This window comes from Psammomys obesus, unplaced genomic scaffold, assembly GCF_907164565.1.
Source record: "Psammomys obesus unplaced genomic scaffold, mPsaObe1.curated_primary_1811, whole genome shotgun sequence".
In the NCBI taxonomy this organism is placed as follows: Eukaryota; Metazoa; Chordata; class Mammalia; order Rodentia; family Muridae; genus Psammomys; species Psammomys obesus.
This window is the reverse complement of record NW_026596079.1, coordinates 1,924,218-1,993,267: the sequence shown is the minus strand read 5'-3', so window position 1 is coordinate 1,993,267 and position 69,050 is coordinate 1,924,218. Positions and strand designations below refer to the sequence as shown.

The following is a 69,050-nucleotide window of genomic DNA, read 5'->3' as shown; positions in this document are numbered from 1 at the left end:
CACATTTACGAGGAGAGCCAAGTGACCCTGCTGCCCTGCTTTATTAATAAAGTGAGAGGGGGAGCAGATTCCCACGCTGCTGGAGCCTGGCATGGACACTCATTCTTACAACATAATGGCTTGGAAGCCCAAGCTGTTTCCCAAGTTAACCAGTTCCTTCTTAGGCTAGGCTTCTCCCTTTCCTTCTTTCCTCCCACCCGCCTTGTCTACCTTTCATGGACTAAGAGAAGAAAAGAAATGTGTGTGGGCTCCCCACATCTCTCTGCTCTGCTGGGGGTGGGAAGGCTAGAAGAAGAGGACCACAGGGTGGGGAAGGTGGTCAGAACTAGACCCAGGCTCCAAGAATTGACACTCAGCCAGGGAGAGCCCACCGCACAGGAGGGCTTACCACCATCCCAAGGTAGGGATCCGGTTTGGGGCTTGGCCTGGTCATGTCCCCGCTTCTGGTTTCAAGCTTCTTCAGTAGCAGTTGGAGTGTTAAGCTGCTGCACCTTTGTTGTGTTCAGGTAAAGTCTGAGAACACTTGAGATAGGCAGAGCCTGAGAAGGAAAACTGCAGCCGCAAGGGATACACAGGCCCCCCGCTTAGGGTCGAAAGGGGGTAACTAAGCCATGTGATAGACCCCAATAGGGCCAACTTCTACCACACCAAAACTGGTTTCTCCTGCCAACCCCTAGGTGGCACCGGAGCTAGGAGAAGCAGACATTTGAGATGGTTCTGGGAAAAGCACCACTCTACCTAGGACCTCTGAGCCTGGCAGTCTCCATCACCCTCACCAGCCAGTCAACATTCTACCCCTGTCTAAACAAACTGTCACCATCACCAATCTGACATTGGTGTTAACACTCGACACCACCCCAAAACACCTGTGCTATTTCCATGCTATTGCTGTCATTAGCCTCACCACCATCGCCATCACTACCACCATGACCATTGTCAATATCATCACCAATACTACCGCCACCACCATCACCAGCTCCCTGACTGATTACACCATGACCATGACCACCATCATCAGTAACTTTACCGTTATCACTGATGATGACGTCTGCCATCTTTATCATCATCATCACCATCCCATCAGCACTGTCACCATCATCACTACTGTCATAATCATCAGTATCATGGCCATCAGCATCCTTGATATTTCCATGCCCACTAGCCTATCCTGACCCTTACAGCCACCATCATCACTGCTAACTATCTTCATCAACACCATCACTAACAGGACTACCAACCTCAACTTCCTCAACCATACTGTCATAATCATCACCATGACCATCCTTGTCCCCATTATTTTCATTACTCTGTTGCTGTCATCATTACCACTAATGGTGCCTTCACAATGTCATGATTGTCTAGACTTTAATCACCAGCATAGTCATCCTTCCCACTGTCATCTTCCCACCGTTGTCAGTGCTAACCTGCTGCCATTGTGGGCATTTGGGAGCAGGGGGTTTGAGACAGGGTTGCTCTGTGTAGCCATGGCTGTCCTGGAACTCACTCTGTAGACCAGGCCGACCTAGAACTAAGAGATCCACCTGCCTCTGCCTCCCCAGTGCTAGGATTAAAGGCGTGTGCCACCACCACCCGGCTTCATTGTGGGCATTTTTATTAGCACAGCTACAGAGTTACCCTTCTCATTTCATCTGTCTAGTGTCAACCACACCTTCCAGACAGCCATTCTCCATCCACCCTTCTTCTCTACCCTAACCTTCCACTCTTTCCTCAGCCAGCATCCACACGGCCTCTGCCCCCTCACTCACCCTCCTGTGAAACTCAGGATGGCTAGAACAACACTCAGGCCCCACTAGGCCCGGTATGTGCAGATCTCTGGGATATAACTCTATAATGGCTCCATGAGTATGCTCAGAGCTTAGTCCAAAAGCTGGGCTATGTGCTGCTTGGGTTTTAGGGCCTGGGCCTGTACAGCTAATGAGAAGGGGCAAGCAGCAAGAACATCACCACCTGGAAAACCTGACCATGTTGTCCCCCCTCCCGAGCAGGTGGGGAGGCCAGAGAGACAAAGCCCTGGTAGGAAGATGGGCTGGAGATCCACAGAGGCCAGATGCTCCAGCCAGGCCCCACTCCAGCTGTACTGGTTAACTTGTCTCAGATCTCCCACTGAGTTACAGTCTTCACTTAGCAGCTCTTTATCAATGGTTTCCTTCCATGACAGCGCACACTGGGGAAGCCCAGAAGTAACTCATCATATCATTGTCCGTAGGTGACTCTTCCTTTGTTAGGAAGTTCTGAGAGCTGCAGAAGTCTAGGGAATGGGAGTGGCAGATGCCCTGAGATGGACACCAGAGAAAGCTAGCTGCCAGGAACCAGCCAGATACCTCAGGTAGAGAAAGTTAAAGGCTGAGTAGATGCCCAGAGAGAACAGTGGGTCCCACAGGTGCTGGGCTTTCTTCTGCCCAGCCAGAGCTGCCTCAAGGCTACCCTGTTACTGTAGACCAGTACTGGTACCCAGAGCTACAGGGACCTCAGGCTGGACCACAACATGAACTCACTGTGTTCTTGTTCCTGCTGTAATTCACATATGGAGTTATACCCCTCTCCCCAGCCTGCTGAACCAGTCTCCAAGCCTCTCCTAAGAGAGGCTCCCATTTAGGCCTCCCATTTAGTTGAAAAAGCTGCCGGGCCTAGGTCCTGCATTCCATTGGTCAAGGGTTCAGAGCCGGCTGGGGCCTTAGTCTGTGCTACTTGTTGGCTGTGCTGTTCTGCTCCTGGTGGGGAGAGGAGGTAGGGAAGGAGAGACATGGAGTCAGAAGACAGACTAGAAGTCACAGAGCCTTTTAAGCTCTAGTTCCCGAAGGGCACTCTTCCATCTGGCTAATGAAGAGAATTAGCCAGACTGTGCTCACGCAGCAGGTGGGGAGCTGGGCCTCTCCTCTCCAGTGGGAGAATGTCTAAGAATCGGAATGCTCCCAGACCAGCACAAGCAGCATCCACTGAAGATGTGAAGAGTGCCCTGCATTCAATCTCTTTCTCAGTGGTGTGTGGGGTGTGGTGTGTGTGTGTGAGAGAGAGACAGAGACAGAGAGAGAGACACACACACAGAGAGACAGAGAGACAGACAGTCAGAGACAGAGGCAGAGACAGAGAACTGGGGAATTGAACTGAGCTTCCTAAATGTGAGGCAAATGCTGTACCACTGAACCACACTCCAGTCTGCACAGAGAAAAGGAAAGGAAGAGTTGGAGAGTGTCAGGCCTGTGGGTCTGCGTGCTGGCTTGTGTACTACTCGTGTGCTACTGTGCTAACAGCAGTGGCCTGGCACTGTTCCCTCCCAATCTGCCTGGTCAGAAGCAGAAGGGCTCCTGTGAGTTGAGATACATTCTAGAGGCAAATGAAGCCTTGAGATTAAGGGAAGAGGAGCAGAGGGAGGGGGCGGACTGATCTGCCCAGCCTCTCTGAAAGGCATGGATTAGCACATGCCACCATTAGCTGCAGCCAAAGAGACAGACAGAAAAGACAGGAAGCTACAGAACCTGCTCTGTTCCAATACGGAGTGGGTGTTTAGCCCACAGGAGCTTCTGTGTGTACTGGTTCCAGAATGTTCCACGAAGTCAATCCTTAAGATACCCGCACCCCCTCTCACACACTATGCACCCCTACGTTCCCAGCTGGGACAGGACAGACTGGGCCGATGTCACCCTTCCTACCATTCTAGGTCAGCCAAATGCCCAAGGTCAGGCCAGGCTCAGCAGGCTGTATTGGGAAGAATCCGGTGTGAAGTCTCTGGAGGGAGGGGTGGACAGCGCCTGATTATAGGCTCACATTGCTGGGTCAGGACTCCACAGAAGGCTTGGCTTTGCCTCTGCCACATATGTATGCACGTGCTGATATGCAACAGGCAGATCTGTGCTCACATGTCCATCAGCCTCACGGCTTGGGTTTAAGCATGCCCTTGGGCCCACAGCTGCCCCCTACCTGTGGACCCTGCACTTGGCAGAACACAGCCAAGACCCAGGGTCCCTCCTTCAGCACCTTGGATAGAGGAGCAGCTCTGGGCATCCTAGGAAGAACTAGGCCCTGTCTGCCTCTCCCTTTACAGGGAAAAGAACGAGGCACTGGCTGCTTTCCGATAAGTGAACAAAAGGCCAGGTGGCAGAGACAGTGCCATCAGCGGTTTCTGGGCTGTCTGAAGATAGGTCCTCTCTCCTGGGGGCCCTAGAGACAATGTCCCATAAAAGACTGAATAAAAAGGAGCGCAACAAGGAAGAAAGAACAGATACCTCAATCCTGGCTCTTAAAGACCCAGGGCCACCTCCACTCTCAGTTACCATGGAGTTCTCATCAGGAAGTATGGAAGACAGTGGAACCCTTGGGAGCTTGCCAGGCATCCCATGGATGGAGCTGCCAGAACATAGCCTGCCCTCCCAACCGTGGCCTGCTGCCTCATTCCACTTTGCATACCCTGGGACCCACTTACTCTGAATGTGAGGAGGCTCCATCACCCTCTCTTGGGGACATTGAAAGTATGGATTATAAGCATGAGCCTCCACTGTTCATGCTCCATGAATCCCAGGTTACAGCTGTGGGCCCACCAAAGTACATGCACCCTGAATGCTGAGTTATAGGCACAGATCACAGAGGACATCAACATGATCTCCTGTGGCAACATGGATCATGGTTATCAACATGGCCTCTGGTGGCTGCAATGACCACGGACACCAGCATGGCTGTTGATAGCAGCATGAAACACATACATCAACGTGGCCTCAGGAGGCAGACAGCACAGGGAACACACATGAACAGGGTCTCCATTGGCCACATGGACCACAGATACCAATCTGGCACTCAGTGGCAGCATGGATCATAGACACCAGCGTGGTTTCTTTTCTCTAAAGACTTCATGTGGCTCAAGTAAGTTTCAAAAGAAACTTGAATATTTGTCAGTTCTTACAATTAAGCACAAAAGGCAATACATTTATTTCACAGCTTACTTTAAACTCTATTTTAACATCCAATTCTAGATCATTTCAATACCCTATATCCGTTATTGTGTTTCTAAAACCTGTCATAAGGCCAATCCCTTGGTCTCCTTGAACTCTATGTTGCTCCTTTTTGAAACCTCTTTTCTGTGAGCGTCTTTCTGGTCCTCCACCACTGGGATCACTTTTCAATTTTATTCTCATCCTCTTCCTCCTGGAACATAACTCACTTTCCTTTTCTCTTACTAAATCACCCTTCACACTGGGCAGCAACAAAGATAACTGGACTTCTATCTAAGGAACATTTGTACCTAACTTGGGTATCTCAACCTCCACTGAATACTTTTAGCTCTAGGTGCTCCATCAGCATAACCATTTTCCTATGATCTTGAGCTAGACTTGAAAACTAAACAAAGTGCACTGTAGGGCACCGAGTTTCCTTGAAAGCTTGAAGTCTTTGGAGTCAAAGATTCTTTACAATAGAGAGGAATACTTGGCTAAGAAAAAGTTCCAAAATATATGGAAACATGAAGAAAGTAAAAAGTGCAATCAAAATGTCAAGGGTACTAGTGCCATGGGGAAACAAAGGCTTGATTAAGTGAAAAACTTCCTGTACTTGAGCAGGAAGCAGTTTGAAAAGAAAACAAAAGTGAGAATAAATGAATTACTAATGCCCTTGAAATAAATCCGAGCATGTGAAGTATTACATTGTGTTCTGCAAATGCTCTACAATTCATGTAAAGTAACTCCTCTTCAAGACTGCTTTCATCTCGCTCATTTCAAAAGTGTGATTCTACGCACACAGCTAAGTGAGGTCATCCTTCCAACCTTTGATCGTCGTACAATGTACCCAGGTACTGACTAACAGCAGCTGCCACCAAACGTTAAGACAAACTGTTGAACTGTAGCTAGAAATCTCAAGAAAATTCTAAATCAGAGTTGACAGATAAGTAAAATCGGCTTTCTACATGAGACATTCTCAGTATGGTCAGGGAGCATGGGAATGCCCAGGTAGACATTTAAGTCATGAGCTGGCTACTTGGTAACTATGGGATCCTGGAATTAATCAGATTCTCGGGAGGACAGGTACTTAACCAGTAAGACCCTGAATTTCAAGAATAGGAGTTATGTACGGTATATGTTACTGTAATCACATGTTTTAAGTGAATCATATTGAATCTGATTCAGAGTAGAATATTCAACAAACACTAACTTCCTTCTCCTGGTTCGAATTATTAGTTAGCATTCATTTTTAAAAACTCTGAAACCCTCTCCTTGCAGAGAGATGTCTTCTGGATGATTCTCTGTGATGGAAGAAAGAGTAAAACGTATTTCATTAGATGATATTAATCCATCAAATATAATACTTATAACTGAAGAAGCTTCTTGGATAAATAATAATTGTGTAACTGATAAGTAATTAATTCATTAAGAAATATTCACCCTCTTTGTATTATTAAATAAAATAATGTAGGAAGTTATTAGAATTTGATATCTAAAATGAAGTGACAGTTTACAATGACCATGTTCCTGACCGAAGCATAGGACTGATGGAAAATAACGCCATTACTAGAATCAGTATCAATTACAACTTACAAGCAAAGACAGTAAGTTGTTTGGAATAAGCACTAGAAACACGTTGATGATAGTATAAACAGTTTGTGATGATACCACAAAGCTTTTCTAGACCTTCAGTTAAATCTTTACAGTTAAGGATGAAACAACCTATCAGAGAGAACCAGAGCTGAGCATTGTACTTTTCAACGTCTCTCCAAATAATGGAAACTGATCAGGAAAATGGTATTGATAAAGACTTGCAAAATATCAGAGAAGAGAGCAAAGGTGAAATCAATGTGTTTGTCAAGGATCTCTGATGAGTTCTTAATATTCTTTCGGCAAGCTTCTGGACTAGAATCATTGCACGTGAGTCTTGCCATGACCTCGACAGTTTTACTGGCATCCGAACTGCTGGCCTCACTATGAGAATGTATAAACTTTCAGAACTGACATTTAAGGATGTAATAGAATTAACACAGGTACGAAGAATAGGGAGGTCACAAGTGATACTATAATTATTAAGGTGACACTTACAGACCCTTTCAGTAACAAATAAGGTAATGGCACACATGTTACAAAGGGCTGACTTTGATTTAAGCGACAGTATAAAGTAAATTCATCATCATTAATGTTTAATCTCCCTTTCCATGCTTTAAGAGGGTGAAAGGCACTTGCCAATTTCCATAAGTTTTGGCAATTTGAATTGCCAAATTGCAAGAAAGGACCTGACATCCCACTGATCCCAAGAGACTCCATGCCATTGAATAGGTTTGTAAGGAATAGGACTAATTGCCATAGTTTCCTTCAAATGATGCCACAGCCACTTTAAACCTAAGTGAGAATATTTGCCCTGAGGAAAGCCATAAGGGCTTCAATCAATGACTTCTCCAGAAGAGATATTAACAAACGCCCAGGGCTTCTCACTTTTACGTTGTTGCCAATGCATCCAGTTAGAATTCCTTGTTGGTAACCCACATTTCACAAGACTCAGATTTATGGAGCTAGTAGTATTCGTATCCTGTTCCCTAAAACCAGATGCATTAAGCATATGAAACTTGTTATGAAAATCCTGATAGTATTAGCTATAGACAACCACAGTTGAAAAGTTTTATTTAGACATTGAGTTCCATTATTTATACAAATAGCAATTCCTTGCACTCCCGCAAGTATAATTCATGATGTCCTTACCTTCCTCCAAAGATTTAGAAGGTCCTCAGTGGTCATAAGGACTAGGTAGCCAAGAAGATTTATTAGCCACCACAGGAATATTAATATTTCCTCAATTTACTCCTATTTTAACTGGAGATTTTGGAATATAAGCCCAGCGTGTATGATTGGTTCCTGTTTCCTGTACAGTTACCACAGACAGCCTAGCAAGGAACAAAGTTAGTGTTCAAAGTTTTTCCCATCCAGTTGAAGTATCACTTCCCCTTCATCAGACACTTTCTTAAGCTATTCCCAGCCCTGCGGATCCTCTGTCTGCTTCAAGGACTTTCTGTATCTCGTCCTCCCCAAAGCTACGTCACGCGCGTAAGCAGCCAAAGTGTTCAAGAGACTTCTCTTGCTTATGTCAAAAATTTTTTTTTATCAATTTTGAAGGTATCCACAACTTTTCATCTCCTGCAGAAACGTAACTATAACCTCAGGCCCATTGTAACACCTTCGTTGGTTTCCATGCTGGTATCAAAACATCCTTGTAGTGTACGAGCTGACCCAGTTCAGTAGGTTTTTCCCCCAAATAAACTAATGCCTTTCAGCAGCTGTTGTCCGTGCTTCATTAGCATTTAAACATTTTTAAATTAGTAAAGGATTATGCAATCTCTCCCTGAGAGTCCTCATGTGCGTTCTTTTGTTTTATAAACATCTCTTTTCGAGTGAGATTAGATCTTTCAACAATTGCTTGTAATGCAGGATTATACAGTATTCCTGTAATGTGTTTTCTGTTATAACATGCAAAAACTATTTTAATTTACTGGAAGAAACATAAACAGGAGCATTGTTGGTTTTAATTTGTATTGATATGACCCATTATAGCCGTTACTTCTAATAAATATGTAATCACAGAATCAGCCTTTTCAGAACTCAAAGCAGATGCTCATTAAAACCCAGAGTATCAAGGGAATGGTGTATATATTTTATTTTTTTAAAATTCTGCTAAATAAAATACATCCATTTTCCAAATTTCATTTCTTTGTGTACCTTTGCAGGTAAAGGAATTTGATTATACAAAGGACAAGTAGGACAGTTTTTTTTTAATAATTTCATTTTTCTTTGTATATCTTTGGAGGTAAAGGAATTTGATTATACAAAGGTCAAGTAGGACTAAAACTAATAATAATTTCTTTAGTTTGTTGCCAGGTAATAGAAATTTTTCTTTAAGTTTTACTACTAACATGATTTTTTTTAACTAAAATTTTGAAGCTTCCAACACATTTTCTATCAGTAATTGATCAATTTCATTCCATTCTGCTAATGGCCCAGGCAATCCAGTATGAGACTTAATATGAGTGATGTGTAGTTGATAATTCCTGTTCAGAATTGTTTGTCATAGTAACATGAGAACATGAGCAGTAAGACTAATTCTGAATTATCAAGAATAAGTTCAGCAGTTTCTATATGTAATAAACCCTTCTGTATATAGAGAATCAGCAATTATATTAAGAGACTCATTAAAGCCTAATAAAACCATTAGAATGGCATATAATTCTCATTTTTGGACTGAAGCATATGAACTGAATTACTTCACTTATGTTGCCTGCTTTATAACCTCCGTTCCTAATTTACTTGTATCAATATAAAATTTAAGGGCCCAAATTAATTCTGTTCCTTTTATAAATTGAAATCGTTTACTTTTGGGGTAGTTGTTGAATTTTTAAAGTAATTATTAGGAGCTCTTTGCCAGTCATCATTAATTACCCACAATTGCTATTGCTAGCATTAGTATAGGGTACTACAATCTCAACTGGATCTGTTCCTGACAATTGACAAAGTTTTATTCTTTCCTTTATAATGACTTCTGAAACGTTTTTAAAACAGGTTTCAAATTTTTTACTGTTTGTAGGCTTAAACAAATCCATTCTAAAACACTATGCCCTCTTTGTGTAATGAGTCCAGTAGGAAAATGGGTAGAAGGGAGAATAGCTAAAATATACTCAGGTTTAAGATCTAATTGCTGCACATGCGCCTTTCAGAAATTTTGTTCCACTTGGGTCAGTTCTTTCTCTGTTTTGGCTGTTGGATGTAGCAGACTATTTAAATCCTAATTACCAGCAAAGTCTGAAATAAATTACTTAATTCTTGAGTAATCAGTTCAATCATAGGTTATAACCAATTAATATCTCTCAATAATTTTTGAAAAATCATTAAGAGTTTGCTGTTGATCTCTTCTGGTCTGAACCTTTTGGGGTTGGCTGCTCTGTTGACTCAATTTAAATCCTAAAGAGTTTCTAGAATTACCTCTCTGTTTCTGCTCAGGTGCAATCTGTAACCCCCAACAAAGTAAAATCTTTTGTGCCTCATTAAACTTTCTTTCTAAGGTATCTGTTTCAGAAGCAGCCAATAAAATATCATCCATATTATGATAAATAATGGATTGATGCAGTGAGAATTTTGGTTTCTTTAAAAACATAGACATTTGGCCTGAATGTGTTTTTGTTTTAATTTCAGGTGTGGGATATGGGGCTGCTTCAGACTGTCCACAGCAGCGAACTATGATTTGTCTCATTCTCTGGCAGGAGTGTGATTTTGCCACCTGAAGATAGTTCACATTTGGAATTCTGGGCACTCTTCAAAGGGTATATAAATGCCAGAGCCCTGAAGGGTGAGGTGGCTGCTGCAGCCTGTCAGCTGCTAACCCTGATTCTCCTGTTGCAGTTTGCTGTTGGTTGCAATGTGTTGCAGTTTGTCAAGTGGTCATGTGCAAAGAGACACGTAGAAGAAACTGGATATGCTGTCAGTGAAGATCAACCCTGTCCCAAGGAACTCGATGCCCCTAATCAGCAGGAAGTAGCCTAATGATATCGATACCCCCTTTCCCCTCTATCCTTCTTTCTTTCCTACCTAGTGTTGGGGGGTTAAGAGGGATAGGGGTGGTGTAGGGAGGTAGGAAAAAGAAACCAGCAGAGTAGCCAAAAATCTAGCTACAGATTGAGAAAACTGTTTATGAACCACATACAATGGTTGGTGTACAAAATATTGACATAAAGCTGGACTGTTTAACATACCTTGAAGAAGGACCTTCTATTGATATCTCCTTACATGTTGAGAATTATTTTTTTCATTTTCTTTTTTTTCTTTATCAATTACACTTTATTCACTTTGTATCCCCCCCTGTGGTTCTCTCCCTCCTCCCATCCCAATCCCTCCCTTCCTCTACCCTCTGCATGCATGCCCCTCCTCAAGTCCACTTCCTTCCTTCTGATCCTAGTCAATTAGGTCTCATCAGGAGTGGCTGCATTGTCTTCTTCTGTGGCCTGGTAATGCTGCTTCCCCCTCAGGGGGAGGTAATTAAAGAGCAGGCCAATCAGTTCATGTCAGAGACAGTCCCTGTTCCTATTACAATGGAACCCACTTGGATACCGAACTGCCATGGGCTACATCTGTGCAGGGGTCTTAGGTTATCTCCATGCATAGTCCTTGGTGGAGTATCAGTCTGAGGAAAGACGCCTGTGCTCAGATTTTTTGGTTCTGTTGCTCTCCTTGTGGAGATCCTGTCCTCTCCAGATCTTACTGTTTTCCCACTTCTTTCCTAAGATTCTCTGCACTCTGCCCAAAGGTTGCCCATAAGTCTCAGCATCTACATTGATAGTCTGCAGGGCAGAGCTTTTCAGAGGTCCTCTGTGTCAGGCTCCTGATTTGTTCCCTCTTTTTTCCCTCTTCTGATGTCCATCCTCTTTGCCTTTCTGGATAGGAATTGAGCATTTTAGCAAGAGTCCTCTCTCTTGATTAGTTTCTTTAGGTGTACAGATTTTAGTAGGTTTATCCTATATTATATGTCTATATGAGTGAGTATATACCGTGTGCATCTTTCTGCTTCTGGGATAGCTCACTCAGGATGATCTTTTCCAGAACCCACCATTTACCTGCAAATTTCATGATTTCCTTGTTTTTTTTTTTATTGCTGAGTAATATTCCATTGTGTAGATATACCACAATTTGTGCATCCATTCCTCCACTGAGGGGCATCTGGGCTGTTTCCAGCTTCTGGCTATTACAAATAAGACTGCTACAAACATGGTTGAGCAGATGTCCTTATTGTGTACTTGACTTGTTGAGAATTATTATAGGCAGGTACTATAAAAGCAAATTTCTCCCTATCTTATTCTTATAAAATGATAGTGAAGAAACAATCTTTTAAATCAATAACTATAATAGGCCAATCTTTGGGTAACATGGAAGGTAAAGGAATTCCAGGCTGCAAAGACCTCATATAATGAATCACTTTATTTAGAGCTCTTAAATTAGTTAACATTCTTCATTTTCCATATTTGTTATTATTATTACAAATACAGGAGAATTCCAAGGACGAGTGGTTTTCTCACTGTTTTGCACCTGTGGTTCTGCCCTTTTCTCAGGGGCTGTTGGCCACCAGTCCATGAGAGTGAAGGGAGCAGAGGTGAGGGACAGAGTTCAGACAGTCATGAATATGATGAATTGACTTCAGGGACCAGCTTCAGCGAGGCAGTTCAACTTTATTCAGGATGAACAAGGGTTTTATACAACTATGGGGAGTCCAGAGTGGTTATACCTCCTTGGCTGGGGACTCTCCAAGCAATGCCTCATTTGCATGGAGAGGCATTCTAGGAATTCCTGGCGCTTGCTGAGAGGGTTCTTATTAGGAGAAAGGAAGTGGAACGTATAATTTCCCTAAGGACTATGTGACCTTCCTCAGGTGTGGGGTATCAGGGCTTGCTAGGCAGAGGCAGACCCACTGTAAAGGGAGTCCTCCATTTCGAGCTGAGCTCAGGACCTTCTAGTCACCATGAACGGCAACCTTAGCAGCAGGGTTTCTCAACAAGCACCTGTTTCCCTGCCAGCTGCTCAAGCACCTAAAAGAAATTGCTCAAGCTGCAATTTTTCTTTAGTTAAACACCATCGATCCACCCCAAAAGGCTTATTAGTTAACTGTTTTAAAGGTCGGACAATTGGTATTCCAGTGACTTCTCCAAATTTGGGTAGCCAATTCCCACTTTGTCCTGCTGCTGGACAACCTGTATGACCTATTGAGAGACCAAAGAATTGAAAATTGATTTTTGGGATATTGGTTTGGGGTTTGGAGCACAAGCTTGAACAAAGGCCAGCCAAGTGGAGATATGTCCAGCCACCTGCAAGGAGGAACTAGCCTTACCGCAATCTTTTCCTGCCCACTAGAGATGCAGTTGCTAGGAAACCGGCTCAGATGGCCAGGCTAGAACCATTTATGGACTTGGTGCCTAAAGTAAGCCAGTCATTTCAAAAGTCAATTTCCCTTATCTAATCATGTAATGCCAAGGTATGTAACTCGCTGCATGCAGTTCTGCCTTTTAAAAACCTTGTTCTCCTAGACCACGGGGCCACACTCCTCTTCTTCACCAGGGAGGTTGCTGTGAGCTTGTAATAAAAAGATCCTCATGTGTTTTGCAACAGACCTGACTTCTGGTGGTCTTTTGGGGGTCTTGCAATCTGGGTACAACACTGTGATTTTTTTTCCCAATACCTTTTTGGGGGAATGTATCCCATTTTTTAGCATCATTTTACAAGCTGTTTCTGAAATTGTAAGAATATCAATTTGAGCTGCTCACTGTTGTAACAAATATCTTCCCCACAGGTTGATAGCTATATCAGCTACATAAGATTTTAACCTGCCCTCTTGACCTTTAGGCCCTATCATTGAATCCATTCTACACTCTGTTTCACCTGAGATAATGTTCTAATGCCTAAAAACTGAGCGGAGACTTCTTGTAAAGGTCAGCTGGGATTCCAGAATTCTTAAGAAATGATAGATACATCAGCTGCGGTGTCCACCAAATCTTCACTCTCAATGCCATTTACGTGTAATTTCAACGTTGGCCTCTCATCATTGATAATAGTTTGCGAAAATACCTTCTTTCCACTACTTCCAAACCCTCCTGTTTTTTATATATTGAATCTGCTTTACCTTTAAGATATGGGATTAATAATAATCGAGCAATTCTATCACCGGCTTCTGTTTGCATAGTCCTTTTTACAGCTACCATAATTTTAGCTTTTTCTTTGTGATCTTCATCTATAATTCCTGGCTGTGCAATAAATCCTTGAGACAATGAACTACTCTTTCCCAAAATTTTCCTTAATGTCCTGAGGAAAGAGGACCATACACCCCAGTGTCTATTTTGTGACAAGGAATTTGTGGAGGATCTGTAAGATGTTTGTTTACTCCAAATCTGAAGCAGAACTTCCTAAAGTAGCATGCATTTAAATATCCAATATTTAAAGTCCAAGTTCCCCAGCTTGCTTTGTTGATGAGTTATTTCATTGCTGACAGGATGGAGGTGGCTCATATTATTTATTTCTAGATCCCAAGCTAGGCTTTTTAATCAGATTTTCTGACCATAAAAGATTACTGAGCTCATCTCTCACTGATCTGCATTTATTAATCCAAATGTTTATCTTTCCCACACTTTTTACAAACTCCCGGGGGGTTGAGGCTTTCTATTCTTATTATTCTCCAAAGAAATATTCTTTTTAGTAACAGGACAATGACAGTCTTTCCTTAAATGTTCCAATTTTCCATAGTTAAAACATTGCATATTCTGAGATCAAAGACTTTTAGCTAAAGCTTGCCCAATTGTAATAGCATTCTATTCAGCATATCCAGTATCAGCAGAAGCTCTAATCCATTCCTCGACAGGAGTTTCCTTGGCTTTCAAAGGCCTTATGACTTTCTGACATTCTGTACTGGCATTCTCAAGAGCCAAGGACTCAATTAACACTTATCTCACATCTGCATCTGATATTGCTCCAGGCACAGCTGAAGTTAATCTTTGTTTAAAAAAAAAAAAAATCAGTGTAGGCTTCCTCTGAGCCTTGTGTAATTCTTGTAAATGATGCAGATCTTTTTCCTTAGCTCTTCAACCTTATCGCAGGCCCTTACAGCCACAAAATGACACTGCACTGCATCAATGAACTGTACATGCCTGTAGGTCAGCATATTGACCGTCCTCTAACCATTGATTCTTTAGTATATTCACTCCCTGAACCTGATTACTGTGTTCCATGGCCAATGCTTCCTCTCTCCACCAGGTAAGCCACTGCAACTGAGGATGAGCTTCTCATATAGCTGCCATTACGTAAAGAGCATAGACAAATCCTCAGGCGTGATAAACAGATAAGAGTGTTCCTAATGATATAGTTCAGTTATTATATTTTTCTTTTATGGAGAACATCCTCCATATAATGAATGACTAATACCTCTGGAAATTTAATTAGTGTTGGTTGGCTTAGTACTTTATGTCCTGGTTGTGATTGTTTCTGAACTAGAAGTTGGGCTTGTTTTAGCTTTTTTTTCTCTCCCATGAAGGAACCATTGATAATATTTCTGCTGTGAGAGGAAAAAAAAAAATACTTAAGCAAAAGTCAAGCAACCAAACAACAACAACAACAACAAAATTCTAAGTCTGGGCCAGCTGTGCTAGGTCATGGTGTGGCAGTGGAGCCCCGCCCATCATTTTTGGAACTCGGGTGTTGTTCTGCACTGGTGAACAGAAAGGGCTGCCAGGAGCTCACAGCCAGAGAGCTCTGAGTTCCAACTGCCGTTAATCCCTTCCAGTCTTTCAGAATAATTCTATTCTGAGTAGCCAAATTATTTAAATCTGTCTTACATAGGGTGAATGCATTCCATATGCGATGGGCGCTTCCTTAAATCGCCTCAGATCTGTCATTTCTGTAGGTTTCTAAGTAATATGAATATAACATAAGGATAGTGATTGCTCACAAGCATTTGCTGCATAGTCACTGATTACTTACAGAAGATCACTTCAAAGCCTAGGTGTGCCACAACTCTGGGGTTGATGCCAGGCACAATGGCTCTACTAAGTTTCTCACATAATGATCTTACAACCTGAAAATCATTTGCCTTATTGATGATGAACAAAAACAAGAGGAAAAATAGGCTTGGAGGGGTAGCAGATGAGTGGAGTACCATCGTCACAGGCATGGAACCTAATGTTCAATCCCTAAACAGTAAAAACACATTATTAATTAATTTCTAGTTATTCATTTAGGAATGCTTCAACTACCATATAGTAGAGGAAGAAATAATCACCGTGTAAGCAGACATCTTAGTACCATTAAATGACTGTAGTGGTCTAAATGGAAGAGTCTGAAAATGCAAAAAGAAAATTGTTTTAAATGCTTACTTCGGAAAGGAAAGTTAAAAAATTACTAAATAGCATATCTGGTTGTACTGATACAAATCATGTTCTTGCTTACATTCGTAAAAAGTATTCATATTCTTTATTGCAACCCAGCGGCTGAAAATGTGGAATCAAAGTGAATATTTTTAAAAAGTAAAATGCCAGGAACTGTAGAGATAGCTTAGCCGTTAAGGGCACTTGCTGCCCTCCCAGAGGACAAGGGTAGAGTTTCCCCGCACACACATGATGGTTCACAACCACGCGTACCTGCAGTTCCAGGACCTGCCATGTGTCTTTCTGGGCTCCATGAACATCAGGTATGGTGTACCGTGACTACTAAGGAAATACACTTGTTAAGAGCTTTAGAAAATCTTTCTCAACATACTGAAATACGCAGCGAGCAGTAGAGAAGCAGAAGATCTGCTAACTCAACATGCTAATTAAAAATATGTAAAAACGTAAGACTTACAGGGCAAAACTAGTAAACTTTTAAACAAATACTTTCATATAATTAATTTATTAATTCTGAGCTAAATACATACTGCTTGTTTGTTGTTTTTAACTGCTGAGGTAGAGCTTGAGTGAAGAAAGGAGACAGGAGAAGTGATGTAATAATATTTTAATCGAAAGTGCTTTTACAAATTTTTTACATTGTACTTTGAGAATCGAAAACTTTTTTACTTCAAACTTTCTTATTTAAGGAGGGACTGTGGAACAGAAAACTACAAGAAGGCTTACTCAGCTGCCTTGCACTTAATGTATCTTCATGCTACAAAATGATACTCATTCTGCCATTATAAGAAATGGTGGTAGAAAAGCTATTATTTTAATACTGATGGGAAAGCATTCATTAATATGTGAAATTCATAAGAGTATGAATTTCAAACAGCATCAGAGATTTTGTTAAACTATTTTGCCATTGCATTTATGTTATGAGCTCTAAAACATCTTACAGTGTTCCTCAATGAAGAGAGAACAAAATGAAATGGTGTTGAGTTAAGGCAATACAGATCAAACCATCTAGATTATCTTGATAGGACAGAAAGTGCCGTATGTCTCCTTGTTCTGGGACAGTGTTTCTCTTAGGCTCCAGACTGAGGCTTCCAAAGCTCTGGATTTTACTAGTTTAATTTACCAGGTTTCTACAAAATTTCATAACATAAAATGTATACAGTAAGAGTAAAGCAGTATATAATTTTGCTTCCCGGCCTTGAACTAATTAGAATCCTAAATGCAAACCATTGTGTAGTTCATCAATGGGCTTATTATAAATGCTTCAGAATTCAGAAATTGTCATTACTGAACTAAAAAGTCAGCCCAAGGTAAGAACACTAATGAATTCCAAGACATGGGTTGGTCTATTGCTGGTCTTCCTTTAGCCAACAATGAAATACTGATCTAGCTGAGATTTGTCATAATGATCTTGAATCTCCATGCTTATCCCCAACTGATACAACCATCTTTCACTCATTCATAAGCATTTTGATGAGAGATGATAGGACTTAGCTATTAAGTACAGCTAATACAATTTAGATTCAGAGACCTGTACTCCGTGTCTTCCTAAGGCAGAGTTGGAAAATACCCTGAACTCTTGAGGTTCAGACTCTAGTGTATTAAGAAATGTTCTTTAATATGGAAAAGGCACTTGGTAGGCCAATTGCTTCCTGATACCTTCCATGAGAAAGGTGACAGAGCTCTGTCACAACCACAGACTGTGCTACAGAGGGTAATGTAAAGGAACCCTTGAAAGAGGAAAAGCATCTTTGACCTCTTTCTGCAATGCGTTTGTATCCATGTGATAATTTAGTATATTCACAAACCCACTTAATGGCAGAAAAGAGAGACTCTTTCAAAGTAACTAACTGTGATGGTCTTCTAGAATACTGCAATGTTTGAATGTATAAGATGTAGATGCCTAGCAATGGCCGTGGGACAATCTGAAGAGTCTTGACTGCCAGATCACAGTACTATTATAATAGAAGCAATTTTTTAATTTACAGACACATGGGTATGTGGACTACCAGCTTTAAAGGCTTAAGACTATTATGATGAACACTCAGAGATCAGAATGAGCTTGATAGTCAAGGGTATTCAACACTAGGCTAAACAGGCTTAATGGCACCAAACCACAATGAACAAATGGTGACTAGGCTTTCTTCATGTCTGCCACATCCATTTGATGTTCTTGGACTTAAGGAACCTTTTAAGTTTCTAGGTACTCAAGGAGAAGAATGGGTGAAATAATTCTGAGAGGAAAATAATAGAGTTTTCTGTGGAACTGTACATTTTGAGACTCAAAAAGATAATTAGAAAGTGAGAACAAGATAATACCAATTCTGTCCCAATCATGTTGCTTGTCTTGGAATAAAGTGGAACCTGCTGGATCTCCCGAAAGATAAAGATCTTAAAGCTTCATAAAGAGAACTAAGGAGGCAACTCAGTGTCAGAACACTTACCTAATATTGTTCAGGTCCTTGACATTGATTCCCAGCATCACCATAAATCAGTCCTAAGATATCTATCCTGTACCCATTGTTACTTCTCATGAATTTTTCCCTTTGCTTGCTCCTTGGCAAATGGAATTAATGGAACACTTTTATTCTAAAAGTATTTAAACAATGAACTCTCACCTGGTGTAAAATACAACAGTTAAAATTATTCTGTACTGGGGCTGGAGAGATGGCTCAGTGGTTAAGAGCATTGTCTGTTCTTCTCAAGGACCTGGGTTCAATTCCCAGCACCCACATGGCAGCTCACAACTGTCTGTAACCTTAATTCCAAGGGGTCTGACATCTTCACACTAATACACATAAAAATAAAAATAAAAAATTTAAAAAAATTGAAAAAATTATTCTGTACCTAAATTTTGTGATAATTAGCATTTTAATGTGCATTTTCCTGCTCTAGCATAGTGTGCTACGTTCTATTCAAATGCATCCCTTAAGATGTGATCAAAGTCTTGTTTCCATAGAAGTTCAACAATGACTTCAAAATTCCACTTAACTCCATACATTAGTGTTGTTCTAGAATGACAGAGAAATAAATAAATGGTTTAAACAATTGAACATATTAATTTATTAATTGAATATATTTTACCATTTAAATGCCTTCCCTGTTTGTATAGAATTGACTATTTGTTAATAGACTTAAGCATCTTGAAAGCACAAGTGCATATGTGTGTGTCTGTGTGTATATGTGTGTGTGTGTGTGTATTCCTAATTTAATGGGGAATTAGTGTGCTTATGATATCATTTATTAGATGTATGAAATTATTTACATGAAAAACATCCCATTGCCTTACTGTCAAGTAATGAATAGCCTTTTGTATGATTAAAGCAATACTAGTAATTTTATAAAATAATACTGTTTTGTCCCATGAACTTTTGTTCCTGTTACATCATTTATCATAGTATTTTGGAGACATGTTATTATTTGCATCCAGTGAAAATTTCTTGAGGGTCTATCAAAAACATTTCAAACCAAAACACGAAGTAGCAAAGGTTTGCAATCCTTTGTTGCATGGATGTGCTAAATTTTCTTCTCAATGTCAGAAGTTCTCCTTCACTTCAAAAGGCATTAGCATCTGAAAAAATTGTTTAAGAAACACAATGCTCAGGGCTTCCTACTGACATGGAAGATTCCTGAGGCCATGGAGTAAGCATTGATTGATTCTGTACTGAGAAAGGACCCAGGATAATAATCTCAGTCTCTTGCTCCAAACAGGTTGCAAATGAAATGGACTCAAAATGAGAAATGTGGGGCTGGCTGATGAGCTGTGGGATGGGGATAAGGGGAGCCAGCCTGAAGGAAGAGTGGGGTCGAGGCATGTCCAAACCCTGGAAATCGAATCCTGAGATCAAAAGAAGTAGGATTGCTCTCCCAAACAGGGCCTGCAAATCCTGGAACAAGTAGCCTTGCCACACACCTTCGCCCCAACTCCAGGAGGTCACATAGCCTGATAGCTAGGGTAAACGTCCTCTCCCTGGTCATGCCCAGCAGCAGCTGGACTTCCTCCTTATGCAGATGAGGCAGCCCCAGCACCCTGGCCCTGGCCAATGATATACACTCACCCCAAAACTCCTACCCACCCACCCAAGGTGTAAGTAGTCTGTTCCCTCCATTAAAGAAGCTGTCTCACTAAAGCCTGCCTCCTGAGAGTCTGTTTTTATTTTTTTTAAGATTTATTTATTATGTATACAATATTCTATTTGAATGTACACTTGCACAACAGAAGAGGGAACCGGACCTCATTATAGATGAGGTCTGACTTGAAATGGTAAATCCCCCAAGTAACCGAACATTCTCTACCCCAGGGATGCTCCCTTTTGACCTTGGCATTTCCCAACCTTCTCTATCACAGGAAACTCTTCATCTCATCAAAAGGAGTCCCAGATCAGGGGGTTACAGGCTTCACTCAAAACTCATGGCATGAAACTTACCCAAAAGGAAGCCACCTCCTTCTGGGAGGAGGTCCTTGAGGCAGATTCCTGAATGGTAGCAGGTCATCCTTATGACCCCCACACATGAACCCAGATTGGTTACATCACCCACCACAGAGAGAGCAAGGAAGGAAAACCCCCCTCCCTCCATTTTCCACCTAGTATAGACAATGTGTGGGTTTCTCTAAGCCAGGGCCCACCAAGGACGCTTTACACACACACCCATCAGAGGACTCTGGTGATGGCAAATATCCTGAGGACCATTCTGTTACAGACCTGGTAACCCTAGAAGAGGCCGTAGAAGAGATTTGCCAAACAATTGCTTCCTCAGTCTTGGCGGCACACTCGGGGCCCTGCCCAATCTGCCCTTGCCTCCCTACCCTGTACTACAGGGCACTCCTTGTTCCACCTTTCCTGCTACTACCCAGCAGCTCTGAGACCTTCAGGACCCTCCCTGCCCAGGGTCCAGAGATCCAGGCATTCCTGGTTAAATGTCTACCCCAGCCCCGGCTAAGCCTCTAAACTGATCTCAGGCTGGAGACTTAAAAGAGCTCAGGCAGGCAGTCAAGGAGAACACCATCCATGTCCCTTGGTTTAAATCCCCCCTCTAATGGCAAATCTCCATCTTAAACATGTGCCAGGGTTGGTAAGATATCTGCCATTCCTCTCTAGCCGGCCTTCTCTTCCTACATGGGAGGCCCCTTACGGAGATGAACGTCTTCAGCAGGTCAAGCAGAGTCAAGACTAAAATTCTATCACATGCGGGCTATGATGAACTTTCCGGCCACAGAGCTTTCTCCACGGGAACCCGGCCAGCGGGAAATGATGAACAGGTGTGCCTCTGCGAACTTCAAGTCTGAGACAGAATCACCTTGCCCTCCAGCTCACGGGACTCTGACTCTTCCGTGCTTTTCCTCTGCCGAAAACCAGAAGAGACTCTGACTTTATTCTTAGAACTAAAATGAGCTTTAAAAAAAAAAAAAAAAATTCCTGACCCTGCAGCCAGAGACCTCATTCTTAAAAACATCGTTTGGGAGGATATGAGTGCAGGCTTGCCTACCAATGCCTCAAAGATGAACATTACGATGGACTATGGCCACTCAGGATATTGGGACACCGTCCCATCAGGCTGCTTCCATTGCCCAGGCCTCTGAAGCAATGATAAAAACAGGAGCTCACTTTAAGTGTGGCAAAAAGGGACACTGGAAAGGCGAGTGCCCTAAGGGGCTCGCCTCCACCAGAAATGCCACCAGTCCTGAGACAGTCTGTCCCTGTTGCCTTAGCAGCTCCCCTGGAGGAGAGATTGTCCCTTCCATTATGACAAGGATGGCAAGCCACTAGAGTCTTTAAAGCTGGCAGCCCTCGGCCCTGACAGTCAGAGACTTTATGGGTTTCTAGCATCTCACAAGGCTCCTGCCCAAAGATAACCATGAAAATAGGTGGCAAGGCATTCAAATGCCTTATTGGTAGTGGAGCAGAGAAGACAATTTTAAGACAACAAAGGCCCCACAAGACTAAGAACTAATTCCCAGGCCTCAGCTTCTAGGCATCAGAGGTTGCTCTCATGCCTTTACCACTAAACAAGCCTACGGGAGGACTCTGACCGGTCTACAGGCACCATGCGCCCCCTTATGGCAGACATCGCCAGCAATCTTCTAGGAAGAACTATCCCGGAGGCTCCGGAACTTACTCTCACTGGCCATCCAAAAGAAAATTACAGTAGGGTAAACGATTCTATCCATAAAAACCCTCCCCCGGGTTACACCCAATTCTAAGGGCTGATGTTAAATTTGACACTCCCTGCCTCTGCTGGCTCTCCAACAAGCCTATCTGGGCCGAACAGTGGCCTTTCTCGAGGGAGAAACTTGGAGCACTCAACATAGTAAAACAGCTCCAGCGTCACCGTGTTCACCCTTCCCGCGGTACATGGAAGACCCCTGTATTTGCTTTAGAAAAGGGCTCAGAGGGGCAGAGACGGCTACAAGATTTAAGGGCAACCAATAAAACCATGCAGGTTTGGGGGTCCCTCCAGAAAGGGCTACCCCTCATCTCCGCCGTTCCCGCCAAAGTCCCTCTCTTTGCAATAGACATTGAAGACTGCTTTTTCGCTATTCCTCTCCACCGCTGGAGCTGCCAATACTTTGTGTTTCCAGTGACCCCTATTAACACCTCTGGGCTGGCAAACGGTCCCACCATCTGCAGGGTGGCCGTTGTCAAAGCATGAAGGCCCTACTTAGACAAAGGTCTCCACGTTTATCACTACATGGATGATATCTTGGTGTGGGGAGATCTTCCACCTCCCCCTCACAACTTAAGGACCAATTAACACCTTCCCTAGCCTCCCTAGGATTTAAAATAGCTCCCCCCCAAAACAAACAAACAAACAAACAAACAAACAAAAACCAGCTTATTCCACCCATCCAATTCTTGGGAATGGAAATTACTCTCACCCCAGTATGGCCTCCTAAACCCACCCTTTCCTTCCCTCAAACCTCAACTCTTGCCTCCCTCCAAGCTTTTTGGGAAACCTTAATTGGTTTCAACCATGGCTTTCCCTTCCCAGGGGATAAAAACCTCTCCTCTCCAAGAGCTCTCTCTCCTGAGACAGTTGAGGCTTTAGGCTCCATGAACGAAACCCTAAAAGATGTGGCACCTGCTAGGCATAATCCAACAATGCCTGTACAGTTTCTTGCTCTCGAGGGAGCACTGTATCAGCCGCAGAGAGTGAGGGAATGGTTCCACACCCTGCTGGACGGCGCGCTTCGAATTCTAACTGAGGCTAATGTGCTCGCTATCCTGATTTGAAGTGGCAGGGATAGCGCCCTCCAAACCTCAGGAAAAGAACCCGATATCCTTGTCACACCTTTTTTTTTTCTCTCCCCAATATTCAGTGACTACTCAGAAACTACTCCTGCATGGCTATTAGCCTAATTGAATTCCCGGGACAAATTGATAATCATTACCCTAAGGGAAGATGGGTTTGTGCCACCTCTGTTATGGTGCTCACTCCTCCCCACCCAGATCTTTACAAAGAAGCCCATCACCAAGGTCTCCTCAGTATTTACTGATGGAAGAAAGAGGAGAACGGCGGCAATAATATACTGCTCCCCCGGGGATGAGGCCCTCATTATTCCATTTCTCTGGAGTTGCCTCCCTCTCCCTAAGTTAAAGAACTATATGCTATTTATTTATTTATTTAGCCCTGCAAAGACATCAGTAGGACCGTTGATCCTTTCTCAGACGGTGAAGATGCCGTTAATTTGCTCTCCTGGTTATCCAGCTTCTCTGTCAAACCATACAACAACCCACTATCCTCTCTGCTTGTCCATGTCTCCACCCTCTTGCAGGGAAGAGCCACTCCCCTCTCCAGCATGTCAAGTCTCACAGTTCTCTGCCAGGTCCGACATCTGTGGGAAACGCCTTTGTTTAGCTGACGGCCTCTAAGGGAGCAGTCACAGCCTCCATCCAACAACCCGACCAGTTCCATTCATGCGCACATACAAATTTAAAGGGGCTTCACACAGTTTTCCCCACACCCCGCTTGCTCAATGGAAACATGCTCCTCTTTACATTCCCTTATCACTACCTCAGCTTTACAAACTATGGGCACTAACACCCCTCCCCACTCTGAGGTCTCAAATCCAATGCCCTCTGGCAAATTGATATCACCTACACTCCCCCAATTTGGCCGCCAAAAATGTCTTTGTTACTGTTGACACATACTCGCATTTCATATGGGATAAAGGCCAAATGGGAGAAAGCTCAAAAAGCTTAATTTACCTCATTCTCTCCACCTTTGTAGTTTCAGGCATTCTTCAACAGATATAAACTGATGATAGCCCTGCTGTTACTAGCTCCGAAATAAAAACCTTCTGCTCACGATGGAGATTGCCCATCACTCCAGGGATTCCTTACACTCCCCAGAGCCAAGGAATCATGAAAAAAAAAAACAACAAAACATCAGACTCTAAAAGCCCATCTTAAAAAACAAAAGACAATCACCGAGCCCCCTAACATACAATTAGCAATGGCCCTAACCACTTTAAATATATTTAATATTTACAAAAGCTCCAATATCCCACTATCTCCCTCTACTGGCACACACCAGGAGTAACTCCTCCCATCCTGGTAGGATGGTGTGAGCCCTTAGACAGAATACGGAAAGGATCTAACTCTCTCCTTACGGCAGGAAGGGGTTTGGTTTGTGTCTTTCCACGGGCCTATTTGGGTCTCCAGAAAATAGCACCTCACCAACCAAGAAGATGGCCTCTCTCTCATTGGCAGGTCAAGGACTTAGGAAGTGAAGGAGACTCCCCCACCCCCACCCTCCTGCCCCATGGGACAACAAGATTTCCTGGAATAACATCCATGACCTGGTGGCCACTGTCAGGCCTCTCCTCCATTCTCATGACTGTCTTTGTTATTCTCCCTTCTAACTCTGCTACCACCCAGTCCCTCCCTAACACACACCACCGGAGATTTTTGTTGTTGTTGTTGTTGTTGTTGTTGGAGAAACCTATTATGGACATAACAAAGTTATAGGAACAGGAGATTGCCCTCCAAAAGAGTACCAGAAGCTCTTGAAAGCCCCAATCTGTACTGGCCATTTGGGACCATCTTTTTCATGGTCCCCATTTCATCCAATTTCTAAAACAGCAAGTAAGCAACACGGGCAAAATCCCTCCCAATCAGGTTCTGGTTCATTACCAAACCATCCCTAACCTGGAGCCAGAGGACTATGCTGATACTTCTCCTTCATAAAAAACAAAAAGGGTGAGTGTGGGGCCAGGGAGCCATGGGAGGGGTAAAGAGCCTGCTTGGAGTAAGAGTGGGATCATGGTGTGTCTAGACCCTGAGAATCTTGTCCTGAGATTGGCAGGAGTAGAATTGCTCCCCACCCACCCCCCCCCCCACCCCTACCCACCCCCAGCCACCCCCACCCCAGGCCTGCATGTCCTGGCGCATGTAGCCCTGCCACCCCACCTTTGCCCCCTGGAGGGGGTCACTGAGCCTGGTAGCCAGTTTAAACTTCCTCTCCCCTTAAAAGTTCATACCCAGCAGCACCTGGAATTCCTCCTTCTACAAATGAGATATCTCCAGCACGCAGGCCCCAGACAATGATTTATACTCACCCCCAAAACCCCTACCCACCCACACCCTGTGATTCTGCCCCGCTTCCCCTCTCAGGATCTGCCGGTTTTGAGGCCCATCATGCCACTCTAGACAGGGAAGCAGAGACTGAATGGCAAAGGGAGACATTGATGAAACTTTGATTGTGTACCTTGAAATGGATTATTCCCTATAATATGAAAGCTACCTTTGTTAGGATGTATTTTTAAAATGCCACACAGTCAAGAGATCCGATATGAGGAGATTTATTTGGGGGAAGGAAAAGGGAGAGGAGTTAGGGCCTGAATGGGCCATGAAGGTAGACAAACAGTGGGAGAGTGTAGGAGAGGAGAAAGAGGAGCATGGTGAGGGAGGGCAAGAGAGAAAGTCAGAGAGAGCAGGGAAGGGAAGAGAAACTGAGGCAGAGAGAGAGGCTGGGAGTGGCAGATGGTTTATATCTGGAGCACCTAGCTCAGGTGATGACATAGGACATAGGTAGTGACATGGGACGTTGTTAGGACCCTAAAGCCTCCTGAGGGCAGGCCAGTTGAATTGCCCACACACCAACATAACAGTCTTAGTCTTCAGAAAGCCCAGTACGTATTTTTAAAGCTGCTTTGTTTGCTTAATAACGTCATACATATATATGTACTGCATTTAGATCATTTCCATCCCTCGGTCACTCCTCAGACGCCTCCTATCCACACCATTCCCTCTCAAACTCATGACCTTTTCTTTAACTATTACTGTTCCACACACACACATACTTACACAAGATAATTTATATGTACAACTTGTTAATTCCATTTGATATTGTTCATATGTGCACGGCCATCTGCATTGGATAACCTCTCAAGGAGTTTATCCCTAGAGAAAACGGATTCTTTTCTTAACAATCATTGACTGCCTGCAGCTCTTCCTCTAGGATCTTGTGACATTCAGCCATCAGTGTCGGCAAATCAACTGATATTGGCATTTTCCAGGTCTTGTTTAACAATAATGCTATTGGGCTTTCATATGTCTAAGTGACAGTCTTGTAGCAGTCGCCCTGATCCTCTCACCCCTACAGTCTTTCTGACCCATCTTCAATGTTTTCTGAGCCTTAGATGTAAGGGTTGTACTATAGATGTGCTAATTAGATCTAGACAAACCACGGTCTTGGATCTGACCACTTGTGGATCTCTGTAAGTCTCCATCTAAGGCAAAGACGGGCTGTTTTGACGAGGGGCAAGAACTACACTTATCTGTGGGTATAATGACACATATTTAGAATACAGTTAGAAAGTATATTTGATTTAGAAAAAATGATAGCATGAAGTTCTTCTCTATGTGTATGACCTCTCCAACCACAAACAGCTGTCTAGGTTTACAGAGAAGGGCATGAATCCCCTTCTATTGAATGGACCTTAAATCTAGTTAGACATCTGTTGGTTAAGTACAAGATACAAGTGTGTCTGTTGAATCACTGGGGATCTCTTGTGGGCCAGTGATGACTCTGGGTCTCGGGCTTAACAATGTATATTGACTTTGTTATATTGATTAAATGTCCCTCTTTGAAGCTTGCACAGCACCTTCCGATTCTATGAGAACTAGGCTTCCAGGAAAGGGAAGTCCCAGCTTGATTCCTCCAGAGCCTACATTTGAATAGTGTGGTGTCTTGAGCCATGGAGTCTTAAGAACAAGTTACGGATGGGAACCAAAGCCAATTACAATTGTTTATGTCACTTGGGTAATGTCTTTGACCCGACTGAACATTAATTCCAGGGGAGGTTTCCCTTGCCTGACGCTATTTTGTTAGTCCATGGCTCTCGGGGGAGATCATGAGCATGTTTATCCCATGAAGCATAATTCAATTTAAACCACATGATTTTAATCTTACCAGTAATGATAGCCCCATGACCATAAGAGACTCCCATTGGCATCTTTTATGGAAGATCTATGTATTCCAGGCTAACCCAGAAGTCATGAAACCCCTGACCAGCCTCCTCTGTTGTGCACGTTACAGGTGTGTCATATCTGAATAACCCAGTGTTTTAAATTCTTTTGCTTTATAGCAGCATTTTGATTACTGCTTAAGTTATTATCCTAGGCAAAATATGAATAAAAAAATAAAGCAATGCCTTTATTATCTATCAATGAAAACTCAAAAAGATTGGCCTGTAGGTAAGGGGAGTCAAGGAAAGGGAAGCCGAGTCTCTTCCCTACCTGCTTCCCATGAGCACCCACAGCATGTAAGCCACGGGCTTACAATTTAGGACTGGATTGCAACTGCCACAATAGTTAGTGGGTCAGAATAAGAAAGAGGAGGCTGTTTGAAGTCCAAGCACAGCTTCCTCCAGGACAGCAGGTGGAGCTACAGAAAGCTGAGGGCTAGTGGATGGTACAGCAAGAAATAACTGCATCTCCTCTGCCTAAGAATCACAGTGTGCTGGGAGCTTTTCAAACCCTAAAGAAATGCAGTAAAACACTCGGGCCTGCTCTTCTGGGAACATTCAGGAAGCCCCTTCCATTGGGCCAAATCCTGTCCATTTCCAAATAACCCATTTTTTTCTCCCTTCATGGGCCCAGGTGAAAACAGAGCAAGAGTTCCATGTGAAAGTCCTCCTGGTCTGCATCCGTGGAGCTCCTTCTTTCCACTGACCTGGTCTCTCTATCCCTCCAAATTGAAACTCTTTGATCGGCACTTCAAGCAAGGCCAAGAGGACAGTGATTGGTGGCCTGTGGTCTAGTTCCTATGAGATTATAGACTCAGGAGGCAACTGGCAATGAAAATATCATAAACTCTGTTTCTAAATACAAATGGGGAATTGGCCTCAGCTGTTCACAGGAAGAAGGAATTTCTAATCCAGTAAGCCATGGAAGGGGTTTGACAGACATATAACAACAATAGCAGACTGTTCAGTGAGGGTGACAGTGTCAGATGCACAAATGGATGGGTGGTGAATGGATGGAAGATGAAAGAGTAGCTAAGTGGACAGATGGGTGTAGACAGTTGGGTAGATGGAGACTTGATGGATGAGCAGAAAAGTAGATGAGTGGGTAGATGGCTGGATAGTACATGGATATTAGATAATGGGTGGATGAATGAATGATGAATAAGCAAACATGGATAAATGGGTGGGGAGATGGTGGGTGATGGATGGTTGAGGAATAGGTGGATAGGTGGATGGATGGATAGATGGATGGATGGATGTACCAATGAATGATGGATGAGCAGACGTAAATGAATGGATAGACAGATAATGAAATAGAAGATTTTTGGATGATACGTTAATAGTTACAGATGATGAATGGATGGATGATAGATGTTTGGATGATAGATGATAGATGGGTAATGGATGGCACTTGGATGATGAAAGATGACTAAGATAAGCAAGCAGATAGATGAATGGATGAGTGTATGTGTTGTGTGGTTGGATGGACAGACAGATCTATAGGTAGATAGAAGAGTGTATAGTGTATGTGATGAGTGAATCAATGAGCAGATAGATGGGTAGGTCACCAGGTTAGTAGATGGCCAACACTGTCTGTGAACACCTGGTTCACACTTGCAATTGATGCCTTTCTTCTTCTGAGCCCATGGCAAACACACAAGGGGTCAGGGCCTTTCTCCTTATGTTGCCTTCTGACTTGGTACCCAGGCCATTGCGGATGCTCTTCCGCACAGTGCTATCTCCAGGGCATGAACTTTATTTAGTAGGCACTCCACAAATTCAAAGAAAGAGACAAAGCCAGTCACCTCTGATGCTGCAGCCATTGGCGGGCACATGAGCAACCAGCCTTTGGCATGACTTCTGTTGAGTGTTCCTTCCCCTTGGCTCCTTTCCCAACCTGCTTTGTTGGCTTCTCATAAGGCTTGCCAAGGAGCACAGCGATTGGGAGACAGAAAGTGAAGAGCAGAAGCACAGGCAGGCATTTCTTCCTTCCCTCTCTGCCTTGTGTGAATTCTCAGGCACTGCTTCCAAATCCCAGGGTGACTGTCTCCTTTTTCATCCCTGTAGGCTTCCTCATAGTCTAGGGTTCCTGGTGGCCCCAGCCTGTCCCCTGAAGCTTCCTGACTCCATCCCAGACTCCAGAGTGAACACCTCCTCCCTGGGTCTAGCTGGTTAAGCCACATATACCATGAGGTACCATTTCAGCCATCATTATATTCACACTTATGTAGCCCTCACTACACATTTCCCTGACAGAACTTGTGGCCTCATTAAACACCAGCTTCATACCTGCCAGGTCCTGTCAGCCTCTACTCCTCTTTCTATCCTGGGACTCATGTCTTTCTGAGATGTGTCATAGACAGTGACCCCACACAATTTCCTGTGCCTGACTTGTTTCACCAAGCAGATCCTCCAGGAGTCAATATGCAAATGACCCCTAGCCTTACTGTGGAAACATCAGTACCAGCCCTACCCAGACTTGTAGGGAATGGGGTGAGTAAGCCTCAGAAGAGGTCTGGTAGATATGGATGCTGTCAGGTCACTGAGAGATGAGGTAAGAGAGGACACCGAAGGCATACAGAGGTTAGCACAGGGTCAGATGCTGGGCATGGTAACACACATAACTATCCTTTATAAAGCTTTTAAAGGACTTACAATGACATTCTGATCCCATTTATCAAATAAGAAGTTAGGCCTGTCAGCCCATTGTGCCACTTAATGTCAGCAAATAAAATCCAATTAGTAGGAAAGGCTCAGAAGTCCTTGACCAGAACAGGAGCTAAGGGCCTGGCTTCCTCACCATGAGAGAAGCTGCCTAGCAGAGTGTGACCTTGTGAGCGGATGGCAAAGTGGCCAAGCTACAGTGGAGCCTGACACAGAGCTGACATAGTATATAGGGACCGGGCAGCCAAAGCAGAAGCTGTAGGAAACGGGCATGGAAGAGCTGGGGGTCCCTTCAGCAGGGGTACCTTCCAAATACCCACGAGGGCAGGGATTCCCATGAAGAGGGACAGGTAGGTGGCTGGCTGCAGAATGTCCAAGGCTTCAGCGAGGCTCTGGCATGCTCAGGTTTGCTTGTATAATTGCTACTAAAACAGAGATGGGAGCCTCGGGAGTTTGTGCAGGCTTCAGCAAGCACAAACCTGTCTAGCCTTAGAGGACTGGGAGAAAGGTATGTGGGATGTTCCTGTAGGAGAATGTGTCGGGGGCTGCAGGTGGGTGTATCCTAATAGTCTCTTAGCACATCTTTGGATGTTCACAGAGCAAGGGTTCTCTCTCCTACCACAGGTTATGTCTGCCCTCCCAGCAGAGGGCACAACCAAACTTTCTGTTTCATGCCTGTGCAGAGATGGCGTGCAGGAAGAGAGCCCCCTAGTGTCTGTCGTTAGACTCCACGCTGCTCCTCTCGTGGGTTCCCAGAATCCTTCTGCAGGAAGCCACAGCCCCAAATCCTCAAGCTTCATTGTGGCCTGCTTCTTAGGAATCCCAGACTACAGAACACATGCCTGTCCCCAGTGGTAGGACTGAGTCAATTCAGTATTCGGGGCAACTGCCTGCCCTGATTCAGCGATCACAAGGAACACAGGTAAGAGGAGCTGTAATGGCTGAGAAGTACACAGTGAATTTAGTACCACTGCAGACGGCAGTGGGGACACAGTTCTATTGGGTGATGTTTCTATCGAATTCCATGGAAGGACTTTTATTCATGTATGTACCTGCAGAACTCAACTTCTGTCTTTTCTACCTCCTTTCCTTTGTGAGATGTGGACAAAGCTGTCTCTCAGGGGCAGCTCCCTTCAGCCGGGCAAGGTCTTCCATGGGCCGGTGCTGGGCTAGGGGTACAGATGCAGGATGGTGCTAAAGACTGAGGCTATGATCTCAGTGATGCAAGAACATGATGCAGCCAGGGCGCTGGACAGGAGGTTGCATGCTTAGTGGGAGGATAACCCTGGCCTAGGAGTGCTACTGTCAACTCCACCCAGAAGGTTCAGCATCCATACTGAGCCTCAGGACCTTGGCATAACCCCTATCCCCACCATACAGGAGGTCCCATGGCTTTCCAGCCTGAGGATGCTCCCCCTAAGAGGCACCACATCCTGATTTACCTCCCTCCCCTGAGGCCTAAGCCTCTCTGCCATTAAACGCAAGATAAAGGGTAAGGAGAACTGGGGGTTACATCTTTGGATTGACAGCTGGCTCTGTCAATCAACAGGCAGCCCTGAATTCCCTACTTAAAAACCTATTGTCCCACGACCAAGGACAGCATGACATTCAGTGGGGATGCAAGGAATGCTCTGGTGGGGCTAGTGGCAGGCAAGGACGAGCAGGCAAAGGGCCATCATGTAAATGAGCTGGAGCCAGGACTAACAGCAGTCCACTCCAAAGCCACAGCTCCACCATCTCTCAAAACACACACGCCACAGGTACCACCTCACTAAGCTCAGGGTGTCCCTTCACTAATGGCCAGGGTTACAAGAGGAAGATCCCAGCTCCAGTCCCCAGACTTGGAGGCTGCCTCCCCCCAGGGTCCTCTTCTAACTAACCTCAGACTCAATCTTAATGAAGGTGAGGGCAGCCATCATTGCCCCATGCCTCACCCGGCTACCCAGGTCCTGTCTATCTGGTCATGGAGGACCTGTGCTGCTTCCTAATGGGCTCTGACTTCCACCTAGGTAACTGGGCAGCAGACTCCTCTTCTACCCACTCACCCAGTTAAATCCAGCAACTTGCCCACCCATTGCTCATCATCCTTCATCCACAGGACAAAGGCTGTGGCCTCCTGTTGTGAATGTGGTTGTGTGGCGACAACATACAGGGCTGTGACGGGGTGCTTCTGCTCTTCCACCAAGCAGCAAGTACTGGTTGGGAGGAGGGATGTCCTACTCAGGCCCTCATTAGTAGGAGCAACTAGATGCTTGCAGGACTGTCTTCCCTGGACACCTGCAAAGGGCCAGGCAGGACTCAGGTGACCATGCCCCAGAAGAGGGAACTATACACCTTGGAAATAACCTCTGCCTCTCACTAGACAAGAAGCCACTATGGACATCAGCTCCTTGTGCCCAGCTAGAGGCAATGAAGGAGCAGTCTGGCCCTGCTGAGAACACCTGATTTGCCAGTCTCTTGGAAGCAGGGGGCTAGAGCTGACAAATTAATCTCCTCCCAGGAAGTGAGGTGACATGGAAAGATTCTCACAAATACACAGGGAGAAAAGGCTGTGCTGGGGGCAAAGGAAAAGCCAGGGAATTCTGACCCTGGTGTCCAAGAGCCTGGCTCATGGTAAGAAGCAGGAAGGAGCCAGGCATGGCAGCACATGCATAGGATCCTAGGACACAGGAGGCTGAAGCAGGACTGCCAGTTCTAGGTCAGCCTGAATTACATGGGTGTCTGACAGCATGTTGGGGAAGTAGACAGCATCTCTGGGGGACCAGAGCACATTCTGCCCTGGAGAGCTTGGGGCTTTCTGAAGTTCTCAGTGGACACCTTGCAAAGGGAACTCTCCACTGGCAACAAAGGGATGGAGACTAAGAGGGCTGCTCAACACAGTTGTTCTGAAAGGTGCCCTGGGGACAGATACCGTACATCTAGTAGGTGGCAACACCAGGAGTGGCCCCTCAAGGTCAGCCAGCACTGGTCCTAGAATGTGGTCTGATGGGCACAAGCCTTCTTAGAGACCCAGGAGCTCCCCTAGCCCTGTCCCATCCTCTTCCAGTGGGAACTACCCTGCACATGCCCATCATCTGAGGCTGCAGGGTAGCTGACCTGCAGCAGCTCAGGCAGCTGCAACAGAAACACATCAGTCCCCATCATGAGCCAGAAATCACACAGCACACGAACATGCAAATGTTACCCAGACACACAACGCAGTGACAGAAGCGTGAAAGTCAACAGGGACCAAAGAATCACAACAAAGACTTCTAAAAACAACCTAGTTATAATTTTCACACATGCAGGTAAAACAAGAAGACATCCATCCACAACTAGAGCTGTCTAGGACCATCCTCGGTATTTGGACACACATAGAAACACAAAACCATTATTCCCCAAGTCCCCCTGGCTCTCAAGAGTTTTGGGCAAAGGTCTCTTGGTGAAGCAGCTGTTGACCACTGGAATGGAAACTGTGGCAGTTCAGCTACACTCCCACAGGCAGGGCAGGTCAAGGACAAAGCCATGGTGAAAAAAACAGGAGAGCTAACAGCTGCAGACAAAGGGCACTGGGAGTCACGGGCAGAGCAGCCACAGTGCTACTCATCAGCTACAAGGTCAGGAAGTCATGTCCTCTGAGAACTGGTCTCCACAGAACCAACCAATGCAGACATACTCCACAGGAGTATGTACCACCTATCCCGTTGATCTCCAAGCCCCCAAGTGCTGTTCTGTGACGTCATGCAAAGTGTTCACATAAAGGCTGTTACTTCGACGTTCTGCGGAGCACAGACTTCTGGACATGTTGGCCTCTGAGCAATGCTGAAACTACCATGCAGTATCTCCGTGGGACCTGGACCCTGAAGGTCGGGCCTGCTGCTGACACTACAGAGTGTTGCTGTTGAATCTGTCGATGGCTGAGGTGGGTGCAGACCAAGAGAATGGCATGGTGCCTACGCAACTAGTAGTGGGGGAATTGAACACTGAGGTCAGGTGCTGAAGCCAGTGCCCTCAGGACTGGGCTTAGGGTTCACCAGTTGAGAAGAGCAAGTCTCCTGAGGGCTGGAGGTGACCCCTCAAGGCACTTCAACCTGATAATGTGGCTCAGTCTTCCAACATCAGACGCAGAACTGGCCCACTGGACCCAGCTGCAGCTAGGGGAGGCTCCAGAGTGCTGAGAGGCCACAGGTCTCCTGCCATTCAAATGATACATTATCTGTGCTAAGAGATACAATAAAACCACTAGCCAGAACATATGGAACCCTCTGTAAACAAGGAGCCACGCTCCTGGGCTGGTGTCCCTGCCTGCTCTCTCCCTCATCTGGGTATGCTCTCCTGCCTAGCAGGCAGTCTAAGCCCCACAGCTGTACATGCTATAGAGCAGGGCTGCAGGCGGTCAGCAGGTGCAAACAAGGTACTTCAGCTGTCACCTGATGTGGATGAGCAAGGCAAGGTAGAGAGAGTTGTGCCCATGCATACACCAGGGCACTCCTGAAGGGCCTCAAGTTTGATCACAGCCCTGAGAGCCACCCGGGGCCGTCTCAGCTGCTGCTGTCTCCTGAACACTGTGTGCAGCGCCTGCAGCTGCCCCACCTCCTGCATGGTAAAACATGGCTGCTGCTCTGCAAACCGCACAAGTGCCTCGAAGGATGTGGCTGCCTGCTCCCAGGCTGCCTCCTCATCCTCACTAGTATCTTTCTCTGACTTTTCTGCATATTCAGTGGCCTGGGCTGGTGCCTCAGCAGCAGGGGCCTCATCCATGTCTCTCCCTGCCATAACCCGCTCTTCGGCCCTGCTGTTCTGAAGCCTGCTGCCAGAGCAGGAGGGCCCTTCTTTTACAAGTTCAAGGATGTGTGCAAAAGTCTTGTGAGGCTTGATGCTACAGCACTCGGCCTCCTCCTCAGAGGAGGAACCTTCAGCGAATGGCACGGTGGGCCACAGCTTCCTCCAGGCCCGCCTGAAGACCTGGCTAGGCACAGCATTCCAGGCACAGGCCACATTGACTATGGCATCATTCATGCTGTGGCGGGTGGGAAAGGCCTGTAAGGCCATAGGAGGATTAATAAAGAGTCTCATGAAAGCTCTGCGAATGCCTTGCTCTGTGGGCTGCAGTAAGGAGGTCACACTGGAAGGGAGGAAGATAGTGAAGACATTCTCTGACACCAGCTCTGACTCCTGTGGGTGGGCCCGGGAATGGTCCAGCAAGAGAATTGCCTTGCTGTCTTCCGGTAAGCCTATAGTTCTAAAGTGCTCTCTCACTGAGGGGACAAAAATATGATGGAACCAGTCTGAGAAAATCTCCTTGTCTACCCAGGCGTTACCCTGGGCCTTGTAAGCAATAGGCAAGTGCTGGATGCCTCTGAAGGCTCTGGGGCCGCCACCCTTCCCAATGGCCAAAGGCTTGATTCTGTGGGAGCCTGTGGCATTGGCGCACATCAAGACGGTCAGCCTGTCCTTGCCCTGTTTGAAGTGGGGCACAGTCCCATCATCCGGGGTAGAATTTGGCAAGCACCGCCAGACAAGCCCCGTCTCATCAGCGCTGTATACCTGCTCAGGAGACAGCCCATGCTCAGCTGCGAGGCTCCTGAAAAAGCCACAGAACTGTTCAGCAGCTTGGTGGTCAGCCACCTGCTTCTCGCTAGAGGCATCTAACTTCTTAATGCCATGCCTGGCCTTGAAGCGCCAAAGCCACCCTCCAGAAAACACACAGGGCTCCGTCAGCCTCATCTGCTTGTAGAAGTCCTTGGCCTTTTCGATGAGCATAGGGCCCGACACAGGGATGCCCTCGGCACGCTTTACCAGGAACCACTCATACAACACTCGGTCCAGGTGCTCCAGCTTCGGCGTGTGCAGGGTACGCCGCTGCTCCAGCGCCTGGCGAGAGTCTGAGCTGGCGAAGAACCTGAGCAGCTGGGCCTTGTGGGCTTTGATGTCATACAGAGTGGACATTCCCACATTATACTCCTGCATCAGTGCCTTCCTGCTCTCCCCACGCTCTAGCCGAGTGCAGATATCAATCTTCTCCTTCAGGGTTAGCACCACTCGCTTCCGCTTCTCCCCCTTGCCCTTGGCTGCAGCCTGCTTGGAGGCCATTGAGGAGGCGACCCAGGCTGAGCTGGGCCTGTCCTTCCCTGCCTATGTTTCTTTCTGGCTTCCTTGGCCACAGTCTCTTCCTCTCTTCTCCACCTGCCCACAGATCTGATGCCAGGCTCAAGCCAAGTCCATTCTTAGCTCTGTCCTTTGCCTATAGCAGTCTCTTGGCTGTTTCCCTTTAGTATTGGGGCCCCAGCACACTTAGGCCTCAGGTCCTAATAGTGTAGGCAACTGCTGTTCTCTCCAGGGGAGGTGACAGGGCTGAGCTACCCTGGACTACTAAGGTACACTTGGCCTCCACACAGACAGAAGATGGCGGCTTCCCCTTCAACAGTGTCCAGGTTTCAGGTTAATGAAGATTTGATGGCTTGAGCTGGGAATGCTTCTCCCTGGGATTCTCAACGTTGAGTTCCCCACACATTTCAGGAACTGGAAAGCAGAGGAGAAAGAGAAACGTCACTAAGGGCACTCAAGAAGTGCTTAAGATGCAACTGGAGAGCATCACCTCAAATATCAGTGCCATTTGGCATGAGGTTTGCTAGCCAGCCTGTTAACCAGCCCTTCCTTGCAGACTAGAGAGTAAGCGGCAACCTTCATAACTGTCCAGAAAAGGTAACCGTCACAATACATTCCTAATGAATTCTGCCTTCTCCTTCCCTGGAAACCTTATCTGGGCTGCTCCTTCCAATTAAGCATTTGATGAGCTGGAAGATCACAGAAGTGGCACAAAAGGGCACTGGGGACCACACGTAAGCGACATGAGACATTTATTCAAATGAGCAAGAGCTGTAAAGATAGACAGGGAATGACAACTTGCCACGAGCCAGCTGTGTAACCCTAATCCCTCAAGTCAGCCTCCTGGTCTGCAGAACATCATGCTGGTCTCCGAGGGTTTCCCTCTGTACTCATAGTGAGGGCAGTATGTACCTCACTGGCACACACGGCATTCGCTGTGTGCGCCTCACTGTGGAGCAGAAGGAAATCAAGGCCACAGTCTAGTCGCAGGGGAAATGTTTAATGACAAACCCAGGCCGCCGAGGAATTCTGCAGCAACCTGAGAGGCAGACAAGCTTCCAGGAGGCTCAGCTCGTGATGGCTGTATCTTCCTGCCTGCCCTGCAGGTGTGTTGAGAGTGGGTAAGTGGCTGACTACACCCACTTCAGAAATAAATTTTGCCAAGCTGAGTGTGGCGGCCCACACCTGACATCTTAGCACTTGGGGGAGACTGAGGCAGAACTGCTTTGAGTACAGGGCCACCTTGGGCTACCCAGTAAGTGCTAGAAAGAGATAAGAGGAAGAGGGGAAATTTGAATTTTGTACCACTTTTGGATCCTCCTAAACATGGCTGCAGAACCCCAGAAGGCTTTTATCCTTGGGACGTCAAAGGAAGCACTGATAACCCCGGACCAATTGAACAGAGGCTTAATAGGGGTGGGAGTATAAGCATGAAAAGCTCCTAAAGGGAGAGGCCAATTTCTTCGTGTTGGTTCTGAGGTGTCTGGAGGACGGATATTAGAAACAACCTGCTACCGGGCTGCAGACGGGACGACACACTGGGAGAAAAATTCAAAGCACGGGCAAGGGACGAAAGAAGGGTCCCGGGAGGGGCGGAAACAACCGAGACTGCCCGGTCTGCGTTCCGGCGGAGCGCCTGGCAGCCGAGGAGACCTGATCCTGGGGAGGGGATCCCCGGGAGCAGACGACACGCGTCCGGCTCTGGGGCGGGAGCGCTGGCTTGGCCTCGAGTCCCGTTCGCGTAGACGGCGGCGCGGCAGCCCCAGTCCGGCCCGGCCCCACTCACCTGCGGACTCCCAGCCACCGCTACCGGCCGGAAACGCCCGCCACGCAGCTCTCCACCGGTCCGCTCCTCGCAGCCTTCCCCGACTCACTTCCGGAGACGCTCTAGATACGGAGACTGCGGTCTCAGTGTTGTCTTGCTTGCTACACCGCGGCTGAGCGAGGAAGCGGCTCCGGCCCGGCAGCTCCACCGCCCGTAGGACAAGGAAGGCCCGGGGGAACCTTTCATGAGGAACGGAAGCCCGGAGCTAAGCGTCCGGTCCCGGCAGCCCTGGCCGGGCGAGCACGGACGGGAGGCCTAAGACAACGCCACCTCGCGGTGGGAGGTTCCCAAAGGCCTGCGGGTTGCCAGGACCCCTTTCCATCCCTGTGACCTTTCCTTTAACTGGAGTTCAAAACGTGCCCATTTAGACGATTTTGATGATGAGATTTAAAAAGTAGTGCATCGTGGAGGCTTTGAGAGACCTTGAGATGAAATGAACCATTTTGCATATGGAACATCCCTGAATCTTTGGCGACTGAAAAGTGTGCTGTGGTGAGCTGTGTGGTGGCTCGTAAGGGTTCTCAATCACAAATCCCCTGAACCTGTGAGTACAGGCTGTTAGTACACCTGCTGAAAGCTTAGCAGATGCGACAAAGTGAAAGTCGTTGAAGTGGGAAATTCATTCTGATTGTCTGGGGGGGCCTCATGTAAGCACAGCGTTCGTTGTTAAAGGATCAAATGAGGGAAGAAACTGTAATGAAGATGGTGAAGTGACAACAGAGACTGGGACCTGTGCTTTGATGATGGAGGAAGGCTATGAGCCAAGAAGTGCAAGGGGCTCACAGGGGCTCCAGAAGGTCAGGGAACAGCCTCGTTTTGGACTACAAGCCTGGTGACATCCTGATCTCAGTACCCTGGCCCACACAAGTGTCGTTTTGTGCCTCCACACTTTGGTCACCGTGCCATGGAAACACAGATTATGGGAACTTGCTCCTTCTAATTCACACCCTTGCCTGAGCACCCAGAACCCTTCTACTTGCTTTTCCCTAGCTTCCCTTGTTGGATCCTTTGCTCTCAACATTCACACCTCTTAAGGACCTCCAGGACAGATGTCCTAATAACATGGAAGACTGCATGCCTCCCAAATCCAGAATCTCTTCCTCCTTCCAGAATTCTCCTTCCAGAAGCTCTTCCCTGATGTCCAAACTTCTGTCTTTTACCCAGTAGCTGTCCACATGCACCTTGAACATGGTGTTTCTGAAACAGGGATCAAGAGCCTCTTGACCAGCCTGGCTCCACCCACTGTGCTTCTAGGCAGTTCCAACTCCCCATTCCCTGAGGGTCACCCTGAACTCTCCCTCACATCCCACATCCGTCTGACCAGTTCTAATTGGCCCTACCCCCAGAATCATTTTTTCCCTCTCTCCCTCCATCTGTCTGACCTATGGTTTGAACCCTAGTCATCTGTTTTCTCCTCCTTGGTCCTGCTGTTCTGCCCTCACCTCATCATCAACTATTGCTTCTGTGCTGTGAGCTGTCCTGAGACAGTGGCTTGGAACAGCCATAGTCTTGTAGAACATGACTATGGGTCGTGAATAGAGTTAAATGTATGTGATGCAGGAGGAAACCAAGTCAAGAGCACATTGGGCACATGGTTGACTGAAACCAAGGACCCTGAGAAATATTTCTGACAAGTTTCCTGGACTCCCCTGGGATGGCCGGCTCTGTGCCTGCATGTGGCTCTCTCCTGCCACCTTGTGAACCTGAGATCACACACTTCTCTGGGGGCAGGGCTTGGCATGGAACTGAGGCCTGGAGCATGACTCCAGGATCCTTGGTCTTATCTCAAGGACTGGGTCTACTCTAACAATGGGGAAGGGATCAGAAAGGGAAGACTGATGTTCCCTTGGCCATGGCACTAAGCACTCCCCTCTACTCCCTTTCACTAATGCATGGAGTTAAGAACTTGAGATCACATGTGTACCATTGCATCTTCCTCAACAGCCAGACTTGACCTCCCGACTTATTGGCCTCCGAGAAGGTCAATCTTGACAGATCACTTATCTACCCATGGTCTGGCTTATGCTGGCCATCTTTCAAGCCCGTAGGTCATACCTGCAAGGCTGTTCCCTGTATCAGCGAGCCTTTGCCTGGAGAAGGCCTGGATTTCAGGGTTGGCCACTACTCAAGTGGAGAAATTACCAACCTCCACTTCCTCCTCGCAAGATTTCTCAGGCCTACCTATCTTCCTGATTTGTCTCCAAAGAGGAATGGTCACGTGAAGACAAACAGGGAAAGGCAGGGACATCTCTGAGAGATTTAAGGCAGAAGGTTAGCTGGTGACAGTTGGGAGTCAGTGGGAAGTGGGTGTTTCAGACAGAGCCATGAGTAGTGCTGAGGAAAAAGAACTTCTGGGTAAGCAGGTACCATAAAGATTAAAACATGGATATGTCCCAAGATTGAGCAGGGCCTGTGGAGTGTCAGGTCTCCAGTCCACTGTCCAAGGGATTACTCCAATTTTCATATTTGCACATGCCCTTTCTCTCATAGTACACACATAATGTGCATTTGACTTATACCACACACTTGGCGCATGACTGGCGCAGCACAGGTTTCCATTTCTCACACAGAGCTTGCAAGGAGTGGCTTTGACTTCCAGGACCCAACATGGGGACCTTAGTAGGAGAGGATACCCAGCTTCCTGGAGGCCTGGCTACATGTGTTACATCCCTGACCTTAGGGACCATGTTTCCAAAGGCCTGCGGTGGCATAAACAGAAATCAGTTGCGTTTTTGCATTCCACATGCTGACTATCCTTTTAAAAGCTACCCATGTGCAAAATTACAGTTCCTCCCAACTGTGATTTGTGTCTAATGTGATGACCTCCTAAGAGGAGATAGAGGTCTGGTGGAAAGCCATAGTTTTGAGAATCCACACCCAAAGGACGGTAGCTTCTTTGCTATGTGAACTGGCAGGCTCTCCTGGGGAGTATGGTGGGGCAGAGGAGGAAAAGAGAGAACAAGAAAAACTAGAGACTCGGGCAGTGGAGCCAGGCTAAAGGTGAGTCATGTCAAGGTTACACCCAGACCTCATTCACTCGTGGAGGGAGTATTCCCTTTATGATAGGCCTTCGTCAGGAAGTGTATCACCAGAAAACCCATGCTAAGGGTTTTCAGGATTGCATTTAGTGCATACCCTAAACATGAATGGCAAGGGTCAGTGTTAAGTTCACAGCTCAGGTATAACCAAGATCGGGCCTCATACTGTAACCATAATCAGGCTCAGTGTATGCACGGGATCAGGGCTCCGTCTGACCAGGATCAAGACTCAGTGTGTGGGTAGGGTCAAGTTTCAGCTTGCAACCAGAGTGAGCATCATTGTGTAACCAGGAGCAGAGCTCATTGTGTGTCCACGATTAGGAAGAGTGACCAGGATCAGGGCTCAGTGTGTATCCAGGATCAAGACTCGGAGTGTGACCAGGGTCAGGGCTCAGCATGTGGTCATGATCGGACTCAAGATGGGCATGCCCAGGACTCAGGGTGTGACCACAATACTGCCCTTTTGGGGGACCAGAGTCACCGGAATGAGCGTGTAGTGTTGGGCTGAGGTCAGAGTTGGGCCTGTGGCGAGGGGTGGGGCTGTAGGGAAATCACAGCTACAGTCTTCAGTATTTGAGGTGAGGCCAGTAGGTCACCCTTTGGCCAGAGGTGTTTGGGGCCCTGTGGTGCTGGCATTGCAGATGTTGAGAAGCTCTTGGCCTGTGCGCACTATATCCATCCCGTGCCCCTGGGTTGAGACAGGCAGAACTTGCCTCTGGGCATTGATGTGGAGAGAGAAGGTTTGCTCCATTCAAGGACCACTGCCTTTAGAGTGTTCACTTCATATCAAACCTGATCGACAAACATTTACATACCTGTAAATATTTGGGGAATGACTGTTCTGCCTGGTGCAGGGTGCCAGTGCCTCCAGTCCTGAGACAGATAAGCAAGGTCTCCAGGGGCAGCCATCCAGGTGGGTGGGAGTGCGTAGACACCCATACATGGACACAACCAAGCTGTGGGCACTTACCGCACCCCCTGGGCAGGCAGGCCTGTGGCAGTAGGGGATGTTCCAAGGGGAAGTTCTAGGTGGGCAGAGAGCCGGAGAGCATCTTGGAGAGGGTACCGTCACCCTGTGTGACCTTGAAGGCAGGCTCTTGTCTCTCCCCTCCCCTCTCTCTCTGAGCTACAAGCTCCTTACTGCCAAAGGAGAGAATTTCCAGTGAAAAAGGAGCCAGCCCAGGAGTGGTAGAAAGTTGGGCAGGGGAGATCACAGAGGGACTAGGGTAGGGCCAATCTGTGTACTGCATATGGTCCAGGCATGCTGAGGTCTTGGATGGTTCCTTGAGGCTAGAGGGGACTACTTAACACTCTTCTGTGCCTTAAATGCCAGGCTGTTCTCAAGGAACTTTTAGGGTGAAGGAATAATCAGGGACCTGTTAGCAAGGACAAGAGACTATCAGAGAGTGCTGTCCCTGGTTATGGGCAAGCGGGTGGTGGCCATGGCCATCATTTCTACCCACTGTCATCTTGCCAGACAACAGTGTACCAGCAGGATCACCAAGTGAGCTTGGCAGAAAGATGGTGGATGTAGGTGAGCCTCGGGTTGAGACCAGAAACAAAGACTGCAAATAACCCAACCAAAAAAGCCAACAACAGCAGGGATCACTAGCCCCCTGGATCTGAGATCAGAGCTGGGGACTGGGATCAAAGCTGGCTGGGGAAGACCAACTGACCAATAAGATCATGGCTTCTGCTAAAAAGAGGTAGCCACTGCCACTACAACCCAGCAGTGAGGCTGCCATGGGGAGAGACGGCCTGACCTCTATCCCTCCCTGCTTTATTTGAGCCGAATGCCTCCCAGACCACAGAGCAGTGTGCAAAGTGAGTCTGGGGACAGTAAAACATATCCAGTGGTGGCCAGGCTCTGTACTCCTCTTTCCCTTGGGAAAGCTCCTGGAAGCTGTGTTTCCTGACTCTCTTATAGCTAAAATTCCACATTGCAGGAAGGGACCTAACTAAACAAGGTCCTGAAGATGGATCTCTTAGTCCAGGACCTAGCACCCTCCATTGCTCAAGGACATGAACTTATAGCTATCCAAGCTCCTCATTGGCTCTTGGGTTCCACATCTAAGGAAGGCAGCCTCGGAAGCACCCCTATTCAGTGACACGTTCTAGCAGCCACCTTTGTTCTTGGCTAAATAGCTAAGGGGAAGTAGAGAACCTCAAGAAAGTAACATTTCAGATCTGGCCTCACTTCTCTGAGCAGGGCAGGCGCAACGTGGGTGCCTTTAGACTTCCAGCCCTTGTTCTGTGGGTGTCTAGCAGAGACAGCAGCCCCACCCTGTAAAGACTGCCCTCCAGAGCTAGAAAGAAGGACAAAGGCATTGGGAGGGGTGTGAGAGATCAGATTGGAATGGGCTGGCCCTTGGGCTTTCACTGGCTCCAGGGAACCTGTCACTGTTGACTGTGAGTAACGGAGCCTCCCCTTCCACCTAGAGCCATATAAAGCCTCTGGAGGCACATTCCCAGCTGCTCACTGCGACCATGAAGACTGTCCTCTTTGTCCTGCTGGCCATCTCTTTGGCCCTGCATCCAGGTACGCTTCAGACAGCCACAGAGCCGGGCTAGGGGAAAGAGTGAAGGAGAAGTGTCAAAGGGGCAGGGGGACTAGGAGAAGAAAATGGGAGAAAGAAGACCAAATAGGCCAAAGCAACTTTGCAGTGAGGACTCTCACTACTGTCCTTTGAGAGGCAGGTTAGGAGGGGCCGAAGGGCTTCCAGAGAGGCCATGGAAGAACAGACACATGTGGCTATTGGTCCTTAGGGAGGCCCAGGGACCAAATGTTGAGAAGTGTCATAGAGGGAAGGGGGAGGGGAAGGAACAGGAAAGGGTCCTCGGGATGTCTTGAAAGGGTCTGCCCCTGGCTACTTTTCCCTGCAGTGGGAGAGTCCCCCTGGGTGGGCAGTCTGTGATGATCTAGTGTGTTGGGCCCTCCTATCAAGGGACCCCGGAAAGGAAACTACACTCTTAGAGCCTCAGCTTCTTCTTCCAGACAAAAACAAAAAACAAAAAAAGCTGTCCCTAAGTCCACTAGAGACCTAAGCAAGGATAAAGTTTGTAGCCACTGAAGTCAGGTTCCTACAGACATGACTTTAACTGTAGCTTTGTCATTTTTGAAGAGAGAAGACAACCAACACATCCTGACATCTGGGGCTTCTTGCCCCAGGCACAGAGCAGGATGAGCCCGGGGACCCTACCATTGCCACACAGGATGATGGGGGCCTAGGAGGGGCTGAGAAACAAGCTGAACAAAGACAGCTTGAGAACAAAGACAGGTGGACCTCAGGGCCTAGTAGCCTGAGGAAGTCAATGAAGCACCTCCCTCCAGCTTAGTGCCCAGTGGAGCTTTTTCCAGGTGCGACCTCTCTCAGGGCTCATGGGCATTTAATCAAAGTTTTAAATTCCTGAATAGTGAGTAACAGCACAGATTGTGGGCTCTGAGTGACCAAGCAGAGATAGGCTGGCACAGAACCCTCTGTGAAGAGTGCCAGAGCACTTTGGGGCTTCTGTCGCCTCTATGCCTCAGCAGTCTGGAGGGAACCAGGATGTCTCTCTCCACTCTGCGTGGGGATGAGAGTGTCTGGTAGGCCTCTCTTGAAGTGCAGCTGGCCAGCCTCTGAGCCTCAAGCCTCCTGCTTCACCCACAGGTGCCGCCCTGCAGTGCTATTCATGCACAGCACAGGTGAGCAACAAAGATTGCCTGAATGTGCAGAACTGCAGCCAGGAAGAGAACAGCTGTTGGACGTCACGTGTCCGTGAGTGCCCGCTGCCCACCGCTGTCCTCAGTGCCTGTTGCCCTGCCGTCCGGCCACTCTACTGTCCTGCTTTTTCAGCCTCCTTCCCCACTCCGGCTAGGCAGCAAAGAACCTAGACCTTTGGATTTTGCTGCGATTCTTCCCCTGTCCAGCTGCCTGCCTACCCATGAATCTACACATTCCTGTTCAGCCATCCCCAAACTCATCTCCACCTTCCTACCCTCCACAACCTCCTCCCCTGCTCACTCATCCACCAAACATTTCTGGTACCCGGTAGGGTTGGGTCTAGAGCTTTAGCGTGCTCAGGAAGGGGCAGAGAGGTGAACAGCAAGACCTGGCTTTAATGCAGGTGTCGCTCTGTCTTCCCAGGGGCCATTGGACTCGTGAGGCTGATCAGTAAGGGCTGCAGCGCAAACTGTATGGATGACTCGGAGGACTACTACGTGGGCAAGAAGAACGTCACGTGCTGCTACACCGACCTGTGCAATGTCAATGGGGCCCAAACCCTGAAGCCTGCCACCACCCTGGGGCTGCTCACTGTGCTCTGCAGCCTGTGGCTGTGGGGCTCCAGCCATCACTAGGCTCTGGAAGAACCCCTACTAAAAACCCCTACTGTGCAGGGACGCCCCCCACCTCAACTCCTAACATCCACACAGGGCTGGCCTGCCCCCCTTGGGGCTCTCTCCTCTCTGCAGCTGCTCTCTCTACAGCTGGCACTTTGCCCACCCCCGCCAGTTCTGCCCAGGCACTTCTGTTGCAGGACTCCCTCTTCACTCTGTTCTCCGGGACTTGAGCCAATCTGCACAGCAGCACTCGGGGAGGGCCTGGTAAAGGCTGAGATAAGACGAAGAGAGCAGAAATGAAGCTGGGAGGTGGGTGTGAGGTGCCGGGAGTCCTAGGAGATGACGCTGGGTGGAGGACCTGCCCCATGTTCATTGAGCCCTCGAACACAGTAGTCCTGTAATAAATATATGTTGGGTAAGTGGAGAGAGCCTCTGTTCTTAAGCAGCCCGTGATGAGCCTGGCCCCCACCTGGGCAGTGTCTACCAAGGGTCCCAGACATGCCAATGACCTTGGGAGTTAGAGCTCTGGTCTTGGTAGGAACACAGGTGTGGCACCTGGCAGGAGGTAGGAGTGCATATCTCAGGACACCCAGCTCTTGCTGTGACAGACTCAGGCACATTGCCAAGCTTCTCTGAGCCCTGTTTTCTCCTCTCCTGCCCTCTCTGTGTAAGGGTGAGCCCAGAGCTTCCACAGATAAGAAGATCCCTTGGGAAAGAGGGCGTTCTGCAGCTCCCTCCAGCCTTGGTGAATCTATTATACAAAACTTTGTTCTAGCTGTGCATTGGTGGCATTTGCCTTTAATCCCAGCGCTCGAGAGGCAGAGGCAGGCATTTGAGGCCAGCTTGGTCTTCATAGCAGTTTCCAGGCCAGGCAGAGTTACAGAGCAAGACTCTGTCTCAGAACAAACACCACTTTGTTCTAAGGGTTGCATGATGCAAGCACATAGGAAATAAAAGGAGCAGGAAGTGAGCTGCCCCCACACCACACCACAGAGGAGTGTGTCCAGGCCACACTCCTGAAAGACTCCTCTTGAGCCTGTGTCCATGCAGTTAGAAGCTTGGAGGGGCTGTCTACAGGACATGCCCACCCTTCCCATTCCAGGGAAATCCCTTTTGAAGGAAGCCTATTTTACACTTGTGAAAGTCTGGATGCTGGGTGGGGACCTGCAGTGTTGAGACAGTAGCATGAAGAAGTCAAGGAAGCACTTCCCTCCAGCCTGGTGCCCAGCCAGCTTTCTCCAGATGAGATCAGTCTCTGGGGCCTCTGATCTCTCTCTCAGGTATCACAGGCATTTGATAAAGCTTTAAATTCCTAAACAGTAACAGCACAGACCGGGATTTGGGTGCCTGAGAAGAGGCACAGCGGACAGAGGACCAGTGAAGGGCTCAGTTGTGTACTGAGCTGGGAATCAGAACCTGAGTCCCAGAGTTCAGTGGTGGTGGTGGGACCCCAGTGGCCAGTAGCATGGGAGTCATGCTGAGGGTGAGCCTGGCCAGAGGCTCCAGGGTTCTCTTCAAAGCGGATGCCCTCAGCTCTTGTGTGTGACCTCAAGTATGAGGCCTCCTTCTCAACCCTAGGGTAAAAGTGAGCACACAGCTGTGGTACAGCTTTTCTAGACTGTCATCTGAGTGATCCTGAATCCCAACTTCCCCCTTTCCCTATGGGCCTCCCCAACATTCTGCCTCCTTCCTCACCCACATACAAGCCTAGTCTGCCCAGGGGTGTATCTACGTTCTAGGAGGTCCTATGTTTTCAGGAAGACCTAGGGGTCCTACAGAACATCACATCTCCTAGAAACATGGTATAGGACCTGGGTGCAACAGCAGCCGTGTGTGCGTGTGTGTGCGCGCGCGTGTGTGTGTGTGTGTGTGTGTGTGTGCGCGCGCGCGCGCGCGCGCACTAGCACTTCAGGTAGTACTTCTGGCCACACTGCCTAGGATATCTTCTGGTTCAGGCTTCCCGTCTTCTCTGGAAATAGTGGAGGACAAGACAGTTTGCAGGACCCTGCACCTCTCCATCTGCTCAGCAGTTACGGAGCATCGACTTGGTTTCAAGTGCTCTTCCTGGTACACCACATCCAGCAGCCACCTAGGCTTGGCCGGGTTCTCCTTGGCACTCCTGGGCACCCTAGAATCACCTCATGACATGGAGCCTGCAGGAGAGCAGACTCAGATAAATATGGAAATATTCAGTTTCTTAACACAAGAAGTGGGAAAACAAAGGGGAGAGGATGGCAGAGCTGCCTCACTCAGGATGATAATCCTTGCTTGGTAGACTCAGCCCACCAGGGACCACATCAGCTGCCCCTTAGCCAAGACTACTCCCTGTGATTGGTGTCCATAAATTCCTACAGGCATAGGGTACCCCAGGGGCAGAAGGACAGAGGGACAAAAGGCCTTCACAATCTACCCTGGAGACCTCTTTGTAGTGAATTATTAGAGTTAAGGCGAGGAAAGTAGAAGGCAGAAGGTGCCCCAAGATATAGGGGTCAAGCCTATTACCTGGCATGCTCCTCTAACTCCTACATAGTTCCAGCTCCCAGGGTAGCACTGCTCATCCGGTGGGGGCGGAGCCAGGGGAGGATAGGGCAGCACCAGAGTTGGGTTGGGCTGGGTCATCCTGCTGGAGCCTGCACCACCCTGTGTCTTGCTTCCCTCCCACCCCTACCCCACCCCCGGTATCCAAATGAATTGCAGACCTGCCTCTAGGGCAAACACAGAAGTCCTCAAAGAGCCAAAGGTCCCTGAGCAAAGTTTCTGCACCCAGCATTCCCATTCACCTAGTGCTGGCAGAGGAAGAGGGTGTTAAGCAATCCATAACACCATATTGCATTCTTCTGTAGACACCGCTGTCAGTTAAGGTGAGAGAGGCCCTCAAGTCAGGGCTCAGCTGTGAGACTCAGCATTACTTATGCATGAAAACTACGGCCAGTTGTGTTCAAATCCCTTCGAGAGGACCCTGGCATTGTGGTCCAGGCTGGGGTAGGGGAGAGGAAAATGGAAGCAAAGTGAACAGTGCGTGGCAGCACCAAGAGCAGCCAGCAGAATGGCTCGGAATAAGCAGGGTAATAGGAGCAGAGGAGGCTGGGAAGGTGGGTGCTCGTTCACATTCTTCTCTGTCTCAAAGGCCTACCAGTGGGTGGGTCTCTCCCCTGGAGGCACGAGAGAGGCTGGTGGATGGAGCAGGTGACAGAAAACCTATTCTCTGAGCAGTGAACTCAAAGATCATTACTTAGTCACTTCCTCCTGAGAGGCTGCCTCTCCCCAAGCTAGAGTGCTGACCAGGGCAAGGTGGGTGTAAACCAGCATGCCGGAAAGGTTCTTCTTCCAATCCCTTGGAAGTACCCTGATAGACAGTGAATTTTTTGCCTCGTGGAGTATCCAAGAAAACCCCAGGCACCCAGTATGCCATAGCTCCTGGCCTCAGAAGCAAAACAGAAAAAGAACTGTGTTCTGGACAGAGACCACAGCAGACCCACCCAGGGCAGCATGGGACAGTGGAGTGATGCCGCCCAGAGTCTCTGGAGTGCCAGCAGTCCACCCATCCCTGGGCCCCCTGCTGTCACTTGCACACAGGATTATTGCAGAGTCCTGGAGGCCGTTGAGGAGAGCCAGCCCGACCTCAGGACCTCCTCCCACTCGGAATGAAAGTGACTGACATTCTACAATCCGTGGCTGTGGCAGGCATCTTTAGCCCGGTTGGTAAGTCATTTGCATTCATCCCACCCCCTCTCCACGCCCCACTTCTTCCCCTCCATCTTGAATGCTACTTGCATTAAAAAAAGGAAAAGGTGGGAATTATTGGGGTGCACTTGGGGTGATTGAGATTTTTGGCAGACAGGGAGCGAGTACTAGGGGACAAGCAATGTGGATGCAGACTGAGACTGAAATGCGCCCGGAAGACCGGATCTAAATCTAACCCACCGCGAACGTCCCCAGGGTCCTTGAGGAGGCGGGATGTCTTGTGAACAGGCTTGTGGGTCACAGACAGCCTCGCATGGCTATTCCCAAAGACGGTCAGTTAAAAGCAGCATCCATGGCTATTCATTGCCCGTCCTCTTGAAAAAAAGTTCCTCAGCTGCTCCGGGGAAGTTCTGGAACTCTTTGGCTGTGTTCGTCTGAGGGACTGTGTCTTTGGAGGGAGCAGCAGGCTTCCTGTCGCTCCTAAACCTGCAGGGCCGAGCGGGGCGGCCAGGTGGCGCTGTACTGCTCCGAGCGTCCCCCCGCCGCGCCCCGCCCGGCCCGGGAAAAGAGAAAGCGGCTTGACTGGACGACTCGGAACAGACCACCGAGGGTGCGCGCGGGGGGGTGAAGCGGGATACGTGCTCCCGACTCCAGCACGCAGCGCAGCTGCCACCAGCACGTCTCCCCCTCGGATTGTTGGGAGAGGTGGTGCGCTCCGGTCCCCAGAGCTTCCAGGCTCTCGGGCAGGACCGGCGGCCGGCACCTGCGCAGCGGGCTCCTGGGCAGCCGGCGCCCGCTGCCAAGATGCTGGGGCTGCTGGTGGGGTCGTTAGCTCTGGCACTCGCCTTCTTTGCGCTGCTTGACGGCTGGTACCTGGTGCGCGTGCCGTGTGCCGTTCTGCGCGCACGCCTGCTGCAGCCGCGCGTCCGTGACTTACTGGCCGAGCAGCAGTACTCGGGCCGGGTGCTGCCGTCGGACCTGGACCTACTGCTGCACATGAACAACGCGCGCTACCTGCGGGAGGCCGACGTGGCGCGCGCCGCTCACCTGACCCGCAGCGGTGTGCTGGGGGCGTTGGGCGACCTGCGAGGTCATACGGTGCTGGCCGCCTCGTGCGCGCGCTATCGCCGCTCGCTGCGTCTGTTTGAGCCGTTCGAGGTGCGCACCCGCCTGCTCGGCTGGGACGACCGCGCCTTCTACTTGGAGGCGCGCTTTGTCAGCCTTCGCGACGGCTTCGTGTGCGCCTTGCTGCGCTTCCGGCAGCACGTGCTGGGTACCTCGCCGGAACGCGTAGTACAGCACTTGTGCAAGCGCAAGGTGAGCAGCCCCACCCCTATGCCCCGACCCAGTTCGGCTCCCAGCCCCCTCCCACTAGGAAGACCTCTTTGAAGTTCTGAGATCGGTCTTGTACCAAAGGCATCTTTGAAGTTTTGGGACTGTACTTTTCCTCTGTGTCCACGCTGGTACCCTTCTTGGGGTCCCCAGCATCTGTGAATCAAGGCTTTACCGCCAGGCTTAGCCATTTGAGAATCTGGCCCCAAGCCCAGGGATTTTCCTCCCTCCTTCTCTTCAAGAACGGAGATGCTCAGAGCAAGTCTCAGGGGTCTGAGTCCTAATTTTGTGTGGTCTACAGTGCTGAGTCACCCTTTGGTCTTTGGTTTTGAGCAGGGGATTAAAAGATGGTCAGTTAGAAGCAGTTGTTGGGAATTCTGGTGGACCGGAGACCCTCTTTTACAGAGCTTACAGCGCCTGGGGTTGGATTGACCCCAGAGGACCACAAGCCTTGTGTCTTTCCAAGGTTGGAGGGAGGAGAGCCCTATGCCAGCTGGGACCCGAGGCTTCTCCCCAGGGCCCACTCCTTCAGCATGGTGGCAGAGCTAGGCTCCTGCAGTATGGCAACTGTGACCTTGGAGACAGCCAGGGTAGTGATGGTTGCCAAGGCAGACTCATGAAAGTTGCCAGGTCATGCCCCACCCTATTGTGCCATCTCTGGTCTTAGGCAAGTGCCTCCTCTAGAGCACAGGAATGGCCTTACATCGGTGCTTAGGGGCTATATCACCGAGACTCAGGTGATGGTAGCCATTGGCCCAGTCTGCACAGCGATTGGTGGTAGATAAGGCTCCCTGGCTTTCTGGCTTTGTTGAGTCATGAACTTCTAGGGGCTGATTGGTACAGTGTGTTTCAGGGGTGAGGGGACAGGGAGTGCAGCCACAGCAAGCAGGGACAGTGTGGAGGAGGTAGAACTGTTGTAACCTGGCATCCCAGCTCAGCTGGAGGCCTGGGGTTGGCTGGGAGTTTCCCTGGTTACCAGCCTATGTCTTGGGTTGGGTTGGGTGCCCAGGCAGAGGCAGATACGGTTCAAGACAGGCTGAGTCTGGGGTTAGGTTCTGTAAGCTGAGAGGCTAGTCTCCCGTGTGCCAAGAAGGAGTAGCCATGATGGTAGGCTGTACCCAGACTATAGGCCAGCCGTTCCTACCTGCTAAGTAGCACTTGCCACAAGAAGAAGCCTCTATCTCGCCCCTTCCCTCACCCCTCAGTCCTCAGAACCCATCTGCAAGAACTTACAGCAAGGCACTCTGCTAGAGGAGCACCTCCCCATGCCCCACATTCTGCTTTTCCCAGGGCAGCTAGTGATTTGTCAACCAGCCAATCTCACAGGCTTTTGCCTGGTCCTGAAGACAAGACACCTCAGGCATGGTCCGGCAGCTGAGGCCTGGCAGAAGTAGACGGGATAGAAAGAGCTACGGAGGAAGGAGGAAATAGGTCCAAAGGGATTAGGAAGGCCCTGGGCAGGTGTCACAATGGGATGTGGGTCCCTCGAGGTCACCGACTAGGACATGAAATAAGCAGAGGTCCAGAGGCAGGAAGGCAGCAGCCTGGCTGGTTGCCCCTTTTACTGTGCCTCTCCCTCAGCACACAGCAAAAGTTGGCTCTCTGGAGCTTCACCTTCCTGTCCCCCTGCAGGTGGAGCCCCCTGAGCTGCCAGAAGACTTGAAGCACTGGATCACCTACAATGAGACCAGCAGCCAGCTGCTCCGTGCCGAGAGTGGGCTCAGTGACAGAAAGGACCAGTGACTGCACACCCTCCCTGCACTGCCTGTCAGCCAGTCCATTCCACAGAACGGGCCGCCTGAACTACACTCCTAGTCAGAGTGGCCTTGGACAAGCCTGGCTCCTTTTACCCGCTTGATGCTCCTCTGTGCTTGCCTCATCTTGGGCAGCTGGTGGGGTGGACATTGTTGTCCCTGCCCAGCTTGTGCCCAGAATGCTCAGGATCCCGGAGCAGAAGGGATGGCGGCACAGAACCCAAAGTCAGGGCTGCTTGTGGCTCAGCAGGCCAGAGGAGTCCTGGTTATGGCTGGGACCCTTGTGGCCTGGCTCTGGGGCCTGCAGCTTACTCAGGGACAGTGGGCCCTCTGGAGGGTCACCTTATAGTAAGGAAGATAGGCTAGGACCCAGCCCAAGAGCCCCTGAGAACACAGAAGGGCAAGCAGAAGCTGGTCCTTGGCTAAGATTCTGGTGATAGCCACCACTCTTGATATACTCTGTCTAGTCAGGTCACCAAGGCCAGGAGCCCTGGTGTAGGGGGTCCCGTGACCCTGCCTAGCACCTGCCCTGTCAGCTCAGGTAGAGGACAGCTGCTTGAAGCTAGGAACTGCCTCCATGCTACCTCTCTGGGAACCACACCTGGAGTCAGAGCCAAAAGCTTCAGTGATGTCCTGATCTTCCTTCCCCTCCTCCCCGCCCAGCCCCCGTGCTGCTCTGCTTGCCTTAGTGCTATCAAGGCTGCAATGTGTTTTATTTAAGGAAAGCACAAGATTAAAAGAGTTTTAAAGGCATGTGTGCTGGGAAGGTTCTCATTTCTGCAGCCTTACCACCCCTGCACCGACCTACCCACTCCCTGGATATGTCTTCTGGAGGAACATAGATATCACAGGGTGCCCAGGCTTGTGGGTGAATTTAGGGCTCAGCCTGATGAGTCATGGAATGGAGGCCAAGAGCAAGCAGCTGGCTAGTGCCCCAGCTGGCCTTCCTACGTTGGTCCCCCTTCTTGTCTACCCTGAGCCTATGAACCTTGCAGCCCTAGTGACACGTACCTGGTCCAGTTTTTCTGTTCCCTTCCTTAGAGTCCCAGGGGCGTCCCAGGAAGTCAGGAGCAGGGTGGGGGTGTGGGCAGCACAGGGCTGTGCTTCATGCCCTTTGTGGGCAGGGAGATGGATCCTCAGGACTTAGAGCAGATGTTTTAGGAGGGGCCTGGGGAGATCTGTGCTCTACCCAGCACGGGTCCAAAGGCCTGAGGGCCTGATGGGGGTAGGAGTGGGGGTGTAAGCCAGACTCAATGGTGTGGGCAGGGGTTGGAGAGGATGTGCAACCAGCCAGTAGTATGCAGCTAGGAAGACATATCCCACACGTCTGCCTTTCCCACCTCCTGCCCTGCCCCTGCCCTGAACCTATAGGTACATGGGTGGCTACTCATTGTCTTAATTTCAGGGGCTTCAGAAAAGGGTTTTTCCCTTTCAGGGTTCAGTGGAGTAGAGGGCAGGAGACGGGCAGTGAGTGAAGGCCTGAGGGTAATCTGGAGGCCAGGGTCCTTGGGAGGGTGTTTGGCTGGAGCATAGCAGGTATCTTGGGTAACTGCCAGACAATCCCACTGGGACTCCAGAAAGGAAGTGGTGGGAGCAAAGTGGGGCTTCTGTGCCTGACTTAGCGGCTGCCTCCAGGCCTGGAGGGACCCACTGCCTGGACATGGAGTCCTCTGCCTAATGACCTAGATGTGCGGTAGTGTAACTGGGTGTGTTCATAGGTGGGTAGCTTCAACATCAACCATGGGGCAAGGGCTTCTGCAGTTCCTCGTCACTGGGGACCAGACAGCCGAGCCACGCTTGTGGCTTTGCAAGCTGGCTCCTCAGGTGCTAAGTCACAGCTCTCCTGCCTTCCCGTGGCCCCTGGACCAGCATTAGGCTTGACAGGGTTCTCCGTTCCCACATCTGTGTCTCTGAAGAGGGCGGAGGCAGTACCCCAGCTGCTCCACTGGGGGGTGACATCTGCTCAGTCTCCACAGTGAACCAGTAGCCCTGGCCTCTTGCCTCCAACTCCTGAGCTCAATGAGCCCGCAATGCAGGGAAATGGCCCCGGGAGGGGAATGGCAGGTATGGAGTTGGCCCTAGAAATGGTCCTAGCTGGCGAGACTTAGGAGGCCAGGTTGGCAGCAAAGGATGTTGTGGGAAATGCGGTGTTTCACATACCTCTCAAGGGTCCTGAGGTACCCTGCCACTGTCCCTGTTACACCCTTCTGCCTTGTGGTTCGTTGGGCAGCTGCCACCTTTTTCACAATACCCAGTTCGGCAGTCCTGGTTGCCAGTGGGACTCAGGGTCATGGCCTCCTAGCTGGGAGAATCCAGGAAGTGCTCCGTGATACTGCCTTAGTGCCCGGGGGCCATCTAGGCCTCATCACTGCCACACACTTCACAGAGGGTAGAGCAGGGTGGAAGGGACAGCCACGGGCTACAATGGGAAGGGGAGGCAGCAGCCACAAGGCAGAGGCTCCTGAGTCCTAAGGAACTTGGTTATCTGGCTGGAGAATCAGCCACTGAGTGGTCATGGCCCCACCGTCCTTTTCCCTCAGGAAAAGCCCTGTCTCAAGGGAGAGGGCAGGCCATTGTAAAGGGGATGTGTGTGTGTGTGTGTGTGTGTGTGTGTGTGTGTGTGTGTGTGTGACAGATCTGTGGAGATGGACACCCCAGGGAGACTAAGGTAGAGAGGTTGCTAGGCTTCTGTGTACCTTCCTCTGTGATCTTCTGTTGTGTTCCTGGTAGATTTGGACAGACCACCCATTCTTTCAAGTAATTGAATTACAACTTCAAGCTTCCTTTCTGGGACAGGATGATGTTCAGGGGGAGAACATCAGGGGAGGGTTACCTGGGCTTAGGAACCTACCCTGGGCTGAGATGGGCCACTGTACAGGAAGGGTAACCCAGGAAGCCTGTCTCTTTATCTGAGATAGGAATCCAAAACACCCTGCATGAGGATGATGGTTGGGCTAGCCTATAACATGCCAGAACACAGCCTGTCTTCCCTGCAGGCCAGATCTTTGGCTTCCCAGTGCCTAGCAAAGGATAGAGGATCCTTTCACCCTTGGCTTATTTTATTTTCCACAAGTTTGGTGGACAGTGAGTGACCTGAGACCCAGTAAGCTCTGCTCACAGGGCCATGCAGGCAGAGATGACTGCAGGTGGCACCAGGCCCTGCCAGGAGAGTAGATAATAGAAGCAAGGCTCCCTTTGTGGCTAGAGGCCTGTCGCCAACCCTGGGAACCCTGAGTTGCAGAGATCACGGTAGCAACAGAAGACAGGATGGGCAACTCCGATGCCATCAGGGTCAGTAGCCAGGCAGGAGCTGGAGCAGGAGCGGGTCACCATGGGACTATGGTCGAAGGGGAACGCTGCAGGATGGGGAGACATTAGAGTCCAAAGTCACTGCAGCTCCTGTCTGTGGCTCTACACCCCTCCCATAGTGCTCTGCCTTCTCAATCTACCCCCAAATCAACCCAATCCCAGATCTGCCCAGCCCTCAGCTGTGGCTCATATTTTCATTAGCGCTAGCCTCTGGGAGCACGTGCACTTCGTGGTCCCAAGGCAGGCTCTAGCCTAAGCCACAGTAGCAAACCCTGACAGAGCCAGGGTCTGAGCCAACTCTTGCCTTCTACCCATCCACCCACTGACACCACATATCTCCATGCCACTGTGTCAGTGAAGGTGCCTGAGGGGCTATGCCTTTAAGTGCAGTCACCATCTTCAAGGTGGGAGACCAACCTCCTTGCCTCAACACACACACACACACACACACACACACACACACACACACACACCATTCCTGTCCTTCTGTCTGTCTCCTAGGCTGAGCAGAACGATGGTGGGTGAAAGGGAGCATAGGGGGAAGGTAAGCCTGACCTCAGGTAGACCCACATCCACCCAGCCCTTGCTGAGCCCAACTTTACCTGCTTCCACCGTCTCCAGTACAGTCTTACAGGCAGTGTCTTCCAGCTTGCACTGAGCAATATTCTTGCACGAGTTAATGGCTGTGGGCTGCTCGCAAGTATAGCACCTGAAGGCCTCACCTAGCAAGGGGTGGGGGTGGGGGTGGGGCACAGTCTCATCACTTAGCTCTAGGGGCCTGTATCAGAGCCAGGTAGGAGGGAGACAGTGACCTCCTGAGATTCTTCAAGACCCAGATAGCTGACTGACAGACTTGAACATGACACATCACATCCATCATCCATGTCTGTCCTCCCTGGAGAACAGGCCATGGCCATGACTCCTGTCCCAGGGGAAGAGTTGAGATCTAAGACACACGAAGCCCACCAAGGATCCAAAGGATTCCCTGGCCCCCAAGCCTCCCAGCACCTCTCTCCCATTAGGAGATGGGGTAAACTGAGGTCCAAAGCAGAGTGACACCCCTCTCCCCTCCGCTAGCCTCACCCCTGTCACTCACCAAAGCCCATACTCCAGGCCACCAAGAGCAGCAGCCACATGGCCCGGCAAAAGATCATTCTTCAGTGCTCAGGAGCTGGGAGCCCTGGCTGGCCTCATGTTGAGGATTTATACTCAGCCTCCGGCTTCGGCTCCTGGGTGTTGGCAGGACCGGTGTGACTCAGTAGGGTGGCACAGGGCTGGGGATGTGGGCGGTGGATGGGAGCCATCGCCACTTACCGTCCCGGGTGGGGCCCCTCTGTGGACTTCTCCGGGAGCCCCTGTCTGGGAGTCTTGGTCCTTCTGCTGGCACACACCCAGTCCCAGACACCCTGCCCTGCTGTCCCAGCCCAACTCCAACTGAGGAAAGCCTTTTACAGCCTGGCCCAAATGGCCTTCCGATGAGCCTCTTGCCCCACCTATGTCTATGTGAATCCAGGAGGCCAGTTGGCCCAGTCTTGAGGACCCCTGAGGCCCAGGTGCAAGGCTGCCTTAGATCTGCCTGATGCAAGTAGCCTCACAGAAACTGCATGCCCATCTGCCTCACCAGATCTGCTATGTGCCCAGACATACCCACAAAATAGAGGCTGAGCCACCGTGGAAAGCAGGGAGTGCCTGATGAGGTGTAGGTGCTGTGAGGGTGGAGGTGGATACGGGGGTCTTTGGCTGAGCCCTTCACCTCCACTGCCATTCCCTTGACCACTAATTGAATGGCTTTTAGACCAAGCTTGACTTCTTGGCTTTAGTCCTGACAACAGGCTTCTAACTAACGATGGCCTTCTGGCCTTACAGTCTTCTGGCTTTCTATGCCTTTTCCTGTGTTGGGCCTTTCATTATGGGCACACTGGCTGTTTTCCTATGCCATAAGGACCACATAGGCCTTCGTCCTCCATAGCCCTCCCCAGCTGAGGTTTCCCTGTTTTCTCTGTTCTCCAAGGTTCTAATGATTGGCTCTGTGGATGTATAGGGGTTAGGCAGATGAAGGAAGGAAGGGTAGAAAGACAGGTGGATGGATGGATGGGTAGAGGATGGGTGATGGATGGACAAGTGGATAGATGGATGCAGGATGAATGGATGATTTAATGCATAGATGAATGGATAGTACTTGGCTTAAAAAAGTGGTAATAGATGGCTGACTGCATAGGTAGCCTGGAAGCCTGCATGTGTGTCTCTGTTGGGAGCTGGTGAGTAGGCCACCTCTTACAGGCTTTGTTACAACAGACTTACAGCCTGACCTTGTGACAGGATGGGAATGGAGATGGCTCTCTGGGGCCAGGAACCTAGGAGGCATGAGTTATTCTCTTGGCCTCTCAGCTCTTTCTGCGTGTGGCCTTGGGATAGACCCCTTGTCCTTCCAGACCTTGGTTTCCTGTTTATGGGTTGCTGGGGCAGAAATGACATGGCACTGTAGGGTGAGACCAGTTGTACAAGGTGTGTATGAAAAGTAAAGAGAAGGCGTAACAGAAGGAGGGACTGTAGTTCCTACAAGTCAAATAGTGGGGCTACTCTTCCCTGGGGCTCTGTCCACAGACCACACCCAGAGGTTGGGAAAGGAGCCAGAGAATGTCTGGTTCTGAAGCCTGGGAGACTGAGCCTAGCCTTGGCCTGCTGGGTAACCCCCGCCTGTTCACCAGGCACTCACTCTAGTCTCCCTTTCTTTCATCTCTAAGCTGAGCAGATGAGCTCAGCAAAAATGAGTCTTTATGGCCCTATATGGCCCTTTGGACCACAGTGCAGGTGAACTTGGGGCCCAGGGCTGGGAAGGCTTGTGTACTGAGGACAGGAGATACTGACATGAGGCTGACCAGACATTTTCTGAAGGGGCTACTTGTGCTGGCTTTGGAAAGGAAGAATGACCTCACAGGTCAGTAATGGCAGGAGAGGTGCTGGAACAGCAGCCAGGAGAGGGTACACAGCATCCTCCAGGGTGACCCTGTCACCCCTCTAGCCCCTGACTGGTAAGATTGGGACTGGGTCAACACTCCTGGGCAGGGCAGAATTTATGCCCTTGTTTGACAGCCTCTTTGTACAAGTCCACACCCTTGCCACTGGTCCCAGGTGTAGAACCAGGAGACCAGGTCTGAACCCACAAGATAGTGTGTGACTTGGAAGGCCAGCCCACTTCTCTGAGCCTGGGATGGAAGTTCTCTATGGACCTGAGTGCTTCAGGTGCTGCAGTGTGGCCCTGGGCCAATCATTCCTCCTCTCCGAGCCAGTCTAATCTTTAAATTGGAATGACGACTGTCCTAGCCCTTGGGGTGGCTAGGATGCCAAAATGAGAGGAATGTGTGTAAAACCTGCCCGGGCCACGCAAAACTGCCTGCAGAATTCAACAGAGGATCTGACAAGATTCCCTCAAATCATCTCTCTTGACAACTGCCCTGATAGGAACCCCTAGATTCCTCTCCAGACGCAGCCAGTCGCCCAAAGTAACCACCAAATTTTATGCAAGCTGGAGCCATGGCCTCTGCCTGTTCCCCTCCATCCATTTGACCACTTTCCAGCCCTAGCTGTCGGCCAGATCACCCTGTCCTGTTTCTGGGAGTCTGGCTCCTCCTCCTTGGCCATACCCTCTACCTTCCACTGAAAGGCACTGGCTAAAATGCAAATCACAGCACTTGCAGCTCTCCTCAGAAACTTTCTCTGGATTTCTGTTGCCTTCGGGACAGAGCACCCCACCCCTTGGTACTTGATGCTCACCCGCCCTTCCTGACTTCTGCTGGAGCGTCAGCTTTGCAAGTGAAGGGGCATTTTCCCACTGTTCTAAGTTCCTTCCTACTCCCAGACCTGGCCATACTGACTATTGAGAGCATTTCATGGAGGAAGAAGGGAGGAATGGAAAGGGGATGGCTGCATAGATGGATAATAAAGAGAATAGATGGATGGTTTGAGAGGAGAGGTTGATGAGTGGAAAATGAAGAAAATGGTAGGTAGATAAATGAAATGATGGATGAGTAAATAAATGGGTGAATGGTTGAAAAGGAGGATGGATGGGTGGATGATGGACAGAGGGTCGGTAAGATGGATGGGATGGGCAAGTAGATGAATGGATGGATGAATGAATGGATAGATTAAAGAATGGATAGCCACAAGGATAATGGTTGTACTTGGAAAGTGGAGGTAGGAGGGCCAAGAGTTCGAAGTCATCTTCAGCTACATGGTGAGTTTAAAAACACCCTGATCTGCATGAAAGCATGCCTCAAAAAATGGATGACGAGTGGATAGGGGATGGGAATGGAGAATGGATGGGTATATGGAAATATGGATAAGTGGGTGATGGATAGATGATAGGAAAGGTGGATGGGAGGATTTGTGGTTAAATGTATGGATAGATGGGTAGACAAGATGATGGATGAATGGGTGGAATAAAGGATAGATAGGTAGATTGGATGACAGGTGAATGAGAAGATATAAGATGGATAGGAAAATCAATGAATAATAGAATAGGTAGATGGGAGGACGGATTGAATGGATGGATGGATTGGATTGATGGGTGTAGCTGGTCTTTACTACTTTATGGGTTCTTCTTTTTTTTCATTCCTTTAGTCCCCTCATTCCCAGTTTCATCCCCTAACACTACGTAGGAGAGGAACAAGGATAGAGGGGGAGAGATATGGAGATCTCTGAACCTAATGTCATTTGTTTCTTCTTTGACTACTAACAAACTGCATCCTCCACCACCGCCACCACACTCATACCCCGAAACAAGCATCAACCACCAACCCTGCGTATCGGGACTCTCACATTCATATACCCTCTGAACGTTCTCAGAATTCCAAATGTCGTACAATCACAGAAATTATCTACAGCTGGCAAAAACGTGCCTCAGCTAGAGCACGAGGCAAAACATAGTCAGCTGCTTCAGACAGTCTGAAGCAGCCCTATAACCCCATACCTGGGATTAAATGAAAACACTTTCTTACAATGTGTGTGTGTGTGTGTGTGTGTGTGTGTGTGTGTGTGTGTGTGTGTGTGTGTGTGTTTTAAAATAAACCCAAATTCCGGAATTGCAACTGCAGATGGGATGGTAAATAGAGGTATAAAGGATGGGTGGATGAGTGGTAGTGTTTGTGAGCAGCTGAAGTCAGATGCTCTCCATAGAGATAGAGATGATGCTATCTATAGCCTAACCTAGAACTCAGCCCTGGAACTCTGATTGACCTCTCCCCAAGGCGAAAATGGCTTTTCTTCTAGCCTTTTGCAGAACTCAGCACTCCAGGATTGAAGAGCTCACCTCCTTTCAGGACTGTCCATCTCCCTGGAAGAAGTCTGTCTAAGATTATGCTGTTTGGGAACTTAAATTTGGTTCTCTGTTCAGGGCAAGAACAAGGCTAGGGACACAGAGGTGGTCTGTTTACTCTTGACTTCAAGGCCAGAGGGATAGTATTAGGATATGTGTGCTGGAGCTGGCAGGCCCCAGAAGAGGATTAGAACTTACCGTATCAACCAGGCCTAGGATGGAGTGGGCCACTGGAACCCAAATCTCTCTCTTTTTTCTCTGCCTGGGGCTAGCTCTTCTTCCAACTAAAGTCAGAGGCCATTGGACCATAGGACCAGACTTTGCCCTATCTGATTCCTGCTGGCTGATAAACTTCCTGGATTGCCACACTGGTGAGGCCCCTGGTCAAAATGGAGCCCTGCTGAAGCACATCCCTTTCTGACCAGTGCATTAGAGAGGGAACTGGCTGACAGATTTGGGTTTAGTTAATTCAAAGACAGGGGAAAGTCTCCAGAAGATAGGCTCACAGCCAATGATGCTGAGGTCGAAGAACATTATGTGTTCCATATAACCTATAACTGGACATAAGCCAAAAACTTGATCCCTGCTTATAAACTGGGACTTAATCTCTGGTCATAGACAGCCCAGATCCCTCATCACAGATGGGCCTTGTGCTCAGTCTCTGTGGTGGTCTGTGGAGTGCCGGTGCATTTGTAAAGGGTCACGTTAGACAAGAAAACTCAGGTGAGAAGGTGAGGTGTGGTGACAGGACCATTATCCCTGTTGACAAAGACAGAACTCGGAATCTCACCCCCATGTGTGGGTATCCAAGCTAGCACAAGAATCACAGAGTTTAGTTATCTCTGTTCTGGAAGTCTACCCCATTCTACCTCTACCCCCAGAGGCCCCCAGACAGAGAGTAGTAATGCTTGGGATTGTTTGCACCCCAAGATTTTGGTGGGTCTCACTAGACTGTGGGAGCACTGTCCTCAGAAGCTGGCCCAGGGCTGAAGAGCCCCATAGGAGACAAGGATGGGAACTCCCAAGTCCTGAGGGCAGGGAATCTTCCAGGTCTTCAGTCTCCTGTTCTCCAGGTATGGGGTGTCCTCAGTGATACCTTGTCATGGAACCCTAGCTTGGGACCAGAGCTAGCTACTCTTGTAGGTTATGACCAAGAGACAGATTCCTGGATCCAGGGACAGGGGTTGGGGCGATGATAGAAGCAAGAAAACGACACTCATAGCAGCCTAGCTGGAGATGTTGCAGCTGAATGAGGAGCTGCTTCCTCCAGAGGCCCAGGGCAGGGAAAGTGAGTGGACGATGCTAGTGAGGGACAGCAGAGCCATCTGTGGGTCAGGGCAGAGACAGACAGGGTCCAGCAGGAGAGGGGAGTCTTACCCAGTGAGCTTCTCCTCTAGCCCAGCCTCTGCCTACTTATCAGGCTCCCCACAAGTCCTAAGATCTAGAATGCAGCAATCTCCTGGTCTGCATGGGTGACTACCATGCTTATGATATGAAAATTTAGGAGACAGGAGAGACTGAGGGAAATATGGATGGAGGCAGAGATGTAGCAAGGAGGAGGCCCCTCTCCCTGCCCACAAGGCAGGTCAGTACCCAGAAAGGAGACTCAGGAGGCTGATACAAGTGGTTATTGTACTTCTTTAAGGCACCAGGGAACTGGGCTGTCAGGGACAAGGTGGAACCAGGTGGCCTTGGCTTTACAGCAGGAGATCCAAGAGAAAGAGAAGTGCCAGGGCAAGGATCAGGCCACCAGGACTGCCCAGGCTGGGTGCCCCATCCACGTTGCATAGATCAGAATTGCAGCAGGACACTGGCCGGGTTAGCCCAATGCCATCCACGTCTGAAGGCTCACACCTGCTGGCGCAGGACTTGGTCACCGTGGAGTCTCCCAGGAAAGGGAACACTAGGATACAGAAAGTGTCAACAGTAAGGGCCAGCCCTTTATTGCCCCTGTGCCTCAAGCCCAAGGCTCACCCCCTCTGGGGTCACCCACCCCACTATCCTAGATTCCTCTTTCACCAGGACCACTGAGACATACAAGGGACTATCTGTGAGGTGACTTGTATGTAATACAGAAGGTAAAACCCAGGCTGTAAGGCAGCCATCCTTCCCAGGGACTTCCGACAAACTGTAAGTACCTCCCATCATGAAGGGAGAAGAGAAAAGATGGAGGCCTGATCACTGGGACAGAAAATCTCTTGGTGGAAATGGCAGAATGAGGGTGCACTCTGTCTTGAAGCCCCAGACAGGGGTCAGGGGTCACTAGTCTGGAGAAGGGTTATGACACTGGATCCCAGTTCTGTCCCACCCAGAACCAACTGACCAATCTCCCGGGAGTAGAGCGTGGTCTTGCACATGATTTCATCGCTGTGGCAGGTGGTGATGGTGACACAGCTGGACACACTCACCGGATCTGGACAGGTATAGCACTGTAAGGCCATAGCTGGGAGAGAAGTGATGAGAGGGCAGTGAGCTGGCCTTCCTGTTCAAACCTTCCCCCCATCCACCCCGAATGTCTGCAGGCAATGCCCAGCTCTGCCATGGAGGCTTAGCATAAGGAGGTAAGACACTAGCCAGTGGCCAGCTGCCCTCTAACCAAACTCTGGGAACATACCATGGTGATTGAACTAGGGTCTTACAGAATGTGACCCTGGAACAAGGGGCTCAGCCTGGGGCCAGGATGAGAAAAGCTGATTTGGAATGGTTATCAAAACACACACACACACACACACACACACACACATACACACACCACAGCTGACAAGCCAGTTTTAAGCAGACATTGTTAAGGCAGGAGCCCTTCCACTTCCTCATCACCAACTGTCCTCCTGCTGAAGTGCTGCCTGTCCTGGGGTCAGGCAAGCAGATCCTTGGAGCACTGGGTGGGAGCTGCACCAGGGAGCTAACCAGGGCCAGCTGGAGGGGAAGGGTGCAGGTGCAGAGCCTGGCTGAAAGGCACTGTACTCCATCTTGCCAGCATCCCAGACCCAATCCCAGAAGCTCCAGTTTGCTTGGCTGTCTCCAACTGGCCCAAGCAATCCGGACACACAGATGTCACCTGCTCCCTTCCCTCAGTGACCTGGTAGGGCTTCTGCCTCTGGCCTAGTCAATCTCTCCTTGTAAAAAATGTGTGGAACAACCTGGCTTGAACCCACACCACAACCTAACTGGTCGATGTCAGCATAAGATAGGCACCGCTTGTTCTCTTAAACCTCGAGTCCGGTGGTTTAACCCCATCTCTGGACATTTCTGGGTCTCCTTTCCCCCTCTACATCTCTATTGTACCCAGAGTTCTAGGCTATCTGCCCCAGGTCTCCCCTCTTAGCCAGCTCAAAGGCTTTCCCTACCAAATATGCCAATATCCTGTCACTCCCAGCTGGCACCTAGGGCTCTGGAGCTGGCTTCTACCTGGTCAGTCCAAGCTCTGCCTTATTCCTCTCTGAAACTCCCGATGAGGTACTCTCTGTCTGAGGAGAGTCCCGGGGAGCACAAACCCTGCCACCCCTATTCCCAGATGCTCACCAAGCTTCCCACAGGTGCTCGATGCCAGTGCCAACAGCACCATCCAGATCCCCTGCATGGTTCCAGTGTTCACTCTCACCTGCACGGTGGGGATGCCTACAGCGGTGGTCTGACCGGTTGGCTGAGCGGATTAGAGGGGGGATCAGATTTCTGGAGGGCCTGCCCTGCCTCCTCACCAACACCCCATTCTCCAGGGCACTCCTCAGGCGCCTTCCAGACCCTACCCAGCAGTCTCAGACTCCAGCTCCACCACTCAGAGCTGCTGTTCTACCCTTCCCTGGCCCTCCTTCTCTCCAAAGGATGTGGGGACTGCTTTCTTTTCCCACTGGGGGCCCACCCACACCACCCCTGCAACTCCTAGCCAAGAGAAACTTCCGGACTCCTTCTTCCCTCTTGGATAGATCAGGAGTCCCCAGGCTTCACAGAATGGGACAATGGGGGTTGAGCTCTCCTGCCCACTCCCAGCTTTCTTAAGGACCCTTTACCTTGTGGCCATCTTCTCTCTGAGCAGAGCTATGGCCTGGCAGCTCTTGGCTGGAATTTTTCCAAGATGATCTTGTCCCTCTGAGTTCTTCTGAAGTGGTCAGTGGGAAGGCGGGGTTGTACTGAATTGCTACTGACAACCAGCCCAGAGTTTGTTCTAAAGCCTAAGGAACAAAGAACTTGTTTGATCAACAGAATGGTTTCTGGAGGAAGGGTGAGATGGGGGATGCCCTGGGTTGCTTTGAGGGACACAAATTTCTGCTTCCTGGAGGGCCATCCACTCTGGGCTTGTCTGCACAACTTTGCTTCAAACGGCTCCTAGGCTGATCTCAGGGAAGACTTTCCTGGATCCATCCACTCCCTTCTAACTCCCTCCAGGAAAGGTCAAGGGGTTGGAGTAGCAATTCTTAACCTGTGGGTCATGACCCCTTTGGAAAAACCTCTATCTCCAAAAATACTTACAATCTGATTCACAACAGTAGCAAAATTACAGTTAAGAAATAGCAACAAAAAACAATTTTATGTTTGGAGGTTGACACAACATGAGGAACTGTATTAAAGGGTCACGGCATTAGGGTGGTTGAGAACCACTGGGTTAGAGGAAAGGAAGTTTCTCTGTGTGGGGGAGGGGGTGGGGGGGTTGGTCCTTGCCACAGACAAGATGCTGTGACAGAAATCCCCGTGATCTGGCAGCACCAGCTCTGTGATTCCCCACAGGTATCTCCCTAGCGCATCTTACCCCAGGTGAGATGTGTTAGAGGTGGGAGCACAGCTGCCTGCCTGACTCTTTGCTGGTGGTCAAGACCACACTGCTGCTGGGCCTCCTGGAAGGCTCTTTGTGGGGCATCCAAACCTCACTACTGTCCTGGCTTTGCTCTTGCTGCCCTACAGCAAGGGGTATCCATTCTCGCCTCTGTCCTGCCCTTCTGTTTGGTGTGCCCTTTGGAAGTCTTCACCATGATTCTTTTTATGGTCCCAGGGAGGTCCTGCTAAGCAGCTCTACTGAGGGTCTGGCTTCACCCTGAATGGAAGTCTTCATTTGTCTTAAACACTGGACCAACCACTGTGCTTCCCAGGGCTTTCCCAGATGAACATGAGTCAGAGACTCAGCCTACCAACTGTATTTTTCCTCATGACAGTTCTGGAGGGACAGACCACTAATTAATTTTAGTGTGGATAAAGAAACTAGGTTCTGAGAAGCTAATTGACTAAAGCAAGGTCACCTAGCAAGCCAGGCAGCATCCCAAGCCTGTCTGATTTTGCAAATCATTCACTACTCACAGCCGTGACCACACAGCTGTGGGGAGTGATGTGCTGAGAATTAGACAGCCCACTTTCCACCCATGTATGTCCTTAGGTCAAACCCAATCCCTCCACCGCACCCAGCTCAGTGCGGCTCCTTCCTGTCCTCGGGCCCAGGGGCTCCACCTCTGCCTTACCCCCTGGAAATATACCTGGCCCCTAGGCGTTACTCCTAGAGTTTCCACCCACACCACTGGGAGACCCAGGTTGTACCTGGGAAGTTTCCATTTTGGTATAGGGAGGAATGTAGCCTAGCCAGGGTCTGGGTTGGCTCAGTCTGGGAGGCCTCTGTTCTGGGAGGCTCACACCCTTCCCTTTACAATTCCAGAAACCTTCGGATCAAAGCTTAGTGTGTGACTAGGGCCAATGCTCACAGAGTAACCTGATCAAGACTGACGCCATAAAAGGATCAGGGCTCAGAGTGGTTACCAGGATCAGGGTTCAGCCTATGACCAGGACTCAGAATATAAAATAGGGTTGGAATCAAAACTCAGAGTATGACCAGAACCAGGATCAGGATCAGGGCTCAGCATGTAACCATGGTCAGGGCTCAAAGTGTGAGCAAAATCAGGTCTCACAGTATAACCAGGAATAAGGCATGGTGATTAGGATCAGGGCTTGATAGAAGCAGAATCAAGTGTGTGGCTTGATTCACGCCTTGTGTGTCTGGGCTAAGGGCTCAAACGGTGACCACGGAGGACTGCTACTACACCAGGACAACGTGGCTTCTCTCCTGCAGCTGCCGATACTCAGAAGTCATGCCGGAGCTGTGATGCAGGCTCAGATTTCCATCTTTTGGCCCCTCACACACTGCACAGCTACTGGTTTTCTGGGCACACCAGGACTCTGCAGTGGAGTCTTTGTCCAGAACTTGTCTAGACCTCTTCTGTCTGTGGCTGCAGCACTGATGAAATGGCTCTACCATGCTGTGGTGGACAGGAAGAAGCCTGTGGGCAGGGAGGGACTCTGAGTGCATTCATTCCTGCCTTTGCCACTCAGGGTAATGGAGACCTGGCTCTGGATGTCTGGGAAATGGAGTACTGGTTACCACCCTGGGCCCAGGATAAGCTGTGGAGGAAGGATGCTCTCTCAAGTTCAGGAAAGCCTGCCGCCTCTGCCTTCCCTGTCTGCACCGAACGTTGTGGCTCTCCCTTCATCCTCTTACATCATCCTTCAGGACCATCTGTACGCCCTGTGAGTACCTCTGCTTTGTGGACTGATGCCCTGGCCTTGAAGGGAAGGCTGGTCATGCTGGGCCAATTTGTAGTTCTGTACCCCACCCACAGCCACTAATGGTTATGCTGTCCATGCTGAGCCTCAACCCATTGTGGGAATAATACCCACATGCCTTCCTTCCCAGGTAGCCATGTCGCCATCCCACCCCCCAGCCAGGCTCTGCTTATTCCAGAAAGGCCAAAGGGTATCTTTCCTTGGACCCTGACTCTTCCGTGGGGGCATCCAGGAGAGCAGATGAGCGGTTCTTAAATATTCCCACACTGAAAAGGAAGTAAGCTCACAAACAGGATCAAGGCTGGTGCTCCAGAAAGAGACCACTGTAAACTGCTCGTCCAGGAACTTTCCAAAAGAATGCTGGTTGGACATGAGCTCTTGTGCACCAGCCACTGGACCCATGAACATTAGACATTCACAGTTTCATCCTGAAAGGGAGGCAGTAGATAGCTTCTCCACACAGTCCCTTTGCAAAGAAACATTCAAAAGAATGTTTCTAGAAGGTCAGTGTCTGGTCCCAGGGGACTTGGAACCACCCCTCCACAGGTTCACTGTCCCTGCAATCATAAGCCACCCTAGTCCTTACTGTACAAATAGTACAAATTTTTCTGGCGGTTTCCAGGAAGGTAAACATGGCAGTGATTGCGTTTTAACTCAAGCCCTTCCCAAAGGACCTATGAAGTCCTCAGAAGAAACCGTTAGAGATCACCCCCCACTCAGACCCTCTGGATTCCCAAACTGCACTTCAGCCTCCTGGCCAGCCCACCTCTTGAAAGTCTGCCTTGAAAGCTCTCATTTTGCAAATCAGTCACCTCAAACGTGGCCATGGCATGACCACATGGCTGTGGGCATGGTTGCGCCAGAGTTAGCTGGATTACACAGGAGACACAGGCATCTACAGAAGCTGCATCCGGCAAACTCTGTGGACACTTCAGTCTGTCGGTTGTGTCCTCCAGGGAGCAGCACCGGAGGCCGCCCCTCCCACAGGCCTCACCCACTGCATCTTTCATCAGGTGCTCCTTAGTCCCTGTGTAATAAGTGAGGAGGCTCTGTCCTGTCACCCCCACCTCAGAACTCCTCTTTCCTTGGCCTCCTTGTGTGCGTGTCCTCTGACCATTTCCTGTGGCCCTGCCTAGTGGGTACACGTGTACTCCTTGGGGTGGTGTGCTTCTTGGCATGTGAGACAAACACTTCCTTCTTGGTCTTCCGTCTTGTCTTTCAGTTTTGCTCACGGTCCTGTCTCCCAGGTCTCCCTGTATAACCTGGCTTGCCTGAACCTTCAGTCTCAGCCTCCCAAATTACTAGGAAGCTACCGTGTATATTATTTTACAGATTCCTATATAGTAATTTATGGCTCTCAATTTAGTTTTTGCATCTTGTTTACCTTTTTCTTTACTTCTTCTTTTTGTTTGTTTGTTTTTCTAGACAGGGTATCTCTGTGTCTCCCTGGCTATCCTGGAACATAATCTGTAGACCAGGCTAGCCTTGAACTCAGAAATCCACCTGCCTCTGCCTCCTGAGTTCTGGGATGAAAGGCATGTGCCATCACCACCTGGCTATTTTTTTCTTTTTAATTTTCAGTGGCTTTATTGGCTATATTTCACATACCTGGCAGCTCACACATTTCAAAGTGTATTGTTTGCTGAGTACGGCGGTACTCACCCTATAATCCCTGCACTTGCGTGGCTGAGAAATGATTGCCGTGAGTTCAAGGCCAGCCTGGGCTATGTAGTGACATGCTGAAGGGGGTGGGGGTGGGGAAGGCAGACTGCAGAGCTCAACAGTTGGCATAGCCACGACATCTGCAAACACCACCAGCTGGGTTGGCATGT

The 69,050-nt window shown here is 49.0% G+C and overlaps 5 protein-coding genes across 8 annotated transcripts; 2 read left to right on the top strand and 3 right to left on the bottom strand.

Annotated features, from left to right (window-relative positions):
- Nucleotides 1–33,275: 33,275 nt before the first annotated feature.
- On the bottom strand, nucleotides 33,276–42,267 carry Jrk (Jrk helix-turn-helix protein). Of its 2 annotated transcripts, XM_055626556.1 has the most exons (3): nucleotides 41,938–42,267; nucleotides 37,891–38,108; nucleotides 33,276–36,518 (listed from the first exon to the last, which is right to left on the bottom strand). In XM_055626556.1, exon 3 carries the CDS (start codon nucleotides 36,087–36,089, stop codon nucleotides 34,416–34,418), a length of 1,674 nt encoding a protein of 557 aa, XP_055482531.1. In that variant the 5' UTR covers nucleotides 36,090–36,518; nucleotides 37,891–38,108; nucleotides 41,938–42,267; the 3' UTR covers nucleotides 33,276–34,415. The 2 variants fall into 2 exon arrangements, with proteins under 2 accessions (XP_055482531.1, XP_055482530.1); XM_055626555.1 differs by lacking the exon at nucleotides 41,938–42,267 and having other exon boundaries at nucleotides 37,891–38,211.
- Nucleotides 42,268–43,304: 1,037 nt separating this feature from the next.
- Nucleotides 43,305–45,712, top strand: Psca (prostate stem cell antigen). Its single transcript, XM_055626557.1, has 3 exons — nucleotides 43,305–43,506; nucleotides 44,618–44,725; nucleotides 45,095–45,712. Exons 1-3 carry the CDS (start codon nucleotides 43,455–43,457, stop codon nucleotides 45,304–45,306), a joined length of 372 nt encoding a protein of 123 aa, XP_055482532.1. The 5' UTR covers nucleotides 43,305–43,454; the 3' UTR covers nucleotides 45,307–45,712.
- Nucleotides 45,713–48,099: 2,387 nt separating this feature from the next.
- Them6 (thioesterase superfamily member 6) lies at nucleotides 48,100–52,811 on the top strand. 3 transcript variants are annotated; one of them, XM_055626767.1, is made up of 4 exons: nucleotides 48,100–48,380; nucleotides 48,865–48,990; nucleotides 49,126–50,289; nucleotides 51,937–52,811. In XM_055626767.1, exons 3-4 carry the CDS (start codon nucleotides 49,777–49,779, stop codon nucleotides 52,045–52,047), a joined length of 624 nt encoding a protein of 207 aa, XP_055482742.1. In that variant the 5' UTR covers nucleotides 48,100–48,380; nucleotides 48,865–48,990; nucleotides 49,126–49,776; the 3' UTR covers nucleotides 52,048–52,811. The 3 variants fall into 3 exon arrangements, with proteins under 3 accessions (XP_055482742.1, XP_055482741.1, XP_055482743.1); XM_055626768.1 differs by having other exon boundaries at nucleotides 48,118–48,149; XM_055626766.1 differs by having other exon boundaries at nucleotides 48,100–48,990; nucleotides 49,130–50,289.
- A 2,448-nt stretch (nucleotides 52,812–55,259) lies between these two features.
- Nucleotides 55,260–56,503, bottom strand: Slurp1 (secreted LY6/PLAUR domain containing 1). The gene is made up of 3 exons (XM_055626292.1): nucleotides 56,464–56,503; nucleotides 55,970–56,089; nucleotides 55,260–55,414 (listed from the first exon to the last, which is right to left on the bottom strand). Exons 1-3 carry the CDS (start codon nucleotides 56,501–56,503, stop codon nucleotides 55,260–55,262), a joined length of 315 nt encoding a protein of 104 aa, XP_055482267.1.
- Nucleotides 56,504–62,313: 5,810 nt separating this feature from the next.
- Nucleotides 62,314–64,261, bottom strand: Lypd2 (LY6/PLAUR domain containing 2). The gene is made up of 3 exons (XM_055626242.1): nucleotides 64,204–64,261; nucleotides 63,005–63,124; nucleotides 62,314–62,584 (listed from the first exon to the last, which is right to left on the bottom strand). The coding sequence occupies exons 1-3, from the start codon at nucleotides 64,259–64,261 to the stop codon at nucleotides 62,379–62,381; spliced, it is 384 nt and encodes a 127-aa protein (XP_055482217.1). The 3' UTR covers nucleotides 62,314–62,378.
- Nucleotides 64,262–69,050: the final 4,789 nt, after the last annotated feature.

What these genes read in the sequence shown, in the direction of transcription:
- Slurp1 (XM_055626292.1), bottom strand. Translation starts at nt 56,503, where the DNA reads ATGTGGCTGCTGCTCTTGGTGGCCTGGAGTATGGGCTTTG. An exon ending in GGCCTGGAGTATGGGCTTTG is followed by an intron (nt 56,090 to 56,463) that starts GTGAGTGACAGG and finishes ACCCCTTGCTAG; the next exon opens with GTGAGGCCTTCAGGTGCTAT. An exon ending in ACTGGAGACGGTGGAAGCAG is followed by an intron (nt 55,415 to 55,969) that starts GTAAAGTTGGGC and finishes CCCATCCTGCAG; the next exon opens with CGTTCCCCTTCGACCATAGT.
- Psca (XM_055626557.1), top strand. Translation starts at nt 43,455, where the DNA reads ATGAAGACTGTCCTCTTTGTCCTGCTGGCCATCTCTTTGGCCCTGCAT. An exon ending in CTCTTTGGCCCTGCATCCAG is followed by an intron (nt 43,507 to 44,617) that starts GTACGCTTCAGA and finishes CTTCACCCACAG; the next exon opens with GTGCCGCCCTGCAGTGCTAT. An exon ending in CTGTTGGACGTCACGTGTCC is followed by an intron (nt 44,726 to 45,094) that starts GTGAGTGCCCGC and finishes CTGTCTTCCCAG; the next exon opens with GGGCCATTGGACTCGTGAGG.
- Them6 (XM_055626767.1), top strand. Translation starts at nt 49,777, where the DNA reads ATGCTGGGGCTGCTGGTGGGGTCGTTAGCTCTGGCACTCGCCTTCTTT. An exon ending in AGCACTTGTGCAAGCGCAAG is followed by an intron (nt 50,290 to 51,936) that starts GTGAGCAGCCCC and finishes GTCCCCCTGCAG; the next exon opens with GTGGAGCCCCCTGAGCTGCC.
- Jrk (XM_055626556.1), bottom strand. Translation starts at nt 36,089, where the DNA reads ATGGCCTCCAAGCAGGCTGCAGCCAAGGGCAAGGGGGAGAAGCGGAAG.
- Lypd2 (XM_055626242.1), bottom strand. Translation starts at nt 64,261, where the DNA reads ATGCAGGGGATCTGGATGGTGCTGTTGGCACTGGCATCGAGCACCTGT. An exon ending in GAGCACCTGTGGGAAGCTTG is followed by an intron (nt 63,125 to 64,203) that starts GTGAGCATCTGG and finishes CTTCTCTCCCAG; the next exon opens with CTATGGCCTTACAGTGCTAT. An exon ending in GCTCTACTCCCGGGAGATTG is followed by an intron (nt 62,585 to 63,004) that starts GTCAGTTGGTTC and finishes TCTGTATCCTAG; the next exon opens with TGTTCCCTTTCCTGGGAGAC.